The sequence below is a fragment of the Lytechinus pictus genome, chromosome 10, assembly GCF_037042905.1.
Source record: "Lytechinus pictus isolate F3 Inbred chromosome 10, Lp3.0, whole genome shotgun sequence".
NCBI lineage: Eukaryota > Metazoa > Echinodermata > Echinoidea > Temnopleuroida > Toxopneustidae > Lytechinus > Lytechinus pictus.
The window spans coordinates 12,158,451-12,229,499 of record NC_087254.1 but is presented as its reverse complement, the minus strand read 5'-3'; the positions used below and the strand labels follow the sequence as shown (position 1 = coordinate 12,229,499).

At 36.4% G+C, this 71,049-nt stretch overlaps 2 protein-coding genes across 2 annotated transcripts in view; both read right to left on the bottom strand.

Annotated features, from left to right (window-relative positions):
• Positions 1–10,887: 10,887 nt before the first annotated feature.
• On the bottom strand, positions 10,888–55,905 carry LOC129269117 (4-aminobutyrate aminotransferase, mitochondrial-like). Its single transcript, XM_064105348.1, has 15 exons — positions 55,197–55,905; positions 52,208–52,308; positions 45,918–45,950; positions 43,725–43,842; positions 39,050–39,099; positions 26,980–27,060; positions 24,526–24,618; positions 23,984–24,046; positions 18,898–18,961; positions 17,564–17,712; positions 16,848–16,985; positions 15,860–16,027; positions 15,096–15,242; positions 14,593–14,704; positions 10,888–12,787 (listed from the first exon to the last, which is right to left on the bottom strand). The coding sequence occupies exons 1-15, from the start codon at positions 55,267–55,269 to the stop codon at positions 12,669–12,671; spliced, it is 1,509 nt and encodes a 502-aa protein (XP_063961418.1). The 5' UTR covers positions 55,270–55,905; the 3' UTR covers positions 10,888–12,668.
• An 8,173-nt stretch (positions 55,906–64,078) lies between these two features.
• Positions 64,079–71,049, bottom strand: part of LOC129269115 (myocardin-related transcription factor A-like) — a 9,030-nt gene continuing 2,059 nt past the window's right edge. The window contains exons 3-5 of the mRNA XM_054906571.2: positions 69,842–71,049; positions 69,417–69,525; positions 64,079–69,022 (exon numbers count right to left, since the gene is read on the bottom strand). The exon at positions 69,842–71,049 is cut by the window's right edge and continues 837 nt beyond it. Coding sequence (XP_054762546.2) covers positions 68,217–69,022; positions 69,417–69,525; positions 69,842–71,049 — 2,123 coding nt within the window. The 3' untranslated portion in view covers positions 64,079–68,216. The remainder of the gene's footprint in view (positions 69,023–69,416; positions 69,526–69,841) is intronic.

The following is a 71,049-nucleotide window of genomic DNA, read 5'->3' as shown; positions in this document are numbered from 1 at the left end:
ATATTAACAAACAAACAAATACATGAGAAAATTAAAAAAACAAGGAAAAAATTCACTTTCGCAGTTTTTTTGTGTGGAAACCTTTAAATCAGATTAAAAAGATGGCATCTGGAAAAAAAAATTTGAAGTGAAATTGGGTATTAAATATGCAAATAATTTTTTCAACGAATAAATTTACATATTTTATTCAATTTTTTTAACTGGCTTGTAGTTTATGTGGAAAGGAATGTGCGTGCCAAATTTCGGCGCGATCGCACGAACGGCGGCCGAGATCAGAAGGGGGGCATCATGCCCCCCAGTCGTCAATACATCTCAAATAGCTCAGTCCTTTTAGGGTTAATCTCTGAACATTCTAAAATACAAATCGAAATTTTTCATTTCCGTTATTGTAAGGATCGAGGGCCTACTGAGGGATGCCAAAAAGACAGCGTAAGAAATATGATTCGATGCAAATATATAAATCCCTCAAATACGTTCCGCAACTTGATATGGGTAATCAATTTGTTATTGCCATAGGTTCCCATATAATTTCCCTTTTTTTTTTTGCTAGAGTAATCATGGGAAGTGCAGTCCTGATAAAAATGCAGCATTTCAAAGTGTAGGCCTAAGGAACAACACGCTTTATAGGTTGGTTTCATCGTTTAATAAAATGTAAGGTTACTTTGTGAAAACTTTAAATCCAAACAGAAACCAAGTCCACTGAGGCCTGAGCATATGCAAATCACATTGCATATTTTTTTAATGGAGGTTTGGGTATTACACAATAAATTTTACTTCCGACTTTTTCCAATATTAAGAATAAATGTACATAAATAATTATAAATCATATCTCAAACTTGAGTTGCAGAGCTGTTGAAGGATTTAGTTTGATGTAAGTCAGGCTATTCACATACAGTATATAACTTGCACGATATATGGACAAGAAAGAAATATGGTATTCTTCAGGTGATTCATTATGATAACCCTTTTAAATTATTTTGGCCATTTTTATTGTGTCCTTTTGGGTTTTTAATATTTGTTTTCCTGAATAGTCAGAGATTTCCGTACTTCCTCTTGTAAGGCTCTTGAAAGAGTTGAAACGATAGCAAACATTGAAAATGAACTAATTGAAATGTCCACCACAAGCAGAGCTTGTGAACAACTGGACCCTGATTTATAAACAGAAAATAAATCAATGTATGATTAGATATAATCATATATTATCAATACATAGGATTTAAAGGCTAGAGGAGTGGGGTTTGAAGGAGGGAATACTAGTGAATCGCAATCTAGATTTTGTTTTAATATATATATAAAAGACTATGGAAAATATGAAAATGCAAAATTAGCAGAACAAGTATTTTGCTTGAGAGCAATACAGGTTTTATTTGTCCGCAGCGGGATATCGATGGACTTACTATAAATAGGGCAGGGGACGATTCGTTATTTTTATTTCCTCTTAAAAATATAAGCACTGCAAGAATGAATATATATATTATATTTCACTAACCTCGAAAATTATATTAGAATATCACTGTGTTGACGATAATTGCTAATAATAAATTGTGAATAATAATAAATTGTTAATGATTCGCACTGCCTTTTAGGTAATACTATTCTATAAAGTGTATGATAGACTATTCAGGGGCTACAAGAAAACAAAATAAAAAGAAATAATGAAGATTACAGATATTACTGAAGGTGTTTACCCCACCCATACGTGTATATACACGATTGAGTCCAGTTGACATTGCCCCATTAGATGAATTTATTATTAGGCCTACTATATTTCAACTTTGCTAAATGGTAAATACCATGGTAACAGAGATCATCAGCCAATCAAAACCCAGATCTATGTGATACCATCATTGGCGTAATTAGGCCCAAAAAATGATGGGTTGAACTTTCCACATTGTGTATAATTTTGAAAAACTTACTAGCGAGCCAAAAATCTTTTGAAAAAATGTAGGAATGACGAAATCTGCAATAAACATCAAAGCGAATTCGATTAAATCTGTAGGCCTACTGTTGAAAATGACAATTGTCAAACTTAAGAAAAACTCATTTTTGGGAAGGGGGGGGGGTTCTCCCGTCCCCGCAAATTCTACCAGTACATTTTTGGTTACCACATACTGACAATTTTACCATACTAGTATTATAACGAAGCCCTGATCGCGTATCATCATGAAGGTGGTAAGAATTCCATATTAAAGCCATCAGTTCATAATCTCTCACGGTGCTGCACGACCTGCTCGATCCACCGCAGTACACCGGGGCAGTACATCGTTGACCGAAGAACCGGCATGATCTTAAGTCGTGGTCGTCGTCGAAGTCGTCGTCATCATGGAATATCACTTGCTCCCTCCAGGGTCTCATGGGCTCAAGGGAGTCTAGCTTCGAGGGTTTGGTCGACATGGATGGTCTAGATCGTCAGGCCCATTCCATTTTACAGCGGACACTGAGGAGAAAATGATAATTAAGAAATGACAATTCATTTTATAATGGGGGGGGGGGTAAGGGGTTAAACTTCTATCACTTTTATGTCGCTCTGATGCCCCCCATTTATATGATTTCCTGTATATTTAATATTTTTAGGGGACAACATCTCAGAAGTAATTGCTGTGCTCACTGTCAACAATCGTTAAAACGGTAAACAATTTGTTAAACAATAATCTAAAAAAAAAAACAGTCAGGGTATAATTAGCAAGAAGTTCACCTACGTTTACAAAATATTTAATGATTTAATTCGACTTCATTAGATTGCTTTCAATGCATGCTAATTTTTTGTTGGCCGAGAAACATGAGTATTTTGCCTAAGATATTGTCATTTCTTGCAATGGCAGCACCAAGGGAGTGTGGGCACGGGGGCACCCCCCCCCCCATTTTTGAAAACTGAAAAAATGTATAGTAAATGCTATCAAAATCATCCTACTCAAGTTGTGAAGTATACTCCAAAACAGCCTTTTCACTTTTTTCTCACATAGTCGCTGTTAGCTCCCAAGTCACCAAGTTAAACACAAATCTTTGAGGTCGTTATATACTAGCAAAATTCAAAATTTCGCTCGCGCTCACAGTGGCTGTTGATCGAGATACATAAATTATCTGTTCATAAAAATCCATCCATACATATATATAACTCTTCTCGTGATTCGAGTTTTCACGATTTGTCTTAGCGAGATAAGCATCCTGCGTGTTCATAAATTTGAAAGTGGTGAATATAAGAAATTTTCAGCTCGCGCTTCGCGCTCGCATCATGTATTTGGTGAGATATCATCTTCATGAGTCACTGCAAGCAGTTCTTAACATGTCCCTTTTCAAGTAAGAAGGGCCTATATACAAATGTTAGCTCGCGCTTCATTTTGTGAAAGAGGCAAAACATTTCGTGTCTGCCTTAGCCCCCCCCCCCCCCCAAAAAAAAAATGTTCTTTTGCCCACTGTTTCTCACCCTATATTATAAATCGTGTTGCCGCCAACTATTTCTTGCCATGTCTTCTGAATATTATCTTCTAAGATGTTAAATCTTTAGTATACTACTGACTTTTTTTTAGGAGAGTGAATTATTTTTATCAAACAATTTCAGAAATTTTGTATTTGTATTCTTTTCTATGTTTAATCTTTAGTGGTCATGAACATGCTAAATATTTATGAAAATATTATTTAAGATTTTTTTTTCAGATTTCATATTGCCAAAAGAAATTTATGGTATGTGGAATCTTATTCTCGTAAAACAATAGGAAGACACCCATTATAATAAGTACGATAAAACTGAAAAGTAAATTAAGTCATAATCATGATTTCAATCTTTCGATTCGTAATTTGTTTCCAAAGTAAACAACTCAATATCCTTTTCAGGCGATCGATTCTATAAGCATTCATCTTTCTCTGATAATGAGAAATAAAATTGTTAGAAATAGAATTGTTACTGAACATTTTTTCTCAAAAAAAATATTGGGAAATTATGAGGAACGTCAGAATATTGTCGTCCACTTTCATATTCAAATAGAAATTCATTTTAAACAATATTATTACAATTACAGGTTTATGTGCCATGTAGACCTTAGATGACTGGGAGTAAATTGTATGAAATATAGTATCAACAAACTCTCTGCTTATAGTGTGATTTTCGGTATTTAATGAAGTAATATCCCCAGTGGAAAGAACACTGTGTCCCACAGTGTGTGCCACAGCGTGTTCACAGTGTGGAATACAATGGAAAATCACCTTCACACTTAAAATTGAGCATTTCAACAGTTTGAATCACATATTCTCATAGTTGACTATGTGAACATGACGTGAACAGTCACACTGTTGAGGTGTCCACAGTGTGAAAACATCTTCACACTTTTTATTTTGAGCATTTCAACAGTTTGAATCACATATTCACATAGTCTACCATGTGAGCAAGCTGTGAATAGTCACACTGTCGAGGTGTCCACAGTGTGAAAATATCTTCACATTCCTGAATTTGAGCATTTAACAGTGTGAATAATATTTTCACATAATGGACTCTTTGAACACACTGTGATCACACTGTGCGACACTGTGTTCTTTCCAGTGTAAGGATTGTAGTCCCACTCTGACACTAAACCATAGTGAGAAACAGTGAACTGTCACATCGTGACCAGACTGAACCACACTGAGGTACTGTGTGGATAACCGGAGATTCGTAAAGTAGGCATATCCTCACCACACTGGACCAAAGTTAGGCAGAGTGGATAGAACTGGATGTTCGCATTATGGTCAGACTGAACCACGAGGGACAGTTTCAATAAACAGAGATTAAAACCATGATACACTGAACCACACTGTAAATATAGTGTGGATATAAAAGGAGATTTTCATCATGACCACACTTATTCGATACAGTGTGGATATCCAGATATCCACATCATCGTCACATTCAGCGTGGATAACATCGTGAGGAAGAACCACAGTTCTCAGTGCGGATATATCCACACCATGGACACACTATGAAAAATCTGTGCAGGTTAATAAAATCCTGATTTTGATAACTTTTCATGATGAATCCGACTTCACAAGCTGTGACTGATGGCGATCATAACATATGGTATGGGGAGGGGGGGCGTGTCTGCAAACGAACATTAGGGGGTGTCTGCATGCAAAGGAACATTTAAGTCTACGGCGCGTTGCTATGTCAGGCATTAATATAGTCCTTCCTGAAGCACCCGCTTTACCTTATGAGCAGCACATTAAAAATAATTGACCAAACCTCCTACATCTAACCAAATAGTAAATCTAAAAGTACTTTTTCGGCGCTTTTTTCTATCTAGATTTTGGTCTGAGGAGCTTGGGAGGGGGGTGGGCACTGCGCGCGCCATAACAATTTAAGTAATCACCCTTCGATTTCTGAGCGGTTTTAGGGTCCCTTTAAGTACTTGTTATCATGATGTTTTCTCTATCCTAAAAATATATATATATATATTTCATTTTCATGATAGGCATGATAAGGTAAAATAATTATGTACCCTTTATGTGCATCAAACGTTCTAGGCTTTTGAATATGATATGTTATACCCTTTTTCTGATTTTGGCAGTTTTTATCTGATTTTGTTCTTTAGTGGCACATTGTGACTGTAATTGCCACAACACTAAGAACATGACCTTAGCAATGTACAACTTCCAAATCCTCATTATGCTTGTCATTCGACAACCTAAGCTCCTAGACGTACCCATTTCGCCAGGGATCAGTGGCCATGTTTTTTTTTTCACGTCCAAGGCCTATCTTTTTATACTCTTCTCTCCCATTTATTTCATTTGATGTAACCACTGATCCCTGCAGGGTCTCAGAGGCACCATTATTAGAGGCATCGTAATTAGAGGCACCATAATTAGAGGCATCGTAATTAGAGGCACCATAATTAGAGGCATCGTAATTAGAGGCACCATAATTAGAGGCACAGTGATTAGAGGCACCGTAATTAGAGGGTACCATAATTAGAGGGCACTTTTGAAATTAGATTGTGATCAACTTCAACATTATTTTTTATCGGACAAAATAATCTTTAACAGGTAATGGACAACTTTGGCGATGATGAATGCGAGGCTTATATATTTAAAAGGCTCAACTTAAGTCTTTAAGAAGTTCAAATTATTCATATCTTTTACTTATTCCCAAAAAATTTATTGGAAGGAAGTGTAGCCCTAGAGACTTCTTCGAGAACAGTATAAAAAAAAGAAAAATCAGTATAATGATTTTACTTTTCATAAACCTGCTCTCGAGGACAGTCGACCTGCACACTAATTTCTTTCGGTTTTGATCAACACGTGTGTCTTCTCACATCAATGATAAAGACAAAAATCCAGATGATTTATCTTACCTCTACAAAGTCCATTTATTGTTGCATCTTGACTTTCTTGCATGCTGATAATGTACACTGCAGGCGTGAATCGCTTGACAAATGAAAATAAAAATGTGAGAGTTTTTTACGACACTAGTTGCCAATATCTGTAGGTTTCCTCCGATTTTCAATGTTTACTTTACAATAAAGTACCCGCTACTGCTCTTTCCATCATCAAGCACAACTTGTTTTGTATGTCAATCTTTGGTTAAACGAAAGACATTCAAATACAATTCATGTGAGTGAATACCGTCCATTCATGTCCTGTGCCTCTATTATTCTGAGGGAGTGATTCAGATTTTCCCGCCATTGTACGGTCGTGTCGCCTCAGTGCGCATTACGTAATCGCCAAGTTCATGCAGTGCCATCCTTCAAGGCACCATTATCATCTCGAAGTGTGTCGGGTTTAGTGAAAAAGCCCGATTTCGCAAATTGTATAGCTTTTTAAAGAAATTATAATGAATAATTGTATACTTTCTATAGTGAACTAGCATCCAAGCTGGGGCGTAAGGGGCGCCCGGGGGGAGGGGCGCCTCCTCTGCACGTGTTTTGAGAATAAGACATTGAATAATAGGCTCAAGTTTTTCATCTGCAGACCACATCCTCCTCTCTTTTCCCTCCCCTTTTCATGATGTCCCTCATCCTTTTCTGCTCCCTCTCCTTTTTCCCTTCTCTCTTTCTTATCATCTTACTTTTCTTTTTTTTATATCACGTTCTCTCCTTTTCCTTTGCTTTCACCCCCTCTCTCTCTCTCTTTCCCCCATCCTTTTGTGTCACATCTCCAACGTTCACAATACTTCTATAAAGGTTAGAACAGCAAGTTGACAGTACTTTAACCACATTTACTGGTCGTAGCACTCTTTCAAGGCCTTATCTTTCAAGAATCCAGCTTACACAAAGATAATTTGATGCTCATATATAAGGAAATATCTTGTTGCTGCTGTACACATTCTATTATTTGGGGTTTTCTGTTTTATTTGTTCTTCAGTTTGTTTTCAAATTTCTATTTGTATTCAGATGATTTTGGTGTTCAACGTTCTCACATGCAGTTTCAACTGCACAATATAACAAAATAAACACAGATTCCAGAAAAAGATTTAGTACATAAGAATTCCTTTATTATCATTCAATAGAAAAAAAAATACATTCAGAGTATTAGATGTATACAAATTTCACACAAAATGTTCGTTGATTATACTCTTCAATTTTGTGAACAAACAGTGAGTTTGCTCATAGGCAGCGGAAGCGGGGGGTGGGGGGGGGGGGACGTGTCCCCCCTAAATTTTAGGTGGGGGGACGACCCCCCCCTAAAATTTTTGGTTGAAAACCTTTTTTTTTGCTTCTCAAAAAAATTTTGTGGTCCCCCCCTAAAATTTTTGGCTTCCGCCGCCAATGAATTTGCTTCTTCCAAAGTAGTAGAACAGTGTACACTGCAATCAGAATTATCAACCTTATTAACAAAAATGAGGGAGAATCAGAGAAAGAAAGAGATTCAGGGGTGGGGGAGAGAGAGGAGGGGGGAGAAGAGAGAAAAGGGGAAAATTACAGAAGGGAGAAAGAAGGAAAGAGAGGGAGAGAATGAGAGGAAGAGAGAGAGACAGGAGAAAAGGAGATGGAGGGGAGAAAAAAGGGAAAAACAGAGAATAGGAAGGAAAGAGAGAGAGAGGGGAAGAAAATGGGAGAGTAGAAAAATACATGGAATGCAATTTTTTGCATGAGAATGATGGGAATATTAACTTAAACAAAGCAGAAAATAGGGTTTATTTGTCCAAAAGCAATAGTAAAAAAGAGATATTTACAACCTCAGTCTTTGCTAAATCACAATTCATGTGATATTATTACAATTCCTCATATCTTCAATATGGGGGAAAATATATCTACTAGTAATTTTAATTACTTTTTGTATAAAAAAAGGAGTTCTCTATCGTTAATTGCAAACAAAGATTCTCATCTCTTACACTTCATGTTAATAAACATAGAGCACATTTGATGCAATTAATATATATATTTTTCTCAATCAATAATTTCCCACTCCCAAAAGGTATATCCTTATTCTTCCAATACAAAACAAACAAAAAGCAGCAGACTTTTAAGTTAAAAACCAATTAATATAAATGTAATTCATGTTAGATGCTATACATCAAAAATATAATTAACAATGCACTCATTATCAGAATATATTTTGCCCTTTAAAAACTACTTATTTCATATCAATTTCAAATCAAATATTTGTATCTATTTCAAATGTCGTTATAAGGTTGTTTTTTTTATTATTACAGGTATATATTATTCAGGATGTAAGTATACTATAGTCTTACATGAATCAATGAAAATCACAATAATTTTTATGTACAAGTCCATGATATAATGCCGCTGAAATCAATGCCAAATTTTAGGAAAATAGGTGCTTTATATACACAATGTACAAAAAAGGTATGTGATTAATACTCACAAAAGAAATACCCATAGAGCGATTGGCAAAATACTGAATTAAAGAAGGTCTTTAGTACGAGGAAGACGATACAAAAAAAAAGAAAAAAAATCACTTCAACAAACCTTTCGATGACCTTAGCATTTTGCAAAACTAGCCACAGAATTCCCAAGTTAGCCATTTCAGAACATATTTTCTTTGCATTGATAAATAGAATGGATACTAATTTTCTATTTGGCAACAATATATTTCTATTATTGCTCCAAGATCCAATTAATATATGCCATTTCTCAACACACTACACACGGGTTAAAATGTGTCTAAGAATTTTAACTTTGTTGATTGAATGCTATATTATTTGTTCGCTTTTAGAATACAATACACGTAAAATGATATATACCAAGCCAACAGAAATACAGTATGTGCATTATTTCTTTTCACCAGAAATATTGGAGGGTTCTGAATTGAATAAAAATCACTGTGAATAGCTGCCAGAAAAGGTTTAAAGCGCAAACAGTATTGCTTTATAAAAGTGGGGGGGGGGGGGTGGAGGATTTGTTGCGTAGCTACAAATTTGCATCTTACTTATCATATGCTTCAGTTATATGTGAAAGAAGCATACAACATAATAAAAATCAATTTTTTCCAAATGTATACAATACTTCACTCCCATGCTAAACTACTAAACTAATTTGGAAATCATTCTACACTCTATGACACATCCATTTACAAATAATACAGACGGCACACTTAGATGTTAAAGATAAAATAAAATACAAAGACCCTATTACATAGGAAATTATATATCATAAATGGTAAGATAAATATTCAAAAAAAAGATTAAGGGTTCCGTGACATTTGCTCTGGTGACAATTGCTCCGCTCTAAATTCCACACACCAATCGAATGACCAACTTCAACCCTGGGTTTAACACTATACCCTACCCTAAACCTTGACATAAAACCAAATTGCAACCCTACCTCTAAATCTTAGAAAAATAGAGCCTGGAGCGATTGGCGCAGGGGCTAATGTTGTGTCACCGGACTAAGGATAGTAGACTGTACTGCAGAAAGGAATGTATAACTTTGTTTTCCTGTAGATTGTTACAAAACTTCCTCATTCTATTTCATCTGATTTCATCTCATTGATATGGTGGAGCTTTTTGTGTGCTGTCGCATGCATGACCTTGAGGCAAAGTAAAAGTAGTCCATGACACAATGAACATACCAACGAGTAAAGCACTCCACATATGCAAATGAAATACATGTACAAAACAGTATGGGAATTTGTGTGCCCTTGACCATTTGGGGTACTTTTTTTTTTTATTAAAAAAAAGCGTGTTGTTGCTCTATTCACATACCCCTCCCCCAATTTCAGACATGACACGGATTCTAATCCTCATTCTCAACCAGAGACCCAATCATCATCATATCCACAACCCCATGTCTCTAGAGAAATTGAAACACAAACGTTCATCGAAGGACAAAATGTTTGTTGGCTCATTTGATTTAACTTCCACTAGCATAACTGAAGGGGGGGTGTCAGAGTCCCCCCTCCCCCAAGCACCCCCCTCATATAAAATCAGATTCCCATATTTCAATTATAAAAAGCACAAGCAATGATAAGTAATTTGTACATTAATAGGAATCAAATTAAATAACATATCATGAATATTATTATTTTTATTATTATTAAGTATATTTCATGATTATACATTTCAAAACATAAACCACCATTATGGCAAGATGGCTAAGGTCTCACTTGAGGAAATCTGTACATATTTTTTCTTTATCAAATAAAATATTAAAGGTAAGAGAAATTAGTTGCGCCAGCAACTATTTCATGAGAAAGTCTTTAAAATCAAGGTTCATTGCCACCATACTATCATTGATCTAGATCTGGTACATTGAAATAAACTTATCTTTGTGAAATCATGAACTCTTAGCAGAAAAACATAATTCTGATGATAACCAACACAAGAAAAGCATATGTGGGGACAGTTTATTAATATTGCTCGGAAAAATACCTGACATTTTATGGAATTCTGTGCTTATTTTGCTCATTTCTCAGCAATTACACAGTTTTTACCGAGTCATTATTATTTTAATATTGTTTAAAAAATTATACATACAATCACTTGGGTGGTCATTTCATTGGATTTTGTTCAAACTCATTTTGAGATCGATACCACAAATGCAGGTTCCCATTGCCATTTCTCCACAATCAATTTGAAAACCATCTATACTGTATAACGATTTTATTCAGGTAATATATGCACTACTAATAGTCACTAAGAAAGAAATGTTGGCTTTTTTTTACACCTTTGCATTTCATCAAGTTTAATTCAATATTTTCATGATTTCATCTGCTTTCATGGATAGAAGTGCATAAAGCTTACATAGTACTTTTTTTTTTCTTTATATGCATTTTATATTCTATCTACAAAAAATATTTTCACTGCATCAAAAAATTTTTACATGTATCGATGATACTGTATATGAAAATAGAGTAATATCAACCATGTTTGCATTCATTTGACTTACAGATGTGCAGTTGGAGTATGTGATTTCAGCTTTTGAATATATGAAATTCTTTTTACATTCCCCAATGGAATAACACACACCCAGAATGTATTACATGACCCCTTTTTTTATAGATTTTATCCTATTTCTTCGAAAAGAGCGAATTCCATTCTTTTCAAAAGGAAATCAAACGATCATTCATTATTCTGAGCATCTTGGAAACAGAAGAATTTCACATCAGAGCAGTCTTACAACCCAGACATGATGCTATTAAAGTTATCCAGCGATATCTTGCGATGATGCCTTCTCCGGTCTCGACCCTTGACCACTTACTTTTAAACCCTTATTGAAAACACAACTTTTCATTCATCTATAGCTCCAGCAGGATGCAACTGAAGTAAACCACAAAAACCTCCAAAAAATCGGCCTTCCTCTGAGGGTTCCATGACATTTGCTCCGGGGACGATTGCTCTGCTACAAATTCCACACTTACCGATGACTAGCTTCAACCCTGGATTAACACTATACCCTATCCTAAGCCTAACCCCAATCTCAACATAAAACCCTATAGCAACCCCAACCCTAACTCTTAATTCTAGATGAAATATTTATTTATTTATTTATTTATTACGTCTTATTTTACCAGGGTGACTCTGTCAGTGGTTCAAACACTGTTATACTTAGAGGCCCTGGAATACAATAATAAAAAATACATTAGAAAACAATTACAGAACATGCACATAAAACTTATTGTCATCTACATATAGTTCAGTGGAGTGGAATCAGCAACCACATGGTGTCAGGCACGTGAGCAAATAAAGCCCGGAGCGATTGTTGCAGGAGCAATTGTCTCGGGAGCATTTGTCGCAGGAGCAAATGTTGTGTCACCCTTTTGAACCATACCCCTAACTTCTACCAAGTCATGAATAGGCAAATGAGGTAAACTCCAAATGTCCAAATCAGAATCGTCTCTGGTTCTGACAGAATCTGTAACATTGCCCATCTTTGGCCTTTTCTTAAACCCTACCCCAATCCTTGTTTTGATATAGAATATGTCCACATCAGAATCAAGTATGTTACTGACAGGATCTGTTACATCTCCCATCTTTCTTAATCCCTACCCAAAATCCTTGGTTGATATTGAAGATGTCCCTACCAGAATAGTCTACAGATCTGAAAGGATATGTTACCTCTCCCATCTTTGTCCTTTTCTCAAACCCTACCCCAAATCCTTGGTTTGATACTGTTAGATGTCCACATCAGAAACATCTCTAACAAGATGTCATCAAGATCATAAAGAACATTTCTCCTCTTTGGCCTTTTTTTATTTATCCCCAATCCTTGTTTTTGTGCAGATGATGTCCACATCAGAACTGTCTATAGCTCGGACAGGATGTGATCCAGTTCGTCCAGTAACATCTCGGCGTGCTGAGACTGGAAGATGAGGGCGGGGCGGAGACGAAGAGACTGCTTCCCACAGGTACCCAAGATGAAACCTAAAGAGGGGGGGGGGAACATCATAAACAGCAGTAAATCTGACGAATACCAAATACTCTGGGATGGTTGCTGACGTGTCATGAGAACGTTATGGCCCAGTGGAATCTCAGCCATGGGGTAATTTCCTTCCGCAAGAAATTGAACCGCAATGTGCTGCAATCAACCCAGGTAATGTAAATAGAAACCGGCAGGACAAAATTCCTTTAAAACAAAATGCCGAAATCGATTGCAGAGCTTAGCCGGGGTAATATAGGAGCGGCTTGACCACCTAACAAGGTGGATACGTGCGCTATACAAATATCCTATATCATTATTATCATGATCCAAGGGATAAATAAGTGCATAGACATTTGATCAGAGCCGTGGAAGAGCCGTGGTGTAGTGGTTCTGACCCTCGCCTTGTAAACAGAGGGTTGTGTGTTCGAATCCCACCGCGGTCTAGTGTCCTTTGGCAAGGCGTTAATCCACACTTTGCCACTCTCGACCCAGAGGCTAAATGTGTACCTGATAGGATGCCAAAGATATTGTATGTTTGATTTTGCCAGCGCCATAATGAGGCTGCAATGAATGCTCCCCAGGGAGTGGAAATTGTGCACTTTTTGTGCGGGATTGAAATGAATCCAATGACCGAGGTAATAATATGCTGTAACACGCTTTGAGCCATTCTGGGAAAAGCGCTTTATAAAAATTGGCTATTATTATTATCATTATTATCATGTGGTTTAGGGTTTGAGGCCCCGTTGTACAAAGAGTTACGATTGATTGTAATCAAAGGAGAACACCCCAAATTGTCAAGAAATCAATGAATTTATGAATTTATGCATTCATATCTAGAATTTTTTTTGAACAAACATGCATTTCGTATGTTGACTTTGCTGGCTTGCCATAGTTACGATTGATCGGATCAATCGTAACTCTTTGTACAACGGGTGTTGCTAGTGTCCTTTCCAGAGACAAAACTTTACCTTCGTTTTTACACATGATTAACTCTTAGTATAAATTTACTCCTTGAAATGTAAGGGTCGGTTTACAAATGCACAGGTGAAAGGGTGTATGAAGATGTAGTGCACCTAGGAGTATGGATCATGGTGTAACAAACACAGGGCTTCCCGTTTGCTGGCACACATATTGTAAAACACTGAGCACATTCCGATAAAGTCATTGCTTCCTAAAGGATCAGAGTAAAACCCCCCTGGCATATCAACTTGCACTGGTTTTGTTCTAGGGTGAAATCTTAAAACAAAATCAAGTGCATTGCCTAAAATAAGGGCATATGATTAGCTCAAAACCAAGATGCAATTGATTTCTGGAGTTACAAATCTTCTTTCAACGGGCCCCAAAACAAAAGAAATGTGTTTAATCAAATGTTTCCCTTCTTCTGGTTACCAAAATCAAAAAGAATGGTAGAACATTCATACATCAAACTCATTGATAATTAATTAACACAATTCCTAAATCTGTCCGTGATGGCAGCTAAAGGAAATACATTTGTGCTGAAAAGTTGGTAAACCCCACCACGAAATGCAGTCCTTCATACCGAGTGTTGAATGTAGACAACACTACCATGTTCAGCGAGTCCCAAGAAACCAACTTTATAGAATTTAACATTTTATCACCTAGCTTCACAACCATATAAAACATGGCAGAACTTGAATACTTAAAATGTGTTCATTTCTGACGGGGTTCACTAACTCTTGAGCACCACTGCATAATGGCAGGAATGGGGGAGGAATTCCAGAAAGGTCAAGGGATGGTTTGAGGACTAAAAAGATAGGATCTATAAAGCACAAAATGGTGTGTTTACCTGCTTTCCTTCCTCTGGTTACGATATCAGCTGCAGTCTCTGGAGACGAGAGGTCCACAGCAATGAAGGTGCCCATCCCTCTCGCCCTGGACAGGAACTGAGGATACTTGGCCTGGTATCAAATTGAAGCAAATCATTATAATGAGATTAGAGAAGTTATACAATAGTATTATATAGTATTATATAAAGTCTGTGGACTGAAAACATTAATAAAAGGAACTGAGCACTTCGGGCTGGTATAATCTATATTATCAAGCTTCGTAATGAGAATAGCAATTTAGAATCATCCAGTAACTCTTTTTAATACTGTATTTCAATGCCTTTAAACTCGGCAATGCAACATATACCTGTACGCCCAGAATCCAAGCTACCTGTGAGAGATACGATTTTTGGACGATGATGTTAAAAGTTGGTCCTGGACGTAAATAATCATACCTGATTGATACTGTCTGTAAAAGCTCAACTACCCCCCCCCCCACACACTTTCAAAACAAGGTTCTGACCTGCAGCTCCTCCAGTCCGCTCAAGATGATCTTGCCAGAGTTCTGGACCACTTCCAGGAGATTGTCCTTCTTGATGGTGTCTACGATCGCTTCCAGCATTATCAACTTGGTGGGCTCCCCCATCCAAGTATTGAACACCTGGTACGCCTATAAAAAAAAAAAAAATTGGATCATGGTCCCGTAAACATCTTTCCCCAGTAGAGGGCCTCCTGACTCGCAATCCCTAACACAGCGGATGGAAGATGAGTGGATTGGCACTGGGCTAGGGATTGGGATTCAGGAGGCCCTCTAAGTTAGCTTTGGGAAAGAAAGCTTCCATACATCAATGTCCAATCTGTACTGACGGCACAGAAAAGTTGTTAGCGCTAACAGTGCACTAACAGAGTGTCACAACCGGTAATGTGGCAGCGATGCCTAATGTAACAACAATACATTACTTACACATTCAAATTAATGTTTTGACTTCACAATCCGAAAGATGTGACTGGGCTTACTGTTAGTGCTATGTTAGGCTAACAACATTTCTGTGCGGTCAGCACTGGACTATAGGGGTTCTTGCTTATCCCCTCAAGTCTCTCTCTCACGCATGTCTAACAGCCTATTGCACACAGCGCTTGTGATCTCATGCTGAGTCATGGAAAAGACTTTACGTAGCTGGTCTCTGAACTTGGCATCTCTGTAAATATAGTACAATAAATATCATCAAATTATGAAAATCATTAAAAAAATATTTCACAAATATTTCAATGAATGTTGAAATTTACCAGCTTAGGAGCAAACTCTGGCTTGTAGTAGTAGCCTCCCGTGATGAGTTTCTTGGCAAACGTGACGACGTCGGGTGCCTCTGGCAGGTTCCACTGCTCATGGGCCCAAATAGTCCCAGCTATACCTCCTCCCGTCTGCACTTCATCCACCACAAACGCTGCTCCAGCCTACAAATTCAATTTTCGGGTTTAATCCACTGATTATTTGATTATTGCATTAAAGATTACAAGAACAAGAGATATAGAATACAATTATAGAATACAATTTGAGGACATATATTATTGTTGTGAGCATATTGTCACAATGCCTAAGATCTATGAATTTTGCAAGCAGGTATGAGAGCCAAGATATAGTTTTATTACAATAATCCATTTTTTAAATAAAAATATCGTTACATTATTTCTTTATCTTTCGTATAATTGTTGAAAAATCGAAGGAAACTTATGTAATCAGCTCTTTAAAATACGCTAGCTGTCAATTTAGAGCACAGAGCAAAACTCTTCACTTTGAGGCAGCCCTAAAAAAAATGAATTGTATGCAAACAATATGCTTTGCCACTGAAGAATATATATGCATAATAGACTTTGAGGAATGTTTGTGATATGAGTCTCTAAGAATTCATCAGCTTATTTCACACTCCAATCACTCACAACTGCATGAGAAGAATATTTAAATTTATATTTACCATCAATGCATAGAGAACGAATGCAAAAAACATAAGAAATATGGTATGCAATACATAGACAAAATTCTGACATTATTGGATTCTCATAATTTCAGCACTGATGTTATAATTCAAGTTAAACCTAGCTTCAGAATCTGGGCCCTGGATCCTTTTCCATAAACATTTGTCATAATTACAAATGCAGAAACTCTATAACAAATTGGCTATCAGCCAATCAGAATGAAGGATTTCAGTAGCTTTTAACCATTATTGCACATTTGTTACTGGAACAGATTTCATGAAATGGCCCCCTGGAGTGTTACCTCTTTGAGGATCTTCTGAAGTTGAATGAAGAAGTAAGGCGTAGCATGGTGATCTCCTCCCTCAGCTTGGACCGGTTCCACGATGCAAGCGGCGACAGGTTTACCTTTAGCTGCATACTCCGCTATCTTATCTCTCACCTAAAATAAAAGACACAAGAAGCTGGCGATTAATCAATGTGACTGTTCATTATTATGTTATCTTTCTTCAAGAAGACACAACCAATATATTTTCTGATTTGATGAATTTGAACAGCCGATACAGGTTCCACGATGCAAGCGGCGACAGGTTTACCTTTAGCTGAATACTCCGCTATCTTATCTCTCACCTAGAATAGAGACACAACAAGCTTGTGATAAGTGCAATATGCGTAGGGCTTACTGGCTAAATGCGCATTGCTGCTGCACATTTGATGCGCGTTTGTGGGATTTCGCTTTTTGCTTTCAATAATTCTTTCTCATTTTCATAGATAAGCATGGAAAAATTTATTATTGTTCCAATTTCCACTAACTACCCCGGCATTGTACAACACAAATAAAAGAATACTCTTATTCGTGCAATGATGCAACATTTCGCATTTGGTGAAAGAAAGAAACACTCTACTCTATTCAACGAGGCATAGCCAAGTTGAATAGAGCATCATAATTTCATCTAATGTGAAATCTCGCACCATCGCACTCATGCCTGTTCGGTATTTGTATATTAAGAGCTTACGTACCATCTGCAAGCATCTATCCTCCTCTACCCTGTTCTCCTGTTCATACTGGTGTAGTGGATACTTGAGAGCTGGGAAGTCTGATGCAGGCCAGTCAAGGGATGGAATGTCCACCTTGTGGATTGGTTTAGAGTGGGTCAAAGACAGCATCCCTACAAACATAAAAACAATTTCATCATCAACTCTAGTTAATCTTAAACAAAATACTCTGACACTATTATTTTAACTATGGATTTCAAAAAGTAACACAAATCTTTAACAGTAGATTCTATCTAAAGTTATCATCAATTTTGACAATCATAATTACAATGGCTTTCTTGAGCATCAAAGCATGAGAAAAGGGCCAAGTAAAAAATAAACACACAATGTATACAATGTAATATTTTAGCACAGAAAACAAAACAAAAGAAGAATACAAGATTTTTGAGGGATAACCAAGACTAGAATCTAATCAAAATCTGAAAATAATTTAAAAAATACAACTACATTCTTGATAAAAGACAAACAAAATAAAAATACATTTTAACTTTTAAAGGCCCCCCATTTTTATACAAGAATTAAACAGAATAATTCAATAATTATTAACAGAAAAATTGTACATACAGTACTGACATCACTTTTACAAAATTCTAATTATATTGTAGAAAGAATATATTATCTTGTTTCGAAATGAAACAAATGATGAAAGTAAATCAGAGTTATATCAAAGATATAATTTATCAGACCATGCCAATGGCATTAGAGCTTAAAAGGAAAGTGGTCAAATCATTATTTCCCATTCTGTATAATAAATAAATTGAACAAGCTAAAAAAGTTTAATACTGCCCATCTTGAATATTGAGATGACCAGTGATTTGATCAAATGTTCAGTGTTTAGGTGGTCTGACTTTTCTATATCTGTTCAAATAATATATTGTTTTTCAGCCTGGAGTACCTCTTTAATAATAATAATAATACTACTAATAATAATAAAGGTATATTTACCAAGGGTAGCCACTTCAGTTCCGAAAACTGTTCTCCCAGCGGGCCCTGCTATTATTACCCGGCTAAGCTAGGCTACCTATTCGGTGCACACTGCTTTTTTGAGGAATTACTTCCTGCCGGTACCCATTTACCTCACCTGGGCCGAGTGCAGCACACTGTGGATGAATTCCTTGCTGAAGGAAATTACGCCATGGCTGGGATTTGAACCCACGACCCTCTGTTTCAAAGTCCGGAGACTTATCCACTGGGCCACGACGCTCCACAGTTATTTATAAACATATAAATAACAGAATGGGGGTTATAATGGGGTAAGAAAGAGATGAAACTTGGAAAGAAATAGTAAAAATCCTTACCAATAGTTCTACCATGGAAAGCACCATTAAATGACAGGATTGAAAGATCTGGCGCACCTGGTAACTGAAAAAATCAAAGCATATTTATTATATCAAAATATTAGTTGTTCAGGAAGGAATAGGAATATGGTTTATTTACTGATAATAGCAGGCTGTAGGCTGAATTACATTCAATTTACAACATAAAGAAATACAATCGAGAAAATAGATTTACCTTTCAGTAATACATTCAGGATAATAAATGAATCAAAATATGATTTAATGATATTAAATCATATGACAAAGAGAAAAAGGAGCTAGCCAAATATGGGAAGCAAAATACATGTACATAAGCTTTTAGATCCTTAATTAACTTGGCTTGTACAATACTCGTCATCCTAATGAAGAGTAATTCTATGTTTAAATGTAATATTAAAATCAATTAAAATCATATCAATTTGCCTGGTTAAGAGTTCTTAAAGAAATAAACCAGTTCAGTCCCGTGTGAATCAATCAAATTCCCCAAATTTATAATTAGAGTTGAATTCAACATAAGTTTTGAATGAAAACTACACAATTTCAGTCTAAATCCATTCACTTTGATACAATATAGAAATGAACAATAAGTATAAGATTTTATTCAATTAAAAGAGGAAATCAATCTTACTTTAAAATGAAACCCAAAATCTAGTACAACATAATATCATCAATAAATACATCAAAATAAATCAACTTATACCCAAATCTGATTCCCCAGTATCAAAGATACTACAAGGGGAAGATACATGTAGGACACTTCGACGATTTTTTGAAACGCTCGATTAATGCTTATGGGGAAGGGCGCCTAACAGCGTTGAGTAAATAAACCTTCGCATAACGGCACGCGACTGTGTATAAAACATATGGGGAAAATGAGAGAGGGGAGTTTGGAGAGGGCTCAAGGGTGGCGCATGGGAATAATTCCACGTTTTATTACCCAAAAAACCTCTGAAATATATTCATCTCAAATTGAAGGGGGAAAAAATTGAAGAAAAAAAATTTGAAATGTAAAAATCGTCTATTCCTTCAACCCTTCACCATTTCTCTCATATGTTTTGTACACAACCATCTCACGATACGCAAAGGTAAAAAAGGTCGTTACTTACTCAACGCTGTAGGGCGCTCTTCCCGAGCGTTTCGTTACACGGTCTATGTACTGTCCTATCTTCCCCTTGTAGTATCTTTGCCAGTATTAAGTACCACCTCTTCAAAGTTGGGCTTCTTCAGGTTCGAATTTCTGTATCATCATCACGTCATCTCTAATACGTTTGCTTATTACAGATTTTATTTTACCAATAATGAATCAAATATTCATATAAAACTCACAAAAATATTCAAAATTTGTTTGATATCATATTATAGTTTCAAAATACGATTTGATGAATTTTAATAATAGATTTTATACCAATATCTACAATTGTCAAAATGGCAAATTATAGCAAATTTACCAATTTGAATAAAAAGGAAGAAAAGGGTGTAAAATTAATCATAAAAATTCATGAAATCATATTTTGAAACTCCTAATATGATATCAAACGCATTCAGAATGATATTTTTAAGATATATGTGCATATTTGATTTAGTTTTGGTAAAATAGAATCAATATGAAAATGTAGCTCGTCACTGAAGTCGCAATTTTGAACTAACCCCGCAAAAATGGCAATTTCCATTCAAAGACTAGGAACCTGAAGAAGCCAAACCTTGAAGAGGTGGTAATGCATACTGGAAAATTGGACTGGGCTATAAGTGGATTCATTTTTATTATCCTGTATTTTTTTATGATATCATGCTGGGGTTTCATTTTCTTTTAATTCAATCTTTTCAAAAGAAAATTGCACATTGCAAGGTCAGTCTTAACAATGGGAGCAAACATTCGGCATCACATGAGGAGATTTCAGATATCTCACAATACACGCATTCTGAGACATTGTTTTCGGAAAAAGAAATGCAAACAGCTACCCTGGACAACTAACAACCATTCTGAGATCATCCAGGGCCAGCAATAATCACATCAGCATACACACACACCCACCCACACACCCTCACACTCTTAACACCACACCCCCAGTTTAAAAACCAGTACCCGCCGCACAGGGGCGGATCCAGGATTTTCCACAAGGGGGGGGGGGCACATTTTTCCCCAAGAAAAATTTGACAAGCCAAAAAAAAAAGAAAGAAAGAAATGTTTTTAACTAAAAATTTATGGAATGGATATTTCGTCCCAGAAAAAAAAATTACAGGCAAAAATCCACCAGTGCGGCCACACAGAAAAGTTTTTAGCGCCAACAGAGCAGTGACAGTGGACGGGCCCAGTCACAGTTTTCGGATTGTGATGCCAAACATTGAGCCAAGATGTAAATAATGCATTGCTGTCACATAAGGCATAGCTGCGACATTACCGGTTGTATCAAGGGCCTCGAATGGTTAGCGCTAACAACCTTTCTGTGTGGCCGGTACAGAGCAGGTCTACACATTAGTATTGTGAAAACAATTTCGATTTCAGGTTTTAGTATACAGTGTAGTTATAATAACTGCCACAATACAAATGACATTATTTAAGTAATCCTACGTTTTAACATCAAGTAAACTTGGTATCCCATTTCAGGGCCCCATCTGTCAAAGAGTTATGATTGATCCGATCAACCTCAAGTATATGGAAATCCATCAACATCATAATTTTTTCAGGAAATTTGCACAATGAGCTAGGTAAACACGGAGAAGCACACTGAATTTTCAAGAAAACTATGAATGTATGAATAGACATCATATCTAGAAAATGTTTTGAACAAATATGAATTTTCGAAGTTGATGTTGCTGGTCTTCCATAGTTGTGGTTGATTGGATCAATCGCAAGACTTTGTAAGACGGGGCCCTGAACTGTTTTTTCACCTTCCATGTTTTAGCAAGATATGTGTAACTTTTACAACCAGCCCAAGTTAACGCACATCTCCATGCTATAATTTTTCTTTCCAACTTTGAGTTTTATACTCATTGTTACAAGGTTGAAGTTTAAGAATTCGCTTTTAAGCAGGCTCTCTTTTAATAGCAGTGTTGGAGGTCTCAAGACTGGTCTTGCATTCTTGAGACCAGTATATTTCGTCTTGGTCTGGTCTTGACTACAGCACTGCTCTTTAGCTCAATCACAAGGGCTCACCCCAGGGAATAATTGTTCTGTTATCGCATCGCAATTTGCTCCACATTTTTAAAACTGCTACACAAAAAAGTCTTCTTTTAAATAGCAGATTTTTTATAGGAAGGTACAGAACATAGTTGAGAGTTTTTTTATTATGACCAAAAATGCCAATCCAATTCAGTAACCAAACTTATTACCTACACCCCACCTTTTAAGTCACTTCTTTGCCCAATTTGATCTTGATTTGAAGAAAATATCCCCACTGGTTTTGGGTCCCAAATAAAATTTATCTAAGTAACAAAATATTTGTTTTCTGAAAACAACAAGTAGAACCTGAACACAGAGTGCACATATGCTCTAATGTATGATGCTTGAAAAACATGAACAAAGTAAAATGTAGATTTAACCCAGATTTTATGCTATGTATGGACATTCAAAGGATTGTGCAGTTCCCATTAGGTGGTTTCAGACCGCCTCGAAGTTCGCCAGTTCCAGGTATTCTCTGATCGGGAAATTTACCCCGATCAGAAAATACCAGGTATTTTGGCGGTGTGAAAGCAAACTACGCGTAATATCCCCGAAAGAAAATACCCGATAAATAGTAGGTACTTGGCGAAATTACGAGAACTTTCGCGGGGATTTTTCCAAGGTCGTGGGTATTTTGGCGGTCTGAAAGCAAATTACGGGAACTTTTAGCCCAGCGTGTCGTTGGGTGCGGCGCCGTGCATGGGTTGCTGCTGGGCTAGTAGTTTTGAATCTCGCGCCTTGCCTGCTTATTAGACCATACTGCGCATGCTCCTAACTTCAGGAATTTATCCCGAAGTGTATGTTGCGGGGCGGTCTGAATGCAGGAATAATTAATGGGTATTTTTTAGCCTAAAAATGTTCTCGTAATTTAACGGGGATTCTTGTGATCGAGGCGGTTTGAAACCACCTAATGTCACTTCAGACCGCGAATTGTTTCACTTTAAGCATATCTTATGCCAGTAAGCACTCAGATAATTAAGTAGATTTACTTTGAGATAAAGTAAACAAGATAAAACGAAACCTGCCCATACAATTTGACAGAAGTTGCTACTTCTTTAAAGGAAAGGGTCACCAAAATAAAGTTGTCTTTGTTTGCAAGTTACAAGAATACTGATTAGAATAATAGGGAATGGTAAAAATAAGCACCAAGGGCTGAGTATCACAAAAATGTGTGATTACTGCAAATTTCAAAAAATCTGATTGGTTGATAGCTGGCATGGTGAGCAATATACAAATACAACAATGATCTTGATAGGGTCTTTGCCATCTTGTGATAGATTGCAAATCTTTCTGTCATGTGATAAAATAAAAATGTGTTCCCTATTAAAATAGCAGACTCAACCCCCCCCCCCCAAAAAAAATACACATGACTATATTCAAGGGAAAATAGGACAAGATCCATTTGAACCAGTCATACAGGTACATAATTGTAAGTTTAAATTTTTAAATAGGTTTTTAATTTGTGACATCATATACGAGCAGCTGCCCCATATGTTATGCAATATAAAATGTATCAATTTCAATTTTTTTTAAGGTTCATGACGACTAAAAACTTTCTTCCTTCATGAGTGGGTGTGAAAAGATTTGTCTGTTGATAATGATATACTAAAGATACAATAAAACCCAATTAAAATATTTTTTGAGAAAATTACATTTCATTTAGTTTATAGAATTCAAAATAAATGTGAAGCTGCTCGTATGTGACGTCACAGACTTTAAAAAATAAAATTCTAATACCTATTAAAATCTTTCATGGATTTTCTTCGAACCTTCCCAAATATTTCTCATTATATTTTCTGCTATTTTTTACCAAAAAGATTTTGTTAGGGTGAACTTCCCCTTTAAGTGGTCTCTAAAACAGATCTGACTGTCCTGTGAAACCCTTCCTGTTTGGTAATGTGTTCTTACCTGATTATGCATGGCTGAATCATATTCCTCCTGTGTTGGCATCGCTCCTCCTCTGGCTTTGGTCTAACAAAACAAATAAACAAACAAACAAATCTATTTACTTCTACAACTACAAGTTTTATTTTAATCGATCAAATATATTAGTGCAGTTTTTAGATCAAAGTGATTTAAGAAACAAATATTATAGTAATGTATATTTTTATGACAATCATTCTATGTGAATTCAATGTTCATTAGGGCTATTTTCAGTACCACTCATCATCATCATTATTATTGTCATTATCAATATAAATATCATTACTATGACTATCATTATCATTATTAATATCATTATTGATCATAATTGTCATCATCATCTTCATCATCATCATCATAATCTTCATCGTAAATCATCTTCTTCATCGTCACCATCATCATCGTCATAATCTTCATCATCATCATCCTCAACATGATGATGGTGGGGACAATTATATGATTACAATTAACATCATTACTCTCATCACAAAACTGTGACTATTGATTATTAGTTTTATTACACTCACCCTATATTGTAGGAAAGTTTGCTTGAGCGCGTTCTCATTTGAGCACGATCCGCACATCATAGTCTGAACGCATTCCAAACCCTTGGGTGCAATCTAAAAACAATACGTCATTCATATCAAAATTTCATCATCAATATCAAAGACAGACTTTACACAAGATTACTTTGCTTTTATTACGTCAAAATCCACAAAGTCTGTTGACCTTTTTTTTCAATTCATAGATGGATAATTAAGGAAAAATAGATGTACTGCACGGTCTGCACCACTGCATGTATCAGTCAAAGTTATTGAGATGCTTACTGCTTATCGTATGACAAAAGAATAAACTTTGAATCGTAATTATGATTCTTATAAATGATTTTTACCTTAAACAAGGCAAATTGAATTCACTGTAGTTAAGCATCAATTGCAAAAATTAACCAGAAAAAAAACTTTTGGAAAGAATGTGCCCTACATGGTAGGCCTATTTTAGACAACCTCACTATCAAAGCCTACCACTATATTAATCTACATTTGCCGATGTTCCCTACCCAGGAGTTTATCTGGTGACCACAAAAATGCAATATTCAATGAACTTTAACGAGTCCATACCCAGTTTTAGACTTTCCAGTACCCTGGACTGGCTTGCAGGCACACAAAAAAATTCACTTCCAAGGGCCACTTTTCACAACCTACTGCCTAAATCTGAAACATTGGATATAAGCTTTAACATTGCAGTGAGTAGGAATTATTGATTGTTTTTCTTCATTTTTTTACAAGAACCCTGTCTTACAAAGAATTGCGATTGAGCCAATCAACTGCACCTATGGAAAGCCAACAACATCATCTACATGTACAAGCATGTTTGTTCAACATATTTTCTAGATAAATTTCTTGAAAATTCAGTGTGCTTATTTTCATTTACAAAGGACACTTGAGATTGATCTGATCATACATGTATCAGAGCTCTTTGTAAGACGGGGCCCAGGTCTCTTTTGAGCATTCTGAGGGCAGAATCGCCCCCTAGCCCCCATTTACTTTTTCTCTGCTGGCTAGATGACATTTCACGGACCTGTACCTTGTATTGCATACTTCGTAGAACTTATAAAAACCTGTACCAAATTTCACACAAAGGCCAATTCACAGTAGAACAACTTTATCACTCTAAAAATAACCACAATGGATTTCGTTTATCTAAACATTGAAACGTAGAAGTATCACACGTATGAATGAATCATATGACGCCATAAAAATGTTGAAGAATACTCATTATCAATCCATTCTGATCAAATTATAAACATCATTGAACCAATCATGAGTCAAAGTCCATAGAGGGGCTTTTCATGCTGGGGCGTTGTTCCTGACCAAACGCATGACATGCTCGATAACAAACCCATTGATTAAACATTTGATCAGTTGAAATTGCTATTGTGTCAGAAGGTTACTCTGATAGCCAATTGAAATAATGAATAGCTCAGCATTTTTTCTAATTCAATGTTTTGCCTGCTGCAACTATCATAAAAAAGAGACCGGTTCTGAAATGAATTCAATTAAATCATGTTATATGGCATTTCTATGTATGCATTTCTTCTCCATCGAGTACAGTCCTCTTTAAGGAGTATACCCGTACTTGACTATTTCACGCTTCATGCTGTATAAAAGTTTTATTGAACTTTTTTTGTATTTTACATGTTTCTTTTGTGAATGGAGAATAAATGTAACATAATACATTGACTTTGACAAGTTTGAAACTGCTCTTGAAAACCTAAGACATTCCCTAAGGATTATCAGATTTCGCAACAAGTTAATGTTATGCATTACATTGAGGCTCATTAAAAACAAACTCATTACGGTACATAAATCATTAACACATGTTCAATGTACTGTAGATTCTTGAAGTAATGTGCACAAACTGTTAACTTAACTCCAAGTACATGTGCATTAACAAGTAGGTCTACCTGTGTATTCTAAAAGATAGAACAGAACATTTATCTTGGGGTGTGTTCAATGTCGGTTTCCAAATTTAAACGGCAACATGAATCATGACTGATTACAAAACGTGGATATGATGAGAAACAAAAGGTGTGTTCAATGTCCTCCATTCTCAGTCGAAAAGTAAACGTCTTTCAAATCATGATTCGGAGGAAAATTCAACACGTTGAAAAAGATGCATTAATTTCTACCTCAGATTTCACGACAGTGAACACGACTGCGTTTTGAAACGTCTTTAAATTTGCTCTTGCGGTGGAAGCCTATACACAAGCAGGTGCCAAATTGACTTTTCTTGTGATGGGTCAAACTGTGCAATAAAGCTACGCTAACGAAAGCGGGGAAGTTTAAAGACGATCAACATATAAACAGCTTTAAATTTCTGACACTGAACGATGCACAGCTGACAGTTGATTGTGTTTTGTGTTTCGTAACACACCCTCAATGTCCTTTTTTATGATCTCTAATTTGCCCCCACTAACTTACAGATAGCAGAGCTTCCTCCATCCGTCCAGGATATTCCCCAGGTGGAAAGACTCCAAGGGCTGACCGGTTTATCATTGACGTCTGAAACAAGTTTTACAAAGAGAGAAAATACATATTTTGTTATTGTGACTCATAAAAGCTTTCAATCAAATGCTGAAGTATTCTTCATTTAAAAAAAGATGAATACTATAGGGGAAGATCAACCTTGTCTCCTGGTCCCTGGTATTTTAAATTGGTTTGATTTAAAAATAAAAATTAAAGAAAAAAACATTATTAAAGCAACTGACTTCTTGTTCTAGTAGACAATTGGTTCGATTAAAGTGTGTCAAAATTCATTGAAGAAAAACATGATTTTTAAACTTTTTTTTTTTTTACAAACAGCTTCTGCTGCTTCTCCATATGTCATGAAATTCCATTATTTTTTTTAATTTTCTTATTCAAATATCTTTAGTTGAATTTGAATTTTATTTCTTCCACTTTTACGGTAAACAACATAAGTGTGTACAAATGAAATATATTATTAAATAAACAGTTTCAATATTACTTGAATATTTGACATGAAGTACAGAATGTAATTAAAGTCACGGTGGGGAACCTAAATAAAACTAAAAGCTTGTAGAAAATTACGCCTCCATTAGGAGAAAAATATGTGAATCAAAGGAAGCAATGTGATTTGGAAAGGAATAAATGCTCGTAAGGCGATGCTGCACCAGCCTGAGTTTGCTAAATCTCGAGATTTTAGCCTGATCGGCACTCTTCGCGATTAATCTTGAGATTCAAGAAACCCTGTCTCAACCATCGCAAGAAGAACGATTTTTGCTCAAGCGAGACTTTGATGCATTATGGTGTGGCGCTGTGAATAAATAATCCTGAGTGCGTCTGCACCTGCCAATTAGCGGGATAATACATAAAATAGTGCACTATATGTTGCAAATAATCCCAAGTTGACTTGGGATTGCAATCTCGGGATTAATCCAGCGAACTAGCGCGATTGCGTCTCCATTAATAATCTTGAGATTGTTCAGATCGGGATGATTAGCCGGATCAGATATAGCGCGCTAATTTGAAAACTCGCGCTGGTGCAGATGGCCCTATAATATATCACACACAAAAAGAGAACACCTTATGATCAGAGGAAAAGGGTATAAGAGGTATGGAAAGAAGAAGAGAGAGTGGGATAAAATGAAGTGGGGGGAAGGGGTCAGCACTAGCGTACCTAAGGGGGGGGGCAGACTGCCCCCCCTGACGAGTCACATCTGATACAGGGGACGTGCCCCCCCTTTTGAGAAGCCAAATTAATAATTTGTAATGTAAAAATGCAATAAAAACAGAAGTGTACCCCCTCTTTTGAACCTGAAGACCTTTTTTTTCCCCTTTTTTTTTGCTTGTCAAATTTTTTTGTGGTAAAAAATCCTTTATTTGTGGTTGAAGACCTTTTTTTTTTTGCTTGTCAAATTTTTTCGCGGACGAAATATCCTCCAAAAAATTTGCCCCCCTTCTGGAAAATCCTAGGTACGCCAGTGGGGGTCAATAAAACCAAAACAGTATTTCTAGCAAGATCATATTAGGGAAAGCTGTTCACAAGTTACGAATGACCTAAGTCACTTTATGCACGACTGGTGACCCTTTCTTGTGCTAAATGATATAACCCTATGTAACTGATTCAGGACCTAAGAACAGGTTCCAGTCGTGCGTAAAATTGTGCGTAACTTTACAAACATTTTTCTGAAACACCATCCAGTTCGCCAAATTTTATGGGACTCAATAAAGTGCATACATAGTAGCATTTTCTGCAATCATCACCTAACTCTCAATTTTATGAACAACTCTGATGTGTAAGGGTATGGAATGTAAACTTTACATTCAAACAGAGCATGTTTAATAAATACGATCAATTCAAGTGTGCCCACCTCCTCTTTGCACATAAACTGGTAATGATACATTCAGCTTGATTTGTCTGGTTTAAAGCAGTTCTCAGACTGCCTTTTCAGCTGAGGGGTCATACAACCAGTAGGTCCATTATAAAACAAAGCAGAGGCAGACAGGATTTGATCTTTGATCCTAGTCTGTCAATGTCAGGTGACATGGGGGAGTTTCACAAAGATTTAAGTACGACTTAAATCACACTTAAATGCCGACGCGTATCTCAAATGCAACGCGCAATCTAATTGATCAATACGCAGTAGTGCGCATCCTCTCTGCATGATCTGACCAATGCGGTCATGGCTTTTATACCGCGCGCAACAAGGCATTTAAATGCGACTCTAAGTCATACTTAAATCTTTGTGAAACACCCCAGTGGTATAACATGTTTGCAAACCTTTTTGTCATCAGAGCTTTCGCTGACAAACCCCCACTTATCAGATGAAATTTGAACTGGAAGGAAAAATGGAACACCTCAAGGCAAAATATGAATACCGTTAAGAGGTGAATGGGTACCTGGTAGGAATTCATTCTTTGAAACGCAGCGCTGCGTAACAGTGCTGGTAACGGTGTCGGTAACTCCTTGGTAACGGCAGCTCTGCTAAAGCCAGGGTAATTATGCTGCATTACTGTTGAGTGCTTAGAGACTTCTGATAAAAGGAAAATTAAACCTTTGGAACAAGATAGCTTGTGCGAAAACGGAAAAATCAAAGAAACAGATCAACGAAAATTTGAGAAAAATTGAATGAATAATAATAAAGTTATGATATGAGCATTTGAAGTTTAGATCATTATAGTACTAGTAATGTAGATCCTCCCATTGGCAATGAGACAAAAATGTGTGATGTCACATGTGAACTGTTCCATTGCTATTAAATATACTTCACTTAAACTGCCTCTTTTATCACATCTATCAGTAGATCATGTATTTTTTCTATATGAGGACATATAATACAGATTTGCAAAGACTACACTATGGATATTAAAAGAGTTTGTTTCACCATGCGAAAGATTAAAAAGAGACATTTTGGGGGTATTTTGTAGTCCATCAAAGGGAAAGTTGTTCACATGTGACATCACACACCTTTGTCGCATTGCCAATGGGAGGATCTCCATAGCATTAGCGATTGCAATATTCAAATGCTCATAACTTTCTCCTTATTTGTCTGATTTTTCGAACTTTCTTTGATCTCATTCTTTGATTTTTCTGTTTCCAAACAAGCCCACTTGTTCCAAAGGTTTCGTTTTTCCTTTATACAGTGCGTATAAAAAAAAACGGGACCGATTTGAAAAGTCTATTAAATTTTTGTTTCAAATTATGATCTCTATATTTTGGTGTTAATAGGTGCTCTGAAGTCTTATCCTTCAAATGCCATTAAAATAATTTAGTTTCGTTCATGCTTGAGTGAACACGGAATGTTTTTGTCTGGGGTCAAAAAGGAGGCTTGCGCCAAAATGGCATAAAATGATAAATATGATGGTCGGACATCTTGCTAATTGGCAGACTTCCTCTTAACCTTTTCATTATCTTTGCCATTATTTTGAATTATGCGGTCAAAATTCATTTCCAAATCTACTTATTTGCTTGAATATTTCTGTTGTTGTTCCTTTTTTATATGTTCTCTTTTAGGTTTGAATATTCCTTCTTTAGGCAAGAACAATAAAAAAAAACCGAAGTATGGGAGAGCGTGTTTTTTTCCAAATCCTTTCATTGTCTGCTACAAAAGTTATAGTGCCTTTGAACAGTGGCATACTGATGGGTGGGGGCTCGGGGTGCTCCACCCCCCCCCCCCCCAATAAAAAAATCATGACCAAGAAAAAAAGTGGAAAGAAAAATAAAAGAAAACATAGAAAGTAAAATATAATATCCTTTTCTGAATATTATGTTAAAATCACAAAATTTGATATTTTAATAAAAAAGTGGAAATTTTTGCTTGCTCGCTGCACAAAAACTGTCCCTTTTTTTAATACGCACTGTATGGGCAAATACCGGTATTCTTATAATTAGAATGCAACATGACTGATGCCTTCAAACTTACTCAAAGCATCAAAAATGAATTATCGTAGCTTTTATGAAAACATGTTCAGGCCCGATAATAATTTTGTGCATTCATACCCACGCACAGAGCTACCAACCTGAACAAGAACATTTTCAGTATTTTCAAAGCTGAAAATCAGTATTTTGGTGAGGAAATCAGTATTTTGGCGAGGAAATTAGTATTTCCAAGAAATACCATAGGACACACATAAAACCGAAACTTAACAAACCAGTATTTTGCATGAAACCATCAGTATTCTTCTCATTTTTAGTACTAAATCCCAAAAATTTGTACTTATTGGTAGCTCTGCACACAAACTAGATGCTCTCAGGGTAAGTTCTCAGAGTTATGAGCATGCGCAATATGGTTTAAGTACATGTAGCAGGTGAGGAGCGATATTCAAATCGCTAGCTCAGCAAATCAACCAAAGCACCCTGCAGCGTCGCGGCAGCCAGCATATATACTCATTGGACGGGAAAGTTCTTGTAAGTTCTTTCACACTGTGAGAATAACTGTGACCTTGGAAAATTCCTCTGAAATTTCTCGTAATTTTCAACAAGTAGCCTACACTACAGTACCTACTATTTATCTGGGTTTTTTTCCCAGGAATATGAGTAATTTGCTTTCACACTGCCAAATATCCGTTATTTTCATGATCAGGAAATGCATGTACCAGGTAGCCGTTTCATAAAGCTGTTTGTAAGTTATGAGCGACTTTACAAATGACTGGTGATCCTTTCTTCAAGTAAATTACGAGCACCAAATTTTGTTGGTTTGGATTCAGCTCATAAGAAAGGGTCACCAGTCATTTGGAAATTCACTCTTAACGTATGCACTAGCGTACCTACGGGGGGGGGGGGGGCAGGCTGCCCCCCCTGACGAGTCACAACCCATGCAAAAGACGTATCCATGCCCCCCCTGACGAGCTTGAAGACCTTTTTTGCCCCCCTGACGAGTTTGAAGACTACTGTATGTGCCATTACAAGTTCACAATACAGTTCATTCTGCCTGGATTCACCTGAATAAAGATGAACAGCAGAGTACACGAACCAATATACACGTGATAACATGAACGTGGTGCGCTGCACATGACTCTCCCTAGATCAAGCAAAAAGAAAATCTTTTCAACAACAGATTATTCTATTCTACCATTCATGTTTCAGCCAGGTCTTTCTGAAACCTCGAAAATTCCTATGTGTAATCAACATTTTGCGCTGTATCATTTTAAAACCGTCTGCAAATTAGCCCAGCGCGGAGTTGGGGCCCAGGCGCCTTCTGAGCTAGCAAGTTTGAATATCACGCCTTGCTTGCTTATCACACCATACTGCACAAGCTCGTAACTTAAACAACTTTTTTCAAAGGGAAGTTTCGGGGGGGGGGGGGGTGTGAATATGGAAATAATTATCTGGTATTTTTTACCTGAAAAAGTTCTCTTTTTTCAAATGGTATGTTCATGGGGGCTGTGTGAATGTGGAAATAATCATTTGGGATTTTTTAATCTGAAAAAGTTCTAGCTATTCTATGGGGATTCTTGTGATCTAGGCAGTTTGAAACCCACCTATCATATTTTTTTGTCAGAGAACATTATGAGTAATTTGCTTTCATACTGCCAAAATACCTGTTGTCTTCTGATCAGTGTAAATTTCCAGATCAGAAAAAAAATGTACCCGGTCTTCGCAAACTTCAATTTGATCTGAAAAAGCTTTGTCCTTCTCATTCAGTGGTTTGGTAAGTTTTCACAATAGTATGTTACATGTATGTGTCGGAACGAGCTCACCACAATCCAGTTCGTTCTACTTGGATTCATATGAATAAAGATACACAATAGAGTGCACAAACCAATATACAAATCGTGCGCTGCACATGACTCTAACTAGATAAAGCAAAAAGAAAATCTTTTTTCAATAACAGAATATTCCTATTCCACCATTCAATGTTTTAACCAGGTCTTTCTGAAACCTCAAAAACTTCAATGTTTAATCAACTTTTTGCACTGTATTATTTTGAAACCGTCTGGGAATTATCCTCACTTGAACCAGATAGTAGATGAAACAATAAGAGACCATTCTATTAGACCATTCAGCCAGATATTTCTGAAACCTCCCCCCCCCCCCAAAAAAAAAGTTGACTTTTTACACTGAAATATTACTAAACAGTCTGCAAATTATCATCATTTTCTCCAAGATGTAAAGTGCCTCAAGCATTGATAATGATAATATCACCTTATTATCATTAGATATGGTGGGAAAAGTATTGACATGTAGACCAAGAATTCATCAAAATCTATAGATAAGATCAAATGCAAATGTGTAGTTGCGTTAGGTTCAATTGCAACTCAACTTACTTGAAACACCCCGTGATGCTTGATTTGGGGACTTATACCCCTTTCATAAACCCAATAAAACACAATTATGCGGCTAATAGCAGCATAATTTGGTCGTAAAATCAGAGGAGGACAAGAGTTATCCGCATTATTCTGATGCTGCTATTATCCGCATAATAGCGGCATCGGGACAAGATTTTGAGTTTATGAACGTATTTCCATATAATGCGGATAATTGCCATGGTGCGGTCACAAGGTCACCCTTTTCCAACACAACCGCATTGGAGGGGGCGTGTCCAGTTGTCATGACGATTATCCGCCTTTTTCAGGACGGGCGCTCGTAAAAATAATTTATGGAGTTTGTGAACGCAATTTTTATTGATTATCCGCATTACTCTTAGACGGCTAATTGGAGGATATGTTTTATTGGGTTTATGAAAGGGGTATTAAAAGCTGAATTTGCAATTGAACATATCATGATTCCCTGCCAAATGCAACTTCAGAAATGTCTCAATGAGGCCGTTCTCATTACGCTTTCCACAACTAGTTTACTGGAAAACCGACTCAGGAAACCAGTTTGCAAGATCGCTTTGCTAGCGTTCCCACTTGATCACACGAAAGTGATTTTCAAAAGCAATCTTGTTGCTATGGAAACGCTCTCAGTGTGGTGACACGTTTCATGCGAAATTAGAAACTGCAGCGTAGGCATTCTACACCTATCGTGTGGAGGAGCGTGCTCAAAATGTGCAAAGATCGCTTCCCGAAGAACGGTTGTGTCCTTACTTACGCTAAAACCAGTTTAATGAGGCAAAGCGATCTTGAAAACTACATCGCGAGTTGGTTTTATGAAAACCGGTTTGGAAGATCGCTTTGACCATTCTCACTACACACTAAACTACATGTAGTTTCCACTGAACTAGTTTTAGGATGGTAGTGAGAACGGTGTCAATAATTCAAATCCATATACACTCTACAATTCTAGAGTTGCTTTCACTGTACCGTGTTCACCATTATGAGAGAAACTGTATTTTTCCCCAGGTCTCCAGACAAAGGTCATGGCTACCTGGCCCTTTCCATCATCAGGGAACAGAAAGGAGCTGCTTCCATTTACATTTCTACCCTTTTATGTGCTATCAGGGATGATGGATTCTTGTTTGAATGTGGATTCATGTCTGAAGAAAAGCAAGTTTGGGCTGGGGAAGTGAAATCAGGGAAGTTAGTCTGGGGAGGAGAGACTCAGAAATATGGATGATTTTGGCACTGTTGGTTAAAGCATTGAAAGTAAATTTTGTTTCTTTTCTGAGAGAGATTGTGGAATATTTGTTTTCAGTATATAGGTGTAGGTTGAGAAAGAGTAAGAATACAGTATTACCAATCTGTATTAAAGATGGATCATGGCTGAAAATAAGTTACAAAAAAGAGTAACTGAACAGATAGAATATTGTAGGGTGGTACTGGATAGGCTAGAGCTTTAGTATTTAGTATAAGGTGGTCTGTCTGTGACAGATCACCTAATAATTTTGTCACAATTTTTTTGTCATTCTTTATTTTTATAGCCAATGTTTGTCGCCAAGTTTTCTCAAGATCTCTTTAGTCAATTTCTTTGAATATCATGTCATCTATAGAGTCTACCTTAGACATGCCGTAATAAGCTTTCCAAAGTCACCAGGTCATGATGATATCATCTAGGTGCCATTTTGTAAAATTCTTTATTTGATCATATCTACATGTACATCATGGATCATCAATAATCAATCATTTCTACAGCATATAAACTTTGGGTCAAAGGTCAACTGTCAATGTCATCAAAGGTCATGCAGAGGTCATGACGCGTGCAAACATGTGCGTCAAAATATAAAAATGCTCAAAATGGCCTATAATTAATTGTGGGTATGTTTCAGGTCATTTTGAGGATTTTAATATTTTGCGCGCGCATCGTGCTTGCGCGTTTTCGTGTGTAATGACATTACGCAACATAAAATCGCTGTTTTTTCTATGTATATGCAATAATGATATAATTCTGATCAAATTAATACCTTGATCACTTTCTACGATTTATTTATTTATTTGAAATTAATCAACTCTATGGAAAATGATGACAGACCATTCGTCCTCATGACGAATTAAAATCTAGTTAAGTTTTAAATCTTAGTATCAAACTAAAAGGAAAGGGCGACATATCAAATGACTAATGGATTGGATGAGATTTAAAAGAACAACGGAACAGAAGGAAAAAGGGAGAAAAAAGAGAAACAAGTGGAATGCCTCTGGCGGTCTCACCTGCATCGCGCTATTCAATATAGCAGCAGTGCTGACAATTACTATAAAATAATTAATCACAAAAAACACCATTCATATAATGATACAATACTATGTTCATTGACATTTGACCTTGATCATGTGACCTAAAACTTGTCAGTGATACTTGATTATCCCTATATCCACATTTTATACACTATAGCTATAAACTTTGAAAGTTATGACAGCATTCTAATGTTCATTGACCTTAAATGACCTTTGACCTTGGTCATGTGACCTGTAACTAGGACGGGATGTTCAAAGATACTTGATTACTTTTATGTCCAAGTTTCATGAATCAGATCCATAAACTTTCAAAGTTATGATGGTAATTCAACAGATACTCCCATTATGGCCAAAGTTCATTGACCTTTGACCTTGGTCATGTGACCTGAAATGCGCACAGGATGTTCAGTGATACTTGATTACTCTTATGTCCAAGTTTTATGAAATAGACCAATAAATTTTCAAAGTTATGATGGTATTTCAACAAATACCCCAAATTTGGCCAAAGTTCATTGACCCTAAATGACCTTTGACCTTGGTCATGTGACGTGAAACTCAAGCAGGATGTTCAGTAATAACAGAGGGTCGTGAGTTCGAATCCCAGCCATGGCGTAATTTCCTTCGGCAAGAAATTTATCCACATTGTGCTGCACTCGACCCAGGTGAGGTAAATGGGTACCTGGCAGGAATTTATTCCTTGAAATGCCAACGCGCTGTAAAAGGCTGCGAGGCTAAAGCCAGGGTAATAATATCCAATTAAGCGCATAGGGACGCATTTGGCAGTGATATGCGCTATATAAGCATGTTGGTATTATTATTATTATTATTAATACTTCATTAACCTTATGTCCAAGTTTCATGAACTAGGTCCATATATTTTCTACATTATGATGACATTTCAAAAACTTAAAGGAGAATGAAACCCTTGAAACCAGCTGAATCCATATCAAAGAGAAAAATCAAAGAAACATATTGTTGAAAGTTTGAGGAAGATTGAATGAATAATAAGAAAGTTATGAGCATTCGAATATTGAGATCACTAGTGCCATGTAGATCCTCCCAACGGCAATGCGACCAAGATCTGTGATATCACACACGTACAACTCCCTCATTACTTTAGTACTTATTTCACTTATATTCTCAGTTTTATAGAGTCTATCACAAGGTGAGGTGTTCTCTTTATGAGATGACAAGTACAGAGGTTTCACAACATTATATCATTGATGAATCGTTTGTCATATGATTAGAATGAGCAAAAAGAGATGTTTTGGGGTATATTTTCAGTGTCCAAATGGGAGAGTTGTACGTGTGTGACATCACAGATCTTGGTCGCATTGCCAATGGGAGGATCTCCATAGCATTAGTGATCTCGACATTCAAATGCTCATAACTCTTTTATTGCTAGTCCTATTTTACTCAAAGTTTTGTTGATCCTATTCTTTGATTTTTCTGCTTTCACAAAAGCTAACTTGCTCCAAGAGTTTCATTCTCCTTTAACCTTAGGTTAAGATTTTGATGTTGATTCCCCCAACATGGTCTAAGTTCATTGACCCTAAATGACCTTTGACCTTGGTCATGTGACCTGGAACTAATGCAGATTGTTCAGTAATACTTGATTGACCTTGTGGCCAAGTTTCATGAACTAGGTCCATATACTTTCTAAGTTATGCTGTCATTTCAAAAACTTAACCTTTGGTTAAGATTTGGTGTTGACGCTGCCGCCGGAAAATGCGGCCCCTATAGTCTCACTCTGCTATGCAGGTGAGACAAAAAGAAAAGATATATGAAAAGAGAGGGGAAGGGTTAAAATAGGATACATGTGGGAAGAAAATGCTACAGAGAACCGAGTATGAGATATTGGTAAAAGAATGTCATAGACAAGAAGGATAGTGCATAATATATTCCTACATATTTCTATAATCGCTACTCTGATCTGAGATGAAGAAAACAAAAGGAAGGGGGAGTGAGAGAACGATTGAGAGAATGAAGGAGGGAATGGGGAAAAATGAGAAAGAAAGACAGTCTGAAGGATAGAAATAAAGGCTATGGCTCCTGAAGGAGGAAAAAATCTAAGCAATTGCAATGTGCAAATAGTATAGACTCAGCAGGTACCAAAAAAGAAGAAGATAAAAATGGCAGAGATTGGGTACTAATGGTAGTACTGCACTGACCACTAATGCATTTAGCTGACTGCAACACGATATGTCATTCCATTTTCCACAGTGGTGTAGACACACATCGATCAGCCCTGATTGGACTGGAAGTATTGTGCAGAGTGGTACGTGCAAAAAGGGCATTGATGTATTTAACTGCTAAAGGCTATATTTCCTTCTGCCTCTTAAAGAAAGCTTGAACTTGTGTTTGCAGGAGCGGGGAGCAGATTGCGAGGTTATTGTGAATAAACTGGTGAGTATCAAGATTATGGGACTGCAGAGAAGTACACAGAATAAGGATGCTCGACAAGAATCTTCAGGAAAAGAACAAGCAAACTACAAGGAAGAAGAGAAGATGGAAATGAAGAGGAGGAAGGAGGAAGAAGAAGAACAGGAAGGAGAAGAAGAAGAAGAGAGGAAGGAAGAGGAGAAAGAGGAAAAGGGAAAGCAAAAAGAAGAGAAAGAGGAAGAAAAGGAAGAAGATGAGGAAGGGAGACAGGAAGAAAGGAAGAAAAGGAGAGGGAAAAGGAAGAAGAAGAAGTGGAAGAGGAGGAGAAAGAAGAAGAGGAAGAGAAAGAAGAAGAGGAAGGAAGAGGAGAAAGAGGAAAAGGAAAAGCAAAAAGAAGAAGAGAAAGAGGAAGAAAAGGAAGAAGATGCGAAAGAAAGACAAGAAGAAGAAGAGGAAAAAAGGGAGACAGGGAAGAGGAAGAAGAAGAGGAAGAAGATGAAAACAAGGAAAGGAAAAGGAAGAAGTGGAAGAGGAGGAGAAAGAAGAGGAAGAGGAGGAGAAAGAAGAAGATGACCTATTGGACAAATTGGGAAGAATATAAATTTGCATAATCTTCTCAGAAATCACAAAAAATCATTAAATATAGATACATGCAGGCCTACTGTGAGCCAGGACCTGTCTATTTCTAATATATTTTCCTTTCATATAAATTGTTGAGTTGTGCTGTGTGCTTCTGCATTCGCATGCAGTCTCAATGAGGAGTCTAGATTAAATCTAAGGAAAAAATCCTTACAATGTCATGTCATGTACATGTATAGACACAATTTTGAGTAAAAAAACAAAAACAAAACAGGGTAATGAGAGAACCAAGCTAAACTACATGAATATTTTCTAGCTCTAACTCTAATAAATCGATGGTGATGAAAAGCAGATAGAAGAGGGAAATGAAGGTAAGCAAAATGAAGAATAGGGAAATGAAGAGTTATTAATTTAAGATGATGAACTGTTTTGACGACCCGCAAGAAGGCTGTTAACGCCAGGGATGTTACACATCCTCGAAAGCCTTCTTCCAGGAAAAAATATTTAATAGAATACTTACAGCGAGATCTGGACTTGAAACAGCTTGTATAAGAGCTGGATGGTTGTACCCTAGAAAAGAAAACAATACATGTTTATCAACATTCAGATCAAATCAGAAAATAAGGAGACAACTGAATAATTGCTGATAGTGTAGAGTTTTGATAGTTTGATCAGATCAAATCAGAAAATATGGAGACAACTGAATAATTGCTGATAGTGTAGAGTTTTGATAGTTTGATCAGATCAAATCAGAAAATAAGGAGACAACTGAATAATTGCTGATAGTGTAGAGTTTTGATAGTTTGATCAGATCAAATCAGAAAATAAGGAGACAACTGAATAATTGCTAATAGTGTAGAGTTTTGATAGTTTGATCAGATCAAATCAGAAAATAAGGAGACAACTGAATAATTGCTGATAGTGTAGAGTTTTGATAGTTTGATCAGATCAAATCAGAAAATAAGGAGACAACTGAATAATTGCTGATAGTGTAGAGTTTTGATAGTTTGATCAGATCAAATCAGAAAATAAGGAGACAATTGAATAATTGCTGATAGTGTAGAGTTTTGATGGTTTGATCATCATGGCCCAAGTAGCATAAAACACAGCGATTGGTCACAGGACTGATTTGCACAGTTGATCATACACAATCATCAATGCAATCAATCTTTAAAGGAAACCAAAATACAAGGAGAAAATCTATCTTGTCAGAAAGAATAAAATGAGAGGAGCAATCTAAAACTTGTTTTATCAAAAAAATAAAGCGAGTTATGGAAGTTTGAAAATGCATCTTGCCTCCTTCTGAGCACAACATATGTCATGGAAAAAAATAATTCACACCATAATATGCAATATGTAGAATAAAGGGGAAAATCTGAAAATTTGTGTACAAAACAAGAAAGAGTTGTCCACAAAATCAGCCCTTTTGAAGCACATTTGCCAATTTGAGGATCCCATATAAAGTGCAACAAGACTTTTTAAACGTCCATAACTTGCTTATTTCATAACCGATTTTGATGAAACTTTGTTTAAAATTGTTGCTGTCATTTTTCTCTTTCCAATAAAGATTGATTCTCTTCTTAGGTTTTGGTTTCCTTTAATAGAAATCAACTCCACTATCAGTCGCTAAACTTTATAATACAGGGCGTAGACAAGTACCAGATAATCATCCAGTCTTGAACGTGTTTTCATTTTTGTCTGTTAGAGGAGAATGAAACCTTTGGAACAAGATAGCTTGTGTGAAAATAGAAAAATCAAAGAAACAGATCAACGAAAGTTTGAGTAAAATTGTAAAAATGATAAGAAAGTTATGAGCATTTGAAACTTAGATCATTATTGTAATGTAGATCCTGCCATTGGCAATGCAAAAGAAAGTTATGAGCATTTGAAACTTAAATCATTATCTTTGTAGATCCTGCGATTGGCAATGCGACAAAGATGTGTGATATCACATGTGAACAACTTTTCCATTACTTTTGTATATATTTTAATTAAACTGCCTCTTTTATCACATCTATCAGTAGATCATGTATTCCTTCTATTAGGGCATGTAATACAGATTTTCAAAGAATACATTATGGATAAAGAGTTTGTATCACCATAAGAGAGCACAAAGATATATTTTTTTTATAGTCCATCAAAGGGAAAGTTGTTCACAAGTGACATCACACATCTTTGTCGCATTACCAAAGGGAGGAACTCCTTAGCATTAGTGATAGCAATATTCATATGCTCATTACTTTCTCATTATTTGTCTGATTTTTCTTAAACTTCCTTTGATCTCATTCTTTGATTTTTCTCTTTCCACACAAGCCCACTTCTTCCAAACGTTTCATTATTCCCCTTTAAATATATATTTTATTCTCTTGATGCACTCAACCAATATGGTTTGTTTGGACAGCCTGACATTCGGTAAATGTCTGTCTACAACTAGCTACTGTATGCATCAGTATACATGCATCGATCATCCTTATATAAGGACAATGTATTAGCATTTCCAACCAAACCTGCTCTCAACTCTGTGCATTGAAAACTGGAGCCTTGAGGATTCCAATAAGAGAGGAAAAATAAAATAATTATCATAGGTGCATTTTTGTAATAGAGTAATTACACTAAAAAATGAGATTCGACATGACAATTAAAATGAATATTGTTGGCACATTTTACGCAACTGCGTAATTACAATGGAAGTTCTATTCTTCATAATAAAGAGTACAAAATGATTTATGTAAGCTTAATTGAGTAATTAAATTATCATAGAGCAATGACAACAGCCAATAATTTTTCATCAAAATAGCATTAAGGATACATGTATGATGTAAGCAATTATGTTATCAGAGCAATGACACTAATTCTTCTGAATACAAAAAGGATTTATGTAATGTTAGCTGTGTTCATTTTAATAACGCTTTTTAATCAAGACTGAGCACTGCAAAGTTTTTATGAAATCAAATTCAATTTTCTTTTCATGAAGCTTTTTATTTACTTAACATAGAGTAATTTTTAAGCTTTTCAATTAACAATGATTTATTAATCTAGATTTATCTTCAGGAAACAGTGCACAACATATTTATATGTTTCAGACAGTTAAACCAGGCATGGTGGATCAGTGGAGCCTCCGCCTCATGAACGGGAGGTCATGTGTTCAATTCCCGGCCGAATCATGTCCTACCAAAACTTTATAGAAATGGGACCTTCTGCCTTGTGGCTAGGCGCTCAGCATTTAGATTAAAAAAGGGAAGGCTAATAATAACATATCATGTTATGCAAGGCCTGTGGGTAGAGCAGTTTTCAAACTGAAGAGGCTACCCTGGGTAAATAAAAGGTTATTATTTCTAGCATCATTATTATTATTATCATTTTACTCATTCAGATCATACATACATGTAGCAAGCTTTAACTTTTATTTCAACAAAGAAGGCCGTTCACATTCCCAGGGATCCCAAGAAATTATACCCAGCCTGTTCATCATGGCAGATAACTGCATTATAAACCTTGGTGCCCTGAATGAAATTTGATTACACCTTAATCACATCAGATTTGATGCTCCAAGGCGATAGGTTGGAGACTGGTAACAAGTCTCAAATAAAGAGGAGGCCACGACTCTGTGCTCTATGCATGTATCCTAAATTCAGAATACTGATATCAGTCTTTATTCAAGTCAATCCCTGTAGGATTTTGTTGTGCTTGGTAAGGGAAATAATATTTAGTTTGTTTATTCATTTATGTCCACATTCATACAAAACAGGTCATTATGATATCATTAAAATGTATGCAATTATACACATTAACAAAAGTAAAATACATACCCGGTATATAAAGAAATTACAGTTAGCACATTAAAAAAATGGAAAGGGTATTATATACACAAAATTATAGATCTACTTAAAAATGAAAATAAGGGAATCTTTTTAAAGGGATGAACCAGGCTGGAGATATTTATATCTCAATAAATATAGTAAAATTCACAAAGCAAAATGCTGAAAATTTGATAAAAATCGGATAACAAATATTAAAGTTATTGAATTTTAAAGATTTGCATTATTCTGGTGAAACAGTTCTAGGCATGTCTAATACGAATATTCATTAGGTGGGCTGATGAAGTCATATCCCTACTTGTTCTTATGTATTTTTAGGTTTATTCAAAAATTTTCTACCAAGAACTAAAACAATTGGATTGACAACTGATTAAATGCATAATTAGTTAATTGTTGCCACAACTTATTTCATAATTATGGAGACACATCATTTATATTTTCATTTATGATTTCATGGAATAACATAAGAAAAAGGAAAGTGGGGATGTGACATCATCAGCCCACCTAATGAATATTCATGACGATGTGCATATAACTGTTTTTTTACAAAATATTGATAAACTCTAAAATTCAATAACTTCATTATTTGTTATCCGATTTTGATAAAATTTTCAGCATTTTGCTCTGTTAATTTTACTCTATTTATTTAGATATTTCAGCCCGGACCATCCCTTTAATAAAATCATGCGGCCCTGTAAAATAAGTTCCCTCCATGAGTCGATTCATTGTAGGTTCTATGACATTTGCTCTGGCGACAATGCTCCGCTGTAACTTCCACACATTAATGGAATAAACAACTTCAACCATGGATTAAACACCCTATACCCTATCCTAAACCCAACCCTAAACAAAACATAAAACCCTATTGCAACCCTAACCCTACATCTTAGACGAAATAAAACCCTTAGCAATTGTCGTGTCATTTTTATATATATTGAAATAATTTGTGTTTTATTGATAGGAAAAATAGAGGTAGGTTTACAGAAAGAGCAAAATGAATCAAGCATTGCACTAAAAACCATTAAAAAAATTACATTTACATAATTTCAAGAAAACAGTTATGAGCACAACATGGATGATGTGTGGGAGAGTTGATGTCACACAGTATTCTTTTTATTTTAAATTTTAATATCATATAAAATATCCACTTTTCTACCTTTTTTATTTTTTCTTTATTTGATAGAAAATTCTTGATTGGATCATAAGTTCAATTAATCATGATCGAACAATAAGGTTGATTTCATAAATGTTGCATCATTTGAATATGCCTAGGTTATATTGCGTTGGAAAGGGGAATCACAAATACAGCCTAATATTTTTGCCTTCAGAATATCACTCTCTGATTAAATTTGAAAGAAATAAAAGGAATAAACATACCAAGAGGAACGGATGAGATTTGATTGAAGCAGTCCAGGTAGCGATTGCCATCGACATCTACTAAAAAATTCCCCTTGCTTGCTTTATAGTCTGCAAATAGCTGGATAGTTCCTGTGTTCTGTGAAACAAATAAATACATTACATGTATATTTGAAACATTTTAACTAAGTTAAAGCTAAGTTCAAGTTCTCGTATGTTTAACTCAGTTAAAGTTCTGGTATGGACATCTAATTTCAGTAGGAAATAGTTCAACAAAGTTAAATCAGAGTAATTCAGGCTTGCTTGAAATTATATTCATTTATACTATTCATTTCTTCACCTGCTATTTGTGATGCAGCTAACACAGGAAACAACATATGGGACCACACTATAAACTGTCTGGCATTTTTTCAGTAATTATTATACATTTTCCTGAAAAAAAAATGATTGGCAGATGTCATTTATTTATTGTTTCAAAATTCTGTGTAGGTTTTGATCAATACTGTGAATCATTTGATTTTCGTTGTTACCAGCACCAGAAACATTGCATGTACAAAATAAAACCACATTAATGTTGTATGATAGTATGATACTAATATTTAACCTTCCAAATGAAACTTTACACAGAGATGTGGGAAATATATGTTTTTCTATTCTTTTAAGGCTTTCTAAATTGTTTCAAATTACCTGTAATCCATGATTCTTAATCACTGCTTTGTCACTCACACAAGGCACTTACAGATCAACTCAAAAACATAAAATAAAATATTTTTTAAATGGGAAAATATCTTTTACCTCGATCTACCCTGATCATAAATACCAGGTATTTTGGCCTATGCGGAAGCAAGATACTTGAAATATCCAAGAAAAAAAAATATACCACCTCATTAGAAGTAGGTACATGTACATTCAATTTTCAAAAAAATATGCAGGGTATTGCTAAGGTTGTAGGTTTCTCAAATATTTCTTGACCAAAATCACCTTCATTTTGGAGTGAAAATCTTACTTTATGCTTGTCCCAATTTTTCTTTACTAGCCCCATCTCTTAGAAAATTGTCCCCAAGCCCCTGGGCTGAATAAAAAATAATGTGAAGTTATTTTGAGACTTGAACAGATTCTAGTAAATTTATGGGTACAAGTATTTTGTCCAAGAACTACGGATTTCTATCAAACACGGAATCAAGTAATCATATTTTTTACTGAGAATATAAAATCGATCAGGAATACTGAATGGAATGCAATCGCCCTTAAAGAAAACTATATTGATATACAAACTGTGGAGCAACATATTTATAACATATGTCTAAATAGAGCCTTGTCCCTGAAAAATAACAAAAAATAGAACCACAATGGCATTTTTATAGGTCACTTCTTGATTGCTCATCCTGGCAGAGGTTATCTAGGTCAAAAGAAAATTGTATAGCATAGAAACAGAATCTCTAGAATTTCACACACTCTCACTCAGTCATCCATGCACAGAGCAACAATGCACATAAAAAGAATATTCCAATCACAATAATGAATGGAAATTGAGGGCAGTTTTATGCATATAGGCCGATACTCAAGTTCACACAATGTGTACGGGCCTATTCATGCAGACCTACAGGCACACTCAAACATGTACATTCTAGCTGCACCGTTTTCATTTTATTATAATGGATCAACATTTAAGGTACATCTATGAAAATCCTACATTCTTGACAAATGCTCTGTAAATGAATTAGAATGAATGTGATAATTTTGTCCCTTTTGGAGAGTACATGCATCAGTATAGTGCCAAACATTGATGTGACTGATATGTAATGCATCACTACCACAATTGACGGTAGAGGATTATTACTTATTACATTTTAAACAGGAATACAAATGAAATAGAAAATACAATAAGTGTTATCCATGCTTGGGAAATTAATAATCATGGACCACATAACCCCCCCTTCTCAACTTTTCAGAAATCATAAATAAATGAAAAAAATCATGAAAATTACCTTCAAATTGTGATTTTGTAAATATTCAGCCCTCCACTTTCAAATTCATTCTGTTGCACTTGTTTTATTACACATACATGTAATACCAAAGCTGGCAAATTTTTGAACAAAAAAATCCAAATGATCAATCTACAATAAATACGCCTAGAACTGTAAAAGCAGTTTCAACAGCTCAGTTTTCTTTTACCCCAGTGAATGATGTTTAACCTACATGTAGCAAACCTACCCTTGTAATGTTGTCCATTCTTTGCAGGAGTTCCTGGTAATGACAAAAAGAGAAGATGTACATGTAGTGACGTATAAAGTTGGTCATTATTTGCATTACAAAATAGAAAAAACAGTATGAAGTTTTGACATTGATTTAAAGCAATTATTTCTACACAGATGATCACTTTTTTAGTTACAAAATTTGAAACACAACACCAGATACCAATACCAAAACACAACACCAGATCCCAATACTTAACATGTATGTATATAGCTTATTTTAGGTTTTACAGTTGCAACAGGGAAAATGAGATGACATGTAACTTTTAGTTTAAAAAAATACTGAGTACTGAGGGGTGTTAAAACAGGGTAAATATTTCAAAAGTATTTGTGCATAATTGAGTGAATTACCAGCAAAGAACATCCAGGGCAAGATGATTTCCCTATTATCATTGTGGGAATCTCTACAATACCAGGGAAAGGGGTCAACTCCAGACATACATGTAGGCGGTGGAAGCGGGGGGGGGGGGGGGACATATACCCCCCCTAAATTTGAGGTGGGGGGATGATCCCCCCCTAAAATTTTAGTGCTTGTCAAATTTTTTTGTCGGCCCCCCTAAAAATTTTGGTTGATAACCTTTTTTTTTTGGGGGGGGGGGCTTGTCAAAAAATTTTGCTGGTCCCCCCCTAATTTTTTGGGCTTCCGCCGCCATTGACTCCAGACTCCACTGAGGCAGCAGGCGATTGGGAGGGGAGAGGGAGAGGGCCAAGGAGCAATATCATCATAATGGCAGAGGAAATATTTATTCCTTTTTTCTGCCTCAAATTATAGGGGTCATTTAGCACCTTGGTTTGGTAACCATTCACCTTTAAATTTGTGTATTTCTTTCTTTCCCTTGAAGGAAGCCAAAATGCCTCCCACATAAAAAAACGAATACTACAAATCTAAAAATGAATACAAAAATTAACATAAAATGAGAAAAAATACATCATATATTAAACTAACTAGCAACTGGTAAATATATGGATGAATAAATTCATTTATTAATTGATTAATAAACCAACACACAGATAAATAAATTAAGAATAATCAATTAATTCATTAGATAACAATTATCAATCAATTGCAATATTACAAAAAAATATTGATACGAGAGCTCAAAAATTCAGGCATCAATTGCAACAGTAAGGCAAGCAATTTTGCCTCATCTTGAATCATGAATGTACGTGTAGCTGACAAGAGAAAGATGGACCTAGAAGATCGACTGCTGCCATAACATTCTTCCAGTACTTGCAGTAATAATATGTTCCATTTGTATAGCGCAGCTAATATAATTGCATATATATACTCTACCGCTTTGATACTTGGTAAAGGTAATCAATAATACAAAAAATGCCTGGGGGCCGTTTCATGAAGCTGTTCGTAAGTTAAGAATGACTGGTGAACCTTTCTTACGCGCTAAACCATCGCCAATGAATATACCATTTGCCACTAGAAAGGATCATCAGTCGTTCTTAAAGTCGCTCTTAACTTACGAACAGCTTTATGAAACACCCACCTGGTTCAACGACAAGATTACAAATGGCAGTCGATTTGGGAGGGGGGGGGAGAATGTGCCCCCCTATACCCCCTTGCCAGCTCACCATCCATACCCCGATCAAACACCAGGGTTGCGTCTAACAACCCTGGAAGGAAGGAAGATCAATGTTAATGGAAGCGCTTGTTTGCTCACCTGTCCTCCCTCCATTTCCATTCCCAGGAATCCCAAACCATGAAGAGAGAATGAAGGTGGTTTCAAACCGCCTCGATCACAAGAATCCCCGTTAAATTACGAGAACTTTTTTAGGCTGAAAAATACCCATTAATTATTCCTGCATTCACACCGCCCTGAAACATACCCTTCGGGATAAGTTCCTGAAGTTACGAGCATGCGCAGTATGGTCTGATAAGCAGCAAGGCGCGAAATTCAAAATCACTAGCCCAGCAGCAACCCATGCACGGCGCCGCACCCAACGACACGCTGGGCTAAAAGTTCCCGTAATTTGCTTTCAGACCGCCAAAATACCCACGACCTTGGAAAAATCCCCGCGAAAGTTCTCGTAATTTCGCCAAGTACCTACTATTTATCGGGTATTTTCTTTCGGGGATATTACGCGTAGTTTGCTTTCACACCGCCAAAATACCTGGTATTTTCTGATCGGGGTAAATTTCCCGATCAGAGAATACCTGGAACTGGCGAACTTCGAGGCGGTCTGAAACCACCTAGAGAGAAACTGGCGTTTAAAGTTATACTTATACTTCAACATGTACAGTTTACATGTACATGTACGCCTCCATTACTATTCTCAATGCATTGTGTCATAATTATGTGACCATTAATAATCTTTTTTCTCATTTTTTTTTCAAGCAATCTGCTTATAATGACAATCCTTCTCCTGCAAACTGTAAATGTTAAATTTTCTTTGTTGGTAGTAGATCATATAAATTGTAAAGAATTACTTTTTTTGTATTTTTTTTCTGAATGATTCATACCAAAATCAATTACTAATATATTGTGTTTGTTACGTAATGAAAATTGTATTGAATACAAATGTTATGAATGCAGAAGAAAACAATAAATCAAATCAAACCAACTGCTTGAGATCCTAGCTTGGATAGTCTATAGTCACCAGATATCAATATTTTTACTAAGTTAATATTGCAGTTAATTTGGATCAATCACAATTTCTTCTAGATTTACTAAGACTTTTTCCTGTCTGCAAGGAATATTTAAAAGAAGTATTGGTAGATAAGAGAATATTTCAACAAAGTTCTGGACAGTAATGCCTGTTGCTATCAGAATGTTTTCAAAGCTTGAATTCATCATCGAATATACATGTACATGTATCAATGAAAGTATAAAAATATGAAATGTTGTCTGCAAGATGCCATCCAAAGTATTATGTAAACCCCCCCCCCCCCCATTCCATTGAAGAGTGGATAGCATCTGTCAGAATCTTCCTAAAAAATGCACCCTTGCCTTGGTTTAGTTGGTTTGAAGGGCAGGCCGCTAGGGCACCATTAACATAGATTTTGTAAAGATGGCATAGATTTGCACAGGGATTTCATATAATTTTGGACATACCATAAACATACCAGGATATTTCCATTTTCACAAGCACTATGCGGATCACTATGCACTAGGCTATTGAGAATGTGGGTTCAGGTGTGAGGTGCGGGATTAGGGATTCCATTTTGAATTTTGGACATTTTATTGGGCCTTTTATCAAGATGGCGTAAAGGAATCATCAACAGAAACATTAAAGTCCCAGTTGAAAACTTATTTAATCTCCCATTAACAGTTTAGCAGTGTGTTTATTCAGGAGAATTCAAATTCTATTCTTTTTGGTTTTCTATTGTTGTTGTGTTTTGTGTTTATTTTCCTTGAAGCGCCATGAGCACCGAAAGGTGGACCTGTGCGCTATATAAGTAGCCACCATGATTATCATTATTATTAATCTGTTCATGGGTCTTGTAACAGTAGGTCCCTCAGTCAGTGCAAATCATTATGGGGAGCGTTGTGGCCCAGTGGATTAGTCTTCGGACTTTGAAACAGAGGGTCGTGGGTTCGAATCCCAGCCATGGCGTAATTTCCTTCAGCAAGAAATTCATCCACATTGTGCTGCACTCGACCCAGGTGAGGTGAATGGGTACCCGGTAGGATTTATTCCTTGAATGCTTTAGCGCCTATATGGCCGCTCAGCTACAGCCGGGGTAATAATAATATACCAAGTATATTTCAGCGCCTTGAGCACATAATCAATGTGGATTTGGCGCTTTATAAATACTATATATTTATTATTATTATTATTAATTCAATGAATCCAGATGTCAAAGATGTCATAGGCTACAAACAATCCTATAATGGTTGCATTAAAATCCATTTCAAAATACCTTTTCAGTAATTTACATTAAATTGTTTTAATAACAAACACATTCTAGTATCAATATTCAAGTTAATTTCATTGAAAGGGATTAGAAAATTATATGCAGGGCTCAACATTAGCAGTGGCCCGGTGGCCAAGGGCAACCAAAAATGAGAGTCGGGCCACCAAAATTCTGAAAAAGCCAACACTTGGTGGCCCGGTTTGGCTACCAGATTTTTGATGAATTGTAGTGTTTTCTATTGTTTTAGGGCCACTAAATTTGGTTTGCGGGCCACCAAGAATATGAAATTAATGATTTTGGTGTGTACTGATCGGGCTACCAAGAAAAAAAGTTAGTGTGGAGCCTTGTTATATGTTTGCTAACTCGTGTAGGATTAGACATCATCGACATCTGGATTCATTCATCGCAGTCATGCCTTAATTTGGCGCAAACCAAAATTTACATCGCTGCAAAGAATACCTCCTGATCATCCAAGCGTTTTTACATACCACATAAATATGGTATCAAATTATTTGGGAGAACACACAGATACCTATCTGTTTATGAATAATATATTATAGGTGTCAGGGTTCGCACAGAAATTTGAAAACAGAATTCCATGACTTTTCCATGACTAAATTGCTGCTTTCCATGACTTCCTGTGACGTCCCAGGAGTTAGGTAGAAATTGGGATGTCAGAAAACTGGGAAAAATGGAAATCATGAACACCAATTATAATAGCCGAGTATGATCCCTGAGTATGAGAGTTGCGAGACACGACAAACTTAAACGCTGCCATAGCCAAGTGGTAAATGCAATTCCATGACTTTTCCATGATTTTTCAAAAAATTTCCTGATTCCCTGACTTTTCCCTGACAACAAATTTTTCCAGGATTTTCCATGACTGTGGAAACCCTGAAGTATTCATCACAGTGTATAATTATGTGAAAACTGTTACTGTGTATTTATACCTGTGCATTATAATGCTACACAAAATAAGTTTACAAGGAAAATTTTCATCTTGATACTTTTTTAATCAGATATTGATTTGAGGAAATACTGGGCATTCATAGATGAATAACACTATTCAATGGGGTAGGGAGTTGTCCATTCAAAGTGGACAAAAATTTGAATATAGTTCCATTGTGTAAAATGAAATGAGATTTCAGATTAATACAGCAGATTGTTTCCAATTCCACATAATGTTTTAATCCCTGCCTGCTGTGTGAGTGTATGTAGATAGCACATCAAATTATTAACATGGTACACAGGTTTACATGAAAATAATATGTCAAGCATTTTAAAACTCAGATGAGTAGTACTTTAGTTCCACAAACACCATTTTCACTCAAACCATTTTTCCCTAATCAACTGAATATATCTAGCTTTTGATCTGCATGAGGATTTCTATATTAAGTAAGCATTGATTTATTCATTTTTTATTCATTCAGCTGTGAAGTTCTTAAATTTCAGACATTTTTTAAAAATATTCTGCTGGTTACATGTTACTGTCCCCACCAAAAATTGAAATAATTAAATACCAAACCTACTGGGGCGGTATTCTGAAAATCGTGTTAACTTTCATGTTAAATATCGTGTTATCTCTCTGATTTAACACGCCCCTAATATACCCCCAAATCGGTATTCTGAAAACGGTGTTATCTGCGTGTTATCTCATTTCGTGTAATATCTTCAGCTCCTCCCACTCTGCATAGATTTAATCCAATCAACTACGTTGTTAAAAAACAGATCGCGCAGAATTTTCATTGGAAAAAATAAATATGAGAGCGCGCGCTGTGACATGACACGAAGCCTGCATTGTGACATCATTTTGTAAAAGAGCTTACAGCGAAATAAAAGTTAGAGCTACATGTAGGGAGGGGTGATTGTGGCAATTAAGATTGGATTATTTCAGACAGCATGGGTCCAAAATTATAATAGGAGACAGAGGCCTCGATCGATTGTAGAGGGTGCAGGGGCGATCAACCCAAGAAAATATGAAGGCAAACATATCTATTTGCTCTCAAATCCATAAATTCATTGATTTCTTTACAATTTGGTGTGTTCTTCTTTGTTCACAAAAGACATCATGCAAATTTTCGGTAGGAAAAATTATGACACTGATGGTTTTCCATAGAGTTACAATTGATCGGATCAATCGCAACTCTTTGTAAGACGGAGCCCTGATCTCAACTTTGATCAAAATGAAGAGGCCATCACAGCCAGCTGTAGTTGAGGGTGCCAGAGGGCGAATTAGGCATGGCCTCCGGTGCTTCTGCATTTTTATAGGTCTGTAGATATCACTGGACCTGGGAATTCCATGCAGGATCATTCTCATAAAAATGGAGGGGCGGGGGGGGGGGGGGGGTGTGAATCCTGTAAGAGATGTTGATGTGGCCTACCTGTGTCTTGGGCCCGGGAACCTGGGTTTTGACGAGAGGCCCGTCGTATTCATCAGGGACCAGCTTAGGTGCTGCAGCACTGGCTGAGGCCTTGTGACGAACTGAAAACGAAAATGAAGAAAATTATTTAATGTAGACAAACGCGTAATTAGTGAAAAGTTATCATCTTCACAGAGAGAGTTTCAGTTTGGTTTGGTTCTTTTCTACATTCTGTATCAAAAAAAGTTTACACTTAGAAAAAATCCTGTAAAATTATACATGTAACATCCTGAAGATTTTTCCACAATTTAACATGGGTACAGATCCATTTAAGCAAATAACGATATAACTATCGAAAAACATTACAGCTTGAGTGAGCACCGCTTACTTTTGAAAAATTAGCGAAAAATGATTTGCGCAGAACTTCGAATAAAAGTAGACCTTAATCATGAAGAACATGTGGAATTTACTAGTAAAATTGATTTGAAGATATCTTTTACCTTTTTTCACTTGTTTCCTTGCCCAAAACACTTTGAAGATTGCAATGCACCCCACCCCACTCCCCAACACACCTAGGCCAACGTGACGATATTTGCTTTACACTGAGCTGTGATTTACATGAAATGGCTTAGGCTTGATTTTCATTTTGTTAATCATTGTCAAGCTTGGGAAGTGTGGAGAAACAAGTATTAAATGAAAAATGAAATGTAAACCCACTTTACATGTAAATGATAAAAACTTAGTGAAAAAATGCTGGAGATGTCTGATATAAACTTTCGTTCAGATTCAGTTATGTCCTCAGATCCAGCTGGCACAAAAAGGGTAAAGGTTGTGTTTACTAAGTGTTGAAATTTCAATTTGGGTGGCAAAATTGTTACAAAATGCTTGAATGTATCTGTTTTATTTCAATTGACTAAAAGTGCAAGGGAAATGTATGAGAAATGTTTCGCAGGTAAATTTGATTTCGCCCTTTCCCCTTTGCACAGCATGAAAACAAGCATTTCTGCGAGCTTTACAAAAATGGACAGTGCTCACTCAAGTGGAACATTCTGTCAAAACTTTTACTTTCATTGGATAGATAAGACCCAAACCCAAGGTTATATGTGAAAAAATTACCCACATGTTGTATATTTTTTAATTCCCAGGGCTTTTTCAAAGTGTAAACTTTTTTTTATACACACTGTATACGCATGGCATGATGGTTGTAATGGTGGTTGTGATGATTATAATAATGATGATGTTGATGATAAATGATGGTGGCGTTGGTGGTGGTGATGATGATGATGATGATAAAGTCAATGATGACGATGATGATTATAAATAATGAAGATGGTGATGGTCGATGATGATGGTAGTGGTGGTAACAGTGATGATGATGATGATGGTAGTGGTGGTAACAATGATGATGATGTATCATGGTAGTGAAGATGATAGATCTTCTTCTTCTTATGTTGGTTTGAGTGGCGATTAGTCATATTTGACTATTGTCGCCATTGACTCTGAGAGGTGATGATAATGGTGGTGACAATGGTAATTGGGAATCGAACCCGGGTCGGATTCCGGTGACCCAGGTTCGATTCCCAATTGGTGCGCTAGTGCCCTTTGGTAAGGCATTTATCCTCATTACCAGGTCCCTCGGAGAGGACCTTAAGCCGTTGGTCCCCTGGTTGCTTGCTCACAGGCATTCGTGCTTTCTTAGCAGTCAGGTAAAAAACCTCGGTATAACAAACCTCGGTATATTAAACAATAGTGTGACCATGATCACAATGAGTACACCAGGGAGTTGTAAGGAGACACTCTCTGATTATAGTGTTCCAAAGAATAATAAGAGATACAGTTTCCGTTTTGTTTCATTCTTGTAGGCATGATGGTTGCAATGATGATTATAATAATGATGATGTTGATGATGATTGTGGTGGTGGTGATGGTGACTTAGCAGTGGTGCAGATGTTTCACGATGGTGATGATGATAAATGATGAAGATGGTGGTGGTGGTAATAGTGTGATCATGATCACAATGATTATAGTGTTCCAAAGAATATTAACGTGGTGATGACGACGATATAACGACAATAGTGATAAGCTCTACACTGCCATGGATATACATGTACATGCATACCGTAAGGGCACTAGTATTCAACCCGTTTGGAGAGTTCCCTCAAATATATAGAAATATAGAATTTACCTGAATTTCAAACCCGTCTTATTTCCAAGAGCAAATGCAGGTTATTCTTTTTCCGTCATTTTTTTCTTCAACCAGTTGACTGTGTACGCGGGCGATCGAATTATACGGCGACGGATTTTGGTACTAGTATTCAACCCGTCGGTACTAGTATTCAACCTAGCGATGAAAGATGGCCCTGTCTCTCAGTCTGCCCTTGTCCCATCCGACTATGGACTAGACCATTTGAGATAAGACCAAACAGGGAATTAATCAAAGCCAGAGATTTACATAGATCTAGATCTAATTTAGCAATCTAAACCCTTTTGAGATTTGCTATCAATCCTCACTAGGTTGAATACTAGTACCATTCAGTGCAAAAGGCCATCGCCGCATAATTCGATCCTCCGCGCATACAGTCGACAGATTGACAAAGAAAATATCGACAACAGATTACCCTGGAAATAACTAAGGTGTGAAATTAAGATAAATTCCCCATTTCTAAATATTTTGGGGAATATGTCAAAATCTTTGAATTATGCCGGGTTGAATACTAGTACCCATACGGTACATGTATCTGCCAAACCTCAAACGTAATACTAAAATTTAAAAAGGAGGAAATATTTTCATAATTTAAGAATACGAGACTTTCTTCATAATTGACAGCTAAAGCCTTTTGACTGTAGTTCTTCACCAATTTATAAATCAAACTCATGTTTGTCTGATAAAAGTAAATCTACCGACTACATGAATATATCATGAAATACAAAAACAATGGCAGTTTTAGTACAAAAACATTAATTTTGGCAGATGAAAAACGTGCACTATTGAAAATCAATTTCCACATACTTGGGGTTGATACCCTGACGGTTGTTCCAGCAACATTCCTTGCACTCTGACTCAGTCTGTTGAAAAATGCCATCGTTCCAAATTTACTTCACTCCAACTCCAACAACATTAAACAACAAAGTCAAACTCAAAGGCTTGACAAAGCTGTAAAAACTAAAAAAATTGCTTTGAAACCAAAATCACAACTGTACGCTGTCACCGAGTATTGTATATAATTACAAGATCCAGACCAATATGATCAGAATAGGTACTTCAGAAAGATGACATTAGTTTGGATGAGAGCTAATTCACTGTCCAAGTCTTATCAGGATTCCAACGCAGCTTCCCAGCGAAGCTCGAAGATGCACCGACGGTTGGCCCAGTTTCAAACCCGAAACTACAGCGAGATGACACAAGCCAAGGCAAGGATGTATAGCCGATAGCCACACGATGACCGATATAGCCTGGACTGGAGAATGTCTACGACACGTCGACAATATTAATCTAAATTTTCATAAGCGCATTGTATTGGTGATGCTATCCGTCATCCAAACACAACGGCAGAATTTCAGTGATGAATAATTGCAGGCTCCAGTACACATTTGCAGTTGTTCGTGAACGAAACCATGGACAAAAACTTCCCGCATGGACGAATACCAAAATCAACTCGCAGAATGTTTACCGAAAACTGGGAGCTGTAAACTGTAAACAGCTGATCACCATGTCAGGTGACCAATTCATTGCGCGTGCTCGCACGTTGGTTGGGGGAGGGACGGCAGAAAAGGTGCCTGGATGAAAATATGGAATGAGTGCATTATGATCGGAATCATGATTTGGCCATCTTGGTTTGGTTGAATGTTTACCATATAATCTTAAGACCTCTATGAATCGGGCCCTAGGAGTCAATTCTAATTTAGTGGGTTTATCAATCACTGCTAATAACAATATTTTGTGTGTTTTTTGTTGACTGAAAAAAAAGGATCAGATTTTGTGCAATCAACTTATCGCTACCACACTGTTAAAACGCTGTTTGAATTTTTTTTCTAGCCAGTCACTCTAACTACTCTTTTGTTTTTCAATTTTTTTTAAATAATTTGTTTTAAAAATATAAACAATTGTTCAGAAGTTTTAACAACTTGTTAGAGAGACGGGCTAAAACAACCTGCTATTATTGGTAGTAGAAAGAGAAGGTGGAGGAGAACTGGAGAAGAAGAAGAATTAAGAAGAAGAAGATGATGATGATTGAAGAAGAAGAAAGAACAAGAGGTTCATTTCTTCATCATCATTGTAACGATTGCACCTACTCATGGGCCGCGGAAGCGGGGGGCTGGAGGGGGGCTTCACCCCCCTTTTCCCCAAAACCTTGTACAAAAACGTAAAAAGGACCACATGATTGTGATTTTTTGCATGGTAACCCCCCCCTCCCACTTTTGGCTCAGCCCCCCGCTTTGAAAACCGTTCCGCGGCCCCTGCTACTCATTCTTCAAAGAAATATAATGAAATGATCTACTACATATTGTAATTTCCTGAACGAATCGATTGACTATTACTATCTCCTCAAATTAATGATTAAAAAATGCACAGCAGTGTAAAAAAATAAATTAAAAAATGACCTATACAAAATCGTACACGATTCAGACCTCTCAATTCTTAAACCCTCCTTTTTATCTTCCCTTTTCTGACAATTTCTTGAACTACAAATATATAAGGAGTGATTGCCCCCTGTATACCCCCATGCCATGCAGCGCCGCCACTGTAATTTGTTTGGTCATTTGATTTTGCGATCAGTATTTTAATTGATTTGTTTTTTTAATCGCCCAATGCTATGTTGGGTATCATGCAGTCCAGTGGCGTACCTAGGATTTTCCACAGGGGGGGGGGGGCAAAATCGACCGCCAAAAAATTTGACAAGCAAAAAAAAAAAAAAAAAAAAAAAAAAAAAAGGTCTTCAACCTCGTCAGGGGGGGGGCAATAAAGGTCTTCAAGCTCGTCAGGGGGGGCAAAAAAGGTCTTTTAAGCTCGTCAGGGGGGGGGGGGCAGGTATATGTCTTTTGTATGGGTTGTGGCTCGTCAGGGGGGCAGAGTGCCCCCCTGTCCCCCCCCCCCCCCCGTAGGTACGCTAGTGCATGGTATCATGTTCTTATCTATGTCTATCTGCGATATCTGCTCGACCTATATACACACCAGCGTCTTTTCTTCTTTACGTTGATATAATTTTGCTTCGGCAGTGAGTGTAAAACGAAGAATTGCCGGTTTCATCAATCTTTAATTTCTGACAAAGTTATTTGTGCATATAAACTGAGATGACACAATTGTCATGAAAATTTGTAAAGTCAGAAAACAAAAATAAAGATGAAAACGTTGACAGTTCCTAAAACAATAGTCATGTGCGATCATCTTAAAACCTGACTTTCATTATTATTTCTTTCTCATCATGTTTTTTTTTTCCTAAATTACTTAAACGCCTGATATTGGCCTAAAATCGATGAAATAATGTTTTAATATGCTAATGTAATAAACATTATATGGCACTTATCAAGGATTTAGGCCACGTTAATTGTCAATCTCGAGAGCATTTTCTTTCCAAAGATATGATTTTCATTCATTTCTTGCTAATATATAGGCTTAGATTTATCTCAAGCGTAAAAACTATTCTAATATAATGAATCATACTTTTATTCAAACTTCATAAAATATTAATTTGAGAAATTGCACCTGACCAATTTAATGGGTTTTATTTATCTAATTATTTATTTATTTGTTTATTTATTTATTTATCTATTTATTTATTCATTCATTCATTCATTTATTTATTTATCTATTTATTTGTTCGTTTATTTATTTTTCTCGGTATAAACCATAACAGCCTAACGGCTGAATTTCGCCGACAATTTACAACTAATAATTGTGCTTGATACAATTATACAAATCCACATACAAATATCATTAGCATTATGATTAGGATTATCATTATAATCATTATCGTTATCATTATTGTTATCATTATCATCATTATATAGGTGCAACATGCTTTAATTTGTCCACGTTGTCTATCTTCTTCATGAAATGTTTCTGGTTTGAGAGCTCCTTGCTATTTCTCTTATAAATAAACTACCTTTGTATGTAACTTGTTATCTTATTATTATTCTCCCTATATCGCATATAGCTGTCCGAATCTGACACTGATAACACAAATATAAAGATTTTCATAATACTGACCATGTCTTGAACAATGAACTCAAAATGTTTATGGTTAAAAGCAGATAAAATGTCCCTGAATAATTGACAAACTTATACTAAACATAATAAAAGAACAATGAATAATAAAATCTTGAACAGGAACTGAATCTAATAGGTCTTTTCTAAAGGCCATTTATGCATACCAACACTAATATTCATATTCATAATATTAATAAACGTATTGAAATGTGAATTTCGTTAGTTCGTTGTGGGCCTCATTTTTTATTGGGGGGGGGGGGGGGTGGTTAAGGATCTATATGATAGGCCTAATTATAATAGATGTTAGTTACATCGGATAAGTTGAAATACTTGACTATCAAGTATTGTCTGAAAATTTGATAATTTTATACCGCTTCGTTTTTTCCCTAATTTGAAATAGTGAAATTTTGTATGGGCTACCAGTGTTAGTGTATACCACAAAACCAAGTAGACGCGAAATTTAACATTGGAAATATACATGTATGAGAATGGTTTCAAATTTTCATTATCTCATCCACGTTTCTACTTCAAAATAACCCGCCCCCTTTTCATAAATTATCTTTATATATATATATATATAAAAATACAATAATGAAGTTCATAGCCAGAACATGTGAGTGATCTTTAAAGGGGTACTCCGGGCTGAAAATATTTGCATCTAAATAAATAGAGTAAAATTTACAAAGCAAAATGCTGAAAATTTCATCAGAATCGGATAACAAATAAGTTTAGTAATATTTTGTGAAAATTGAGCTGTCAATCCATATTTTCAGGTCCTGGTAGAAAATTTGAATAAACCTAATTTCATATAATGAAATACAAAAGAACAAGTGGAGATATGACATCATCAGTTTGCTCATTGAATATTCATGAAGACATGCCTAACTGTTTTACCGGAATGATGCAAAGCCTTTCAATGCCCTTAATTTGTTATTCCTTGTCCGATTTTGATCAAATTTTCTGTGTTCTGTTTGTCTGATTTTTTTTTTATTTGTTTAAATCATATTATTCTTTGCCCGGAGCATCTCTTTAAACAAATTTGATTGTCTTTGGTCTTTCAAGTCTATAAACATGAAGCGAAATCACCGAGTTATCTAGTGAAACAGCCCATGATTACTCAATTATGATTAAATCACAATTTATATATATCCCTTCAGAAAGCAATATAAAATTTTACTACTTAAATGACTACCTTTTAATAATTCATGTCCTTGTTTTACTTGACCCACATTCAAACTTCAAGCTTTTGCATTTATCCATCATCAATAAATCAATATGAGTATAGTGTTCCTGGATGATTGTCGATTTTATTGTTTTTTTTTAAACTTTGTATCAGGCGATCCAACCACATAAATTTGTATAACCTGCATGTATTATTTATTATTTTGCGAAATGTCTTCTCCAAAATGAAGCATCAAATGAATCACTAGTTTAATAATTTGCAGATATAAATTTACATAGAAAAATATTAATAATTTTGGCTGCTATTACTCAAGCATTTATTTTGCTTATACAGTTTGCCACTGCATTTGTTTTTCACTACTTTGTCTTATCCTTAAAAATAATGTCTAAATTTTGTTATCACACTGCTATAAATTTGTCACATTACAATGTACTTTAATGTCATGCTACGATTATGTTTATGTATTGTAAATTTATTTTGACTTAACAATAAATGCAGAAACTCCTGCAAAAAAAATGCTTTGTATCTTGACAAATTTTATCGTAAAAGTTGGCATTATGAAAATACAATTATGAGTAAGAAATTGACATAAAACAAACAAGTAAAAAATATTAGGAGCTCAAGGAGCCATGATGCATGGTCTAGATGGGGGCGCTATTCACATTTATTTCACTTTATTCATCAACTTTGATTTGATATGTGATCCTTGGAGGGGCCTAATATTTCAGAGCTCCGTTTTTGTTTAAACACTTCCTGACTAATACCTTGGTCACATTTGCTCTACGGCGGCCGTACGGCGAGTCGAAAACAGCCGTTTTATTAATTTTGATTCAAACCACATATAATATAGTTGGACAAAAAATGTTAAAACGGCTGTTTTCGACTCGCCGTACGGCCGCCGTAGAGCAAATGTGACCAAGGTGTAAGATGCAGGGGTATCATCTTCGGTAAACCAGAGCAATACTTTAGATGGCTTGAAAACTACCTAATAAATGACACATCTATAAGTGTATTTAATTGTGTCTACCCATATTCAGTGTCATTTCTGTATCTTTGCTTTGTATTATTCAACAGTATTATGTTTTGTTAGTAAATCTGGATGTATTTATGCAATATTTTGATTTATTGTTTATTAGATGGGCCCTGATGAACACCAACAAATGTTGACTCGGGCTATCATTTTTGAATATGTGAAATAAATAAATAAATAGATAAATAAATAAATTGTTTGTAACTTAAACAACTAATGACCATAAATTTATAAAATTTACTGTTCAGCTTTATTCTCATTACCCACATGAGCCTCTAAATATTGTTTCATTCATCATTATCATATACTCCAAAATCAGTCTTCTCACTACGAGCATTACAATGCGATATCATTTTATTATTCAAAATTTGTTATCTTTGCAACCACTATATCAAAACATCAGAAATCATTCAATATTGGAACTGAAATATCACCTTAAAGCTGAATGATATAGGCCTTAATTTAACTGATCATTGTCATCATCATCATCATCACCACCAACACCATCATCATCATCACCACCAACACCATCATCATCATCACCACCACCATCATCATCATCTTCATCACCACCATCATAATCACCATCATCATCATATCATCGTCACCAAGAAACTACCATCATCATATCATCGTCACCAAGAAACTACCATCATCAGTCACAAACATCATCATCATCATCATCACCACCACCACCATCATCATCACCACCACCACCACCATCAGCATCATCTTCATCACCACCACCATAATCACCATCATCATCATATCACCGTCACCAAGAAACTAACATCATCCTCAGCATTATCCTCCTCCTCCTCATCATCATAATAACTACCATCATTACCATCATCCCCATTCTCTTTTCAACCTCAACAGATAACAACAAAATAACAAATCCCAAATACGATAAAAAACTTAACTTGCATACAGCATTTTATTGTATAAGCGACTATTCCACAGCTGTGTGACATTAAGTGAGATTAGTCTGTACATGGTTTACATCATTAATCTTTAGCCAAATATCCCATATTTAAGCCCAATCATATAAATTCTAATATTCAAGTCAATTTACAGGAGGAAATAGGAGTTGTCACCTTTTTCGAAATAATATACAAGTACAGAGGATGCAAAAAATAAAGAGACCTATGGATAAACTGATACACACACATCACATATAGGGATTCTAATTTTCAATGTAAATTAAATAAAAACAGAAGTACAAGATAAGGTCCAATGTATTATAACAAGACTAATTTGTTTCATGATAATTCCTTTGAGTTAGTTTATTTTTTTGTTTTTATCTCTTTTATTGTGGGGGATATATGTAATTATAAGTCTAACTAATAGTAATTGAAACATAAAACACTACAGGAAATTCTTTTAAATAATTCAGCACTCCAGTAGCATATCTAGAGAAACGTCTGGGACAAACATTAAATAGCCGGGCTGGCTGGTGCTGAAATCATGCTTCCTTGAAATTCTGATACTGATGGTCAGTTGTTTATTATTGGAAACATTCAAGGTATTTCTCATTTTCAAATGTCCGTTTCCCATATTTATTTCCTCCCCCCAAAGTGGTGTCTGGGCGGTGTGCGTGTTCCCCTTGCTCCTTAGTTATGCCCCTGTGAATTCTAAGTTAATACTCATATCAAGAGGACAGTCATTCTTAGTACTAAAATGATAATTGAAAGTTCAATTCAAATAGTTAAGCTACTACCAGACTGGGGATAACTGAAATACAGTAGGATCTAAATGTAGGTAAAGACAAAGAGGAATCTCAGAAATTATCCTACATCTACCGTTGCGGCTTTTTCTTTTGATAGAATTACTCTCAATAAATTTGTCTTGCCTAATAATAGCTTCCAGTGAAAAATGTCCCATGAAGAGGTGGTATTCTGATAATTAAACCTAGGTTTAATCCCAGTTTTAACTAGAATTTCAAACCACACTTCTATGGAATGCTGGACTTCATCACATTTGTTCCATATTCATGGCAATTATAATACACAAATCACTTAATTAGAATTCATCATATTCGTGTATTTTCCTATTCTTACCATTTCACAGCTGAATTAATTGTTTGAAAAAAAATTTGCGGCAGGAAAATAATGATTTTAATTGATGGATAAGCTGACAACTGGCACTCCATAAAAGTGTGGTCTAAGTTGACCCAGGGGGTGTTTCACAAAAATGTAAGTAAGACTTAAATCGTACTTGAATGCCGACACGTATCTGAAATACAACGCGAAATCTAATTGATCAATACGCAGTAGTGCGCGTCCTCTTTGCATGATCTGACCGACGCGGTCATGCCATTTATAATGCATGCAACTTGGCATTTAAGTGTGACTCTAAGTCATACTTAAATTTTTGTGAAACACCCCCCAGGTTTAACTAAACCATGGCTATCATAATACCACCTGAGGTCTGGGATGGGGGGTATAACATAAAAAGATATGCTTGATACCTACAATCATTTGTAACTTTTTGTACATAGTCTCCCACTGACCTACAGTTACAATTAATGGTACAAGCACTTGTGTCACTTCTTACACCTATCTTGGTCCTGTAACACAAAGGTCAGCAATTAATGATACACTTGATCTTCACGATTAATTGTACATTGTAATCAATGCAATCAATCGTAAAAAATTGTTCAACAATGATTGCTAAGCGTTGTGTTACGGGCCAAAATAGGATACCCTATTAGAGTATTAACTGAGTAACAGAATGTATAATTAAGGAAAAATGGGGGGGGGGGGGGGTGTAATTTATGTTCAATATTCAAAATACTGTAATTTGTGAATATTTGGGGCCTTGGCGGGTCGTGTGGTCCAGTGGTTAGAGAATTGGACTCATAATCGCAAGGTTGTGAGTTCGAATCCACACTCTGCCATTATCTCGACTTTGATAAAAAGGCCCGAAAATAATATCTGTCGTCTATTAGGTCAGCCACTATGACTGATTAACCTAGACGTAAAATGTTTCCTAGGTAATTGGTTATATACCAGCTTGGCGTTTACCAGCAAAACGCTGTCCTGCCGAGTTCCTACGGGAGTTACCACAAACAGAAAACAGAAACAGAAAATGCCACGCTGTATGGAAAGTAATGTCATATTTCCAAATGTTCTATATCCCAGTGAAACCTAGATGACATTTTGAGAGGTTGACATTTAATACCACACGAAGCACATTATACAACCCTCTATGTTGATACTTGAAGGAGTTCTACCAGGTACAGAAACATTTTAATAGAACAAGGAAGAGAAAGAGATACATGTATAGAGGAGAACGGACGGACGAGAGGAAGAGGGAGAGGAGAGAGAGAGAGCAGAAGAGAGAAGAGAGAGAAACAAGAAATGGAAAAGATGCAAATTCCATACATCTAAGATGCAATTTAAATTTAATTCAATTTGATTAGGTTTCAAATGAAAAGTGCATTCAAGTGACAATTTTTCTACACAATTCTCAAATTGTACATTTTATGTTACATTATCACACAAGAAAATTGACAATCAAAATATATCCCAATTAACTGTGGAAGACCATTACACAATACAACTCTGCAAATTGTTTCACTTTAGTAACCCATTCACGTCGTGATGTTTTGCATAGCGTTTGAACACCCAACTATCTACAGGTTATGGTAGGCCTTCATAAGTCGTTAGAAAAATCACACTCGCTATATCACAGAAATACTATGTACATATTCATACAGATTTTTTTTGTTTACTTTACACAATTCATATCAACAACATATACACCTTTAATATATAATGGGGGACATCGTTAAATGCTTAACAACATATTACACAAAACAACCCCAAATTCTTACTCTACAATTATATTAATTATGGCCAATAGTAAATATCAATAATCAATTTGTATACTCGCTCTTATTTACATTAATCTAGTGTATTCTACTTGACTGGAAAAAATGTTCAAGAGAAGATAAATTAAATAGAAATATTTCTGATATTTTCATCAACAAAACTGGAAATAAAACAAAATAATCCACAGGCAAACCTGAAATGCGCTCAAGCTCTGGCAGAAACCCAGTACGTTCTGAATTTAACTTTTACATTCCAAATTAAAGCATCTTGGAGAGAAAGGAAAATAAAAAGGAAAAAAAGAGATGAATAGAACACAAGAAATTGATAAAACATGTTGGTGACCTCGCACTTGTTTAAGAGGAGGTGGAATGCTTTTTGTCTAAAACAGTTCAATGGAAAGAAAAAAAGGAGATCGCCTTTAGTACATGTAACTACTAGGCCTGCAAGAAGAGACAGTTTAATGCTACCAACTACATAGCCACAACGCTACATTCACACCAAAGAAACAGACTCCAAACAGACCAATAATATGTCATTGGTAATAACGTAATTAAATTTGTTCGTCCTGGAGTCGATTCCGTAGGTGCGACAGTGGCATCAGAGCCAGTATGTCTAAAGGCCACCGCACACCTTACGATTGACCTGCGACCTGATAATTGAAACATCGAATATCTTAGTGTTTAATGTTCTAAGTTACGGCACGAATACCTATGTTCAAATCTCTGACTATGCTATCATCCTTATTAGAAATAAAAGCGAATTTAATATCTAGTCGTAATGACGTCGTAGCAATTGTACGATTGGTTATGATTTGAAACATAATTTGGCTTTTACTCCTAAATAAAGGTTTTTAATCATCCAAAATTGTTATATTAGTATTCTTTCAGTTAATTTGAACCTCAAATAAAAGGATACTTTTCATTCACATTTTCAGAAAATGAGCCAAACACATTTTAACCCAAAATGGGATCGTGGCCCAGTCGTAAGATGTGCGGTAGCCTTAACTCTCAATGAAGAGTGCTTCTCCCTGTCTCTGGACCAATTCTGTTATTACACTATGCAAAATATGATTGATTCAAATTCAAACAGGAAATAAAACAAATAATGCACAGGCAACTAAGGTCCGAGCTAGCTTCTGTTGCCAAGACGTAGGGCTAATCGAGTAAACATACTGCTCCATTGACTCACAACGATGTATAATTTTTGCTGGGGTGGAGCTGTGGGCCAGAAATTGAGTTGATTCCTGATTTTCAGGACTTGTGACATTTTCTTGAGAATGACCCAACTTTGTCTCGGGCAGTCAAGAAATTAATGAAATAATTTTGCCACAGAAACTGATTTAACATTGATCAAAGTCAAATACAGCTGGCTTGAGTTGTAGAATACTTTTTTCCCCTAAAGAGAGCACGCTTAGTTATGGATGTTATGATGCAATATTTGTTGTTCACTTTCGACTGGCTAGGTCTGGGAACAATATTTAAAGAAATTAATTTTAAGTTTTCATTTCATATCATATCTTCTATAGGAATGACATATTCTCAAAGCCAAATTAGGTACCATTTTCACTTTCTGTGTAAGCAGGTTTGTTGTATCCAAATCTTGATCCTGGTCCAAACAAAATACTTTACGGTTGAGATGGACTTCTGACTGCTTAACTGGGGGGTGCTTCACAAAGATTAAGTGTGACTTAAGTCATGTTTAAATGTTGGCACACACATAATATTACTGAATGCGATATATCATTGATCAATGCGCAGGAGTGCGCATCCCCTTACCATGATCTGACCAATGCACTGATGCATTCTATACCGTACGCGACTGGAATTTGATTGCGATTCTAAGTCAAACTTTAATATCGGTGAAACATCCCCCAGGTCTTTAAAACTTGTTATCAACAACTAAAGATAAATTCATACATATATATTCTCTTCCAGATGCTACAAGTTCAATAGCTCACAACAACATATGTAATTTGATATTGATAACAAGTATATAAAACATGGCCCGGATGTGAATCCTTGTTAATTCTGGCTGTACATAATACTGATTATAGAGCGCCCTCTCTTTATCACCATGATCGTTCAGTCTCAGACTTCTCTTACAGGCCTAGTATATTATATGGCTCATATCTGACATGTTTTTTGAAAGAGTAATATTAATTTATAGTCAAAGACCAAAAAACATACATCTTGCTATGTCAAATATAATTCAAAAGCACACATCCCAAGCACCGAACGTAAAAAAACGTCTTTTTCATCTTCATGAATTCAGTAATGCAAGGATGCCTATGCAGGCTTTACTGAATCTGAATACACAAATATAATGATCGTGTTTTCAAACTTATACTCTCCAAAAATTGAACTGAAAAACAAAGCACTAGAAAGAAAACACAATATCATTCGATCATGACAATGAAAAGAAAACTAAAAAGGTATATTGCCACACAAATTGATAAAAACATATCACTCCATACATAAATCCTTGTATGAGTTAATTAATGAACATAAATATGAATCCACAAAAATAAATACTATCTAAAAAAATCTGAGGTGCACATGTTTTCATTTTTTACTCTTCCACTCACTGCACAGAGCTACATGTGACTAAATAAAATCTGAAACTTTGAGACACAAACAAACATCAAGGCCACAAAACGTAGCAAGATTTGAGAATTCCAGGTCTCTGACGACGCCAAAATTCTGACAATACCTTGAGAACATTTATGTTCTATGGTTGCGTAGCAGCATAGTTCCAAGCAGACAAACTGAACAGCAATAAACAAATACAACTTCAAAGGAATCATAGGATCAGTCTCTTTTTCAATGTGATGAATACTTAATTATTCCCCCCAACCTTCATCCGAAGCAGGGGAAATTCCACGCTTTGCAGACACCATCTTTCAAAAATATAATCATTGTATCATACATTCAAATATTCATGCTCTGCTTCCACATAGTCAATACTTGAATCCTTCATGTGGAAGCTGTATCAGTTCCCAAAATCTTCCTTCAATCAAACTTTCCTTGGTAAATTGACACTGACATGTCCAGGCACCTAATAAACAAGCTAAACTCCATTCAACGGCGTACATTTCGCCACCATACTAGTATTGCAACTGCAATTTATTTGTTTCAAGACACCTTACAGATATTCATCACACAAAATGAGGATACGACAATCATGGAATCGTTAAAAAATTTTCAGGTTTCCTCTCGGCATTGTCATTCGGAACACTTTTATAACCAGCGCGGAGAAGTTCTTGCAATGCGTCTCTTCCAAAATTTACCTCTAAAACGTGAGGGACTTTGGTGATTCCTGCACTGGATGTAAAAAAGGTGGACAACATGGCGATGAAGGACCTTTGGAAATGTCATAATAGACTTGAGATCCCAGAGATCAGATTACAAGAATACACTTTTCATCACGGATTCAATGGATGATTTCAAGTCCGGTGTTTGTAGTAGAAACACAATTTGGATTGCGTTTCCTAGCTCCAAACCCTACACCTAGATAGTGACTTTTCAGGACCAACTTCATTTTATGTTTGGTGCTGTGATTACATAAAAATTACCTAACACCAACGCCAAAACTGAACTTGAAATCGCCTAATGTCTCCCAACCTCTTTGGACTATAGGTAACTGTCAGTGATGTCTTCAGGAACATTCTCTTGCCAATGGTTCCAATTGTACCGTGATGATGATCAACGGAACATGCTTTGCTTGTAAAGATCTCTGGGATGGTACAAAAAATTGGAGCATAATTTACATCGTCATCAATCGGTGACGTGTATATTGTCCCAAGCATCGTCATTCAAATCAAAAAGGTTGAGCGAGAAAGGTTCTTTGCCTAGCGGTGTTCCAAGAGACCCTTCAGCGCCGATGTTCGTAGGTGGGGTCACGCTGACAGGGGTGAGCCCTGATCCGGACGATGACATCATAACATCCAACCAGTTCATGTCTGAATCGCTGCTTGATGGCGGACACAGCATCCCGGCACTGGGCGACGGGTGGTCTCCGAATGCCCAGAACGTGGAGCCGTCTCGGTCCCCGTCCACCTGCATGCTCGGTATATCAAACGAGAGGATGTTGGCATTGTCTTTGTCGTCCATTGTCGCTGAGGACATCAGATGCTGCTCCTTGCTTACACTCGGCTGGGATGTGCCGACATCCAGTGCATTGAGGGTCATGTCGGCGGTGTCGACGTCCATCGGTAGCTCCATTGGGGATGGGGAAGGAGCGGAAGAAGAATGAGGGATGGCAATGGGTGCTGCTGCAACTGGATGGTTGTGCTGTTGCTGCTGCTTCACCTGCTGCCGAGGCTGCTGTTGTTGCTGCTCTTGAGACTGTTGTTGCTGCTGTTGCTGAGGATGGGGAGGCGGTGGTGGAGGGGGATGGGGCATCTGACTCTGTGGTATTCCTTGTTGGCTGGTGGATGTCGAGTTCAGGACTCCTGCCTGTGAGAATCTTGGGCTAGATGATGTCGTGGCCATGGAGAAACTTGGGAGTGAGACGTGAGTCTGGAGTCTTGTATGACTCAAGTTTATCACATCCTTGTTCTTGGGAGTTACTGGAATTTGATCTGAAGATAGAAATATAGATCATAAATAATGTTATGGAGAATCAGTGAGAAAAGAAAAGTAAGATAAACATAAATAAAGATATGAAGAGTATCCATGACTGGACCATATTCCTATACATAGTTTTTTTATACTTGAGTACATAAATAAACTGAATAAAATATATCCTTTAATATTTGAACAGAGAATTAATAAGTCAATAATAGAAAGATTTTACCAATTCTAAAAACTAAACAATTTTTTTTTAATTTCTTTTTAATTGCAGGTACTAAATTAATAAAAAATACTGCATTCACATTGCCATATGTTTATACAACACCACAAGATTTAATTAGGCCCAATTCATAAACATAGTTGCTATGTATTTCTTTTTTTCCCCAATCTTGATGTACTTACATCCATGATCAACCAGAACTTCCAGAAGATCATCTAGGTCTTGGCTCTTTGTCATCCTTGGTTCACCAGTCTCCGTGTTGATAGGGTTCAAGAGGGATCCAAGGTGAGCCTACAAGAGACACAGGAAAGTTTAGAGAATAATATTACTGAAAGAAATAAAAATAATCAATATATATACCCTAAAATAAACATTGTTAGTTTAACCATGGTAATATTACAGTGTACATCAATTCTGAAGTACAAGTTTATAGTCATGAATATGTCTTACAGTAATTAAAAATCCCTATATGTCGATTTCTTCGAAGTTTTGTTTAAGAGTGAAGACATATCCATTAAGAATCTTTCGATTGCTGATATTTTACTTCCCCTCACCCCACCCCCAGTGAATAATAAATAATGTAAAAAGGTTGGAGTGTTACACATACCTTCCTTTCCTTGGTTTGTCTGACAGCCTCTTCATAGTTAGGTGGTGGACTGTTGTAGGCCGGTAGACTGGCCCCACTGGAAATACCCAGAACTGCCTCTGGATCGGTCGGACTGCTGGGCAAAGACGATGACTTCTGTCCAGGCAAGAGTCCATTAGACAACGCCCCTGGTTTGACCTCTTGAGTTGTCTTTGAGAAGAGGAAGGGTTGACCGTTGGGTGAGGGTGTGGTGAAGGTAAAGGTCCTCTGCTGCTGGTTCAAGGATGTGGCAAAGTCTGGAGGTTGGAACACGGGTGGGGAGGACTGCTTCGGAGGGGATTGGGACTTGATGTGAACTGCTGTTATAGGAGGGGGCGGTGGCTTGATGGCCGTTGAAATGGTCGTCGCTGGAGGATTGTTGATGGATGGCATGCTTATTGGAGGGGGAGGTGGATGCGGATTGATGCTTGCGAGCTTGATCGGAGAACCCGTTTTGGGCGATACGCCAGTCGCTCCAGAAGGGGCTGCAGTATGAGCCGGTGGTGGTGGTGGAGCAGGAGGTGGACTCAGGATAGGTGACTGCAAGTTTGTCTGGTGTTGGCGCAGTTGGAGCTGTGATAACCTGAGAGCCCTCTGAAGCTCTTCAATCTTCTGTTGTTGTTTGCGGAGAATATCGCTGCTGACTGCTGGATCGTTGTAAGCCAACTGAGCAGACATGTCCATCACCTGTTCCATGACAGAGTTGCTGTCATTCAACTCCATCTGGAAGGTTTGATTCTGGAAAGAGTTCAGCATCTGCACATTAGTCTGGACCTGCTGCTTATGCATGCTTTCTGAGCTGGGGCTGAAAACACTGGGGGGTGAGGATGCCGAGACAACTGAACCGGGATTGGTGGTGACTGATGGAGGTGGTGCCATCTGGAATGTGGAAGGGGACATTGGATCAAAGGCACTGCCGGGAGAAGCAGGGTCAGACATCTCAGAAGTGGCTACAGAGACTGGAGATTTGAAGTCAGGAGGCGACACTGGCGGTGAACTCATAGATGCCCTTGCGCTGCCAGTCTCACTCGCAACCTCTTGACCAGCATCGGTTGAGCTTGTGACCTTGGTACCACTTGTTCCTGAACATATTGACGACGACGTGACATCCTGATTAGAGGAATTTGCAGTCGCTACGGGTGACATAGACACATCAGCATAGGGGCGTAACCGCTCTACAAGCTGGGGCT

Bases quoted from the DNA above. Each gene is read 5' to 3' on its own strand.
- LOC129269117 (XM_064105348.1), bottom strand. From the start codon at position 55,269: ATGGCATTTTTCAACAGACTGAGTCAGAGTGCAAGGAATGTTGCTGGA. The intron at 16,986-17,563 runs GTACGTAAGCTC...CTTTTATTTTAG, and splicing joins AGGATAGATGCTTGCAGATG to GTGAGAGATAAGATAGCGGA. The intron at 16,028-16,847 runs GTAACACTCCAG...TTGAATTTGTAG, and splicing joins TTCAGAAGATCCTCAAAGAG to GCTGGAGCAGCGTTTGTGGT.